General features: G+C 42.1%; 3 protein-coding genes and 1 pseudogene across 4 annotated transcripts; 1 reads left to right on the top strand and 3 right to left on the bottom strand.

The window, feature by feature from the left end:
* Positions 1-3,506, bottom strand: part of LOC106562026 (hatching enzyme 1.2-like) — a 5,031-nt pseudogene extending 1,525 nt beyond the window's left edge.
* A 12,642-nt stretch (positions 3,507-16,148) lies between these two features.
* Positions 16,149-18,966, bottom strand: hce1 (High choriolytic enzyme 1). The gene is given in 9 exon segments (NM_001140804.1): positions 16,149-16,433; positions 16,709-16,833; positions 17,000-17,081; positions 17,469-17,647; positions 17,813-17,930; positions 18,197-18,349; positions 18,435-18,512; positions 18,717-18,756; positions 18,860-18,966. Coding segments are annotated over 9 exon segments (864 nt in total). The 5' UTR covers positions 18,929-18,966; the 3' UTR covers positions 16,149-16,413.
* A 9,029-nt stretch (positions 18,967-27,995) lies between these two features.
* Positions 27,996-38,238, top strand: LOC106561967 (mitochondrial carrier homolog 2). Its single transcript, XM_014126460.3, has 13 exons — positions 27,996-28,229; positions 29,261-29,345; positions 33,481-33,587; positions 33,906-33,932; positions 34,034-34,090; positions 34,375-34,432; positions 34,558-34,609; positions 34,702-34,761; positions 35,008-35,101; positions 35,517-35,564; positions 35,877-35,944; positions 37,277-37,352; positions 37,519-38,238. Exons 1-13 carry the CDS (start codon positions 28,143-28,145, stop codon positions 37,603-37,605), a joined length of 906 nt encoding a protein of 301 aa, XP_013981935.1. The 5' UTR covers positions 27,996-28,142; the 3' UTR covers positions 37,606-38,238.
* Positions 38,239-38,559: 321 nt separating this feature from the next.
* LOC106561966 (26S proteasome regulatory subunit 6A-B) lies at positions 38,560-47,663 on the bottom strand. Of its 2 annotated transcripts, none has more exons than XM_014126458.3 (12): positions 47,534-47,663; positions 46,926-47,006; positions 46,601-46,726; positions 46,313-46,417; positions 44,625-44,687; positions 44,357-44,494; positions 44,118-44,261; positions 42,171-42,319; positions 41,947-42,043; positions 39,321-39,466; positions 39,106-39,187; positions 38,560-38,893 (listed from the first exon to the last, which is right to left on the bottom strand). In XM_014126458.3, exons 1-12 carry the CDS (start codon positions 47,573-47,575, stop codon positions 38,783-38,785), a joined length of 1,284 nt encoding a protein of 427 aa, XP_013981933.1. In that variant the 5' UTR covers positions 47,576-47,663; the 3' UTR covers positions 38,560-38,782. The 2 variants fall into 2 exon arrangements, with proteins under 2 accessions (XP_013981933.1, XP_013981934.1); XM_014126459.3 differs by having other exon boundaries at positions 47,540-47,646.
* Between the last annotated feature and the right edge of the window lie 24,426 nt (positions 47,664-72,089).

Here is a 72,089-nt window from a genome sequence, read left to right as displayed (position 1 = left end):
CTGGGAGTGCATTCTGACGAAAATCAGCAAAGGTAAGAGAATATTTATAATACTAATTCTGAGTTTAGGTGACATCGAACTTGGCGGGTGTCTGTATAGCTTGCTGTGATGGCAAGCTATGTACTCAGAATATTGAAAAATCTGCTTTCTCCGTAAAGCTATTTTAAAATCTGACACAGCGGTTGCATCCAGAAGTAGTCTATCTATAATTATTTTCTGAACATATACATTTTCTATAATACATTTTCTGAACATCACGCGCCAATGTAAAATGCTGTTTTTGGATATAAATATGAACTTTATCGAACAAAACATACATGTATTGTGTAACATAATGTCCTAGGAGTGTCATCTGATGAAGATCGTCAAAGGTTAGTGCTTCATTTAGCTGTGTTTTGGGTTTTATTGACACATGTCCTTGCTTGGAAAATGGCTGTGTGATTATTTTTGTCTATGTACTCTCCTAACATAATCTAATGTTTTGCTTTCGCTGTAAAGCCTTTTTGAAATCGGACAATGTGGTTACATCAAGGAGAAGTGTATGTTTGAGAAAGTTGAATTATGACAATTTGTTTTTTTGAATTTGCCGCCCTGATATTTCACTGGCTGTGTCCCGCAGGTGGGACGCTAGCATCCCACGTAGCCCATAGAAGATATCTATAGATGACTCAACAGCTCATAAAACAAAAAGCAGGTTGGCTGACAAGTATGATGCAGCCCCCAAAATATACAATTTAACAAATCCATTGTCTTTTGTTAGAATTAGCAGTTAGAGATAGAGGCAGTTTCTTATCATGTAAAGTGAAAGTCAATTAAAGGCAAACAGGATAAATGCATGGTATCGACCATCAATTATGTTCTCCCAGTAGACGTGGATGTGGTTGTCACGGTCACTGCGGGTCTGCTCATGGTTAAAGCCCAGGGCATGGAGGAGCTCATGCTGGACGGTGTTGTGGTACAAGCAGCCCTGACCGGCCAGAGACACAGTCTGGGCATTACCCTGACGGCCAACATAGGAGTAGCATCTGGGGAGAAGAGCAGAGCAGAGGGTCAAGGTGCACCAATCCAATGCCAGAAATGGGGCCTACCCTAATCATCTAGTTCATTGTAAGGGTTTTAGGAAACCTCAGGGTAATGGGTTCATAAGAGATAAAAGTGGTGGGGATCACCTGACAGTGCAGGTTTGCAAAAACAAATATTGCATGGATTATGATCCTCAAAGGGAAATTCAATTACATATGTATTGATGTGATATTCGAATTGTTTAATCATGTTATTGAAATTTATGCTCACCCGCTGCGAGACTCAATGCTGAGGTAGTCCCTCTCGTTCTGGCGCTGAAAGAAGCAGACGCAGGTGGTTTCGGCGAAGAAGTCAAGACCACGCTGGATGATGGCGATCTCACGAGATGCTGTTATAGAGATCAAATTAACAACAAGAGATAGGGAAATGTGTCACGTCCTGACCAGTGTAAGAGGTCATTTTCTATAGTAGATGGATCAGGGCGTGACAGGGGGGTGTTTGTTTGACAGTCTGTGTTGTTATTTCTATGTTGTGGGTTTTAGGTTTTCTGTTTCTATGTCGGGTGTTGTTTGGGGTTGATCTCCAATTGGAGGCAACTGTTTCTTGTTGCCTCTGATTGGAGATCGTATTTAGGTAGGGGGTTTTCTTATTGTATGCTGTGGGTTGTTAATTGTGAGTAGTGTGTTTTCCTGCTCTGCGTCACGGCTTTATTGTTTTGTATTTTCAAGTTTATTGTATATGGCATTCGGTTTCACGATTCAATAAAAGATGTGGAACTACGATCATGCTGCGGATTGGTCCGATCCTTCAGAAAGCCCTGACAAAATGATTGTAGTGAAATTATTGTATTGCTTGTGCAATATCTCAACATACAAAAGCGAACACTTACAGAAGTGTTGGCAATGACATAGGGCACCCAGATTCTTCCATCACTGTACTTTTGCCAAAGACCCAGTGGCAGTGCAGGGGTTAGCGTTCTTCTCAGAGGGCATGGCAATGTCACCCATCAGAGTAGGCTCATCGGCCTCGGGGGCTTGGGTAAAGAACATGGAGAACATGTTACTCTGGGTGCTAGACCCAAATAATGAATCTGCATTCTCTTTATTCCTTGAGCATTGAACCAATTTACTGAGGTCCCTGTCGGCTCTGGTCAGCAGCTCACCAACAGAGAGCTCAGTAGAGGTGTCTTCTTCCACAACATTCTCTATAAGAAAGAACATTGGATCCGTTAAGTCTGCTAAATCATGACATGACATTGTTTTTATTATTTATATGCTTGGTAATGTGAGAGTGCCAAAACAGTTTTTTCTCACCTTCGAACTTTGGATGACAACGTGAAAAAATACAGACAATGACAAAGGAGAATACATATAAAATTAACATTGAGTATATTTACTCATGAAGAACACAATACATGAATATACATTGAGCTCCAAAAGTATTGGGACAGTGACACATTTGTTGTTGTTTTGGCTCTGTACTCTAGCATTTTGGATTTGAAATGATACAATGACTATGAGGTTAAAGTGCAGACTGTCAGCTTTCATTTGAGGGTATTTTCATCTATGTCACAAATAGTATACCCCCAAGACATGCTAACTTTTCACCATTACAATAATGGGAGGCTAGCATTTTTGGGGGGGGTATGATATTATTCACGATTCATTCAGGATTATCTGTAATCATGGTAGCATTGACATGAATGTAGAAGTGTTTAGAAACATATTCTATTCTTATTTACAATAAAAGTGACTCCAAAAGGACACAATACATGATTTACCATTCATTTCTATTGGGCACAAAATAATCTGAAACACAACCAAAACAAACAGCAAATGCATCCAACAAATGTGTAGTCACATGTGCTAGGAATATTGGACCAAATACTTCACTTTTTACTACTTTAATACACATAATACACGTTTTGACAAAAAGTGCTCTAATTTCTAAACGGTTCCCCGATATGGATGAAAATACCCGAAAATTAAAGCTGACAGTCTGCACGCTAACATTTTTTACATTTACATTTTAGTCATTTCACAGACGCTCTTATCCAGAGCGACTTACAGTAGTGAATGCATACATTTCTTTTTTCCGTACTGGTCCCCCGTGGGAATCGAACCCACAACCCTGGCGTTGCAAACACCATGCTCTACCAACTGAGCCACATGGTTACCCACATCACATAGACTTTTTATAATTTCAAATAGAAAATGCTGGAGTATATAGCCAAAACTCTAATAACTTTGGAGCTCACTTTATTTATTGTGTGAAGTATTTTTAAGGTCCCAATGTTACTGGGGTATCAGTAGGTTCCAGTCTTACTTTGAATATGCGTTGACTGTTCGATTGAGTTTAGCAAAGCAGCAATCTTATGGCATGGTAGCTTCGTATCCTGTGTCACTCACCTCAGTCAGTTCCTCAACCCAGGCAGACACCAGCATCAGGGTCAGGAGACCCACAGTGAACTTGAACACAAACATGGCAGCAAAAGGACTGTAGGATAAATACAACCATATAGGGAAAATCATTAAAACCAGCCATTGTGTTTGTCATTGAAGCTCACACACATACAATATGAACACTGAGCACAGTGCTTACCTTAGAGCTCCGAGAAGGAATGGGTGAAATGGCAGTAGTTAGGGTCGTTTGTTATGCTCTTTCCTCAGGAATATACACGTAGATAGTTAACAGACCCCCAAATAAGTGAATATGGGCACAAAAATATGCTGACAGGTAAGGAAATTTCATATTGAGTCGAGGTTGCTGCACGTGTGTGAGGTGTGCATGTAAACATGTTGTACCATGACATCATATCATGGCTAAATATGTTTGACCTTGAGGATTTCCAAACAGGTGTGCCCTTCTGTGTGTGTCATTTTACCTTTTCAGGATGCATGTAAGTCATTCAATTAATGAAGCCTCTTTTTCGAAGTGAGATTTTTTTTCTTCTTTCATTGCATTTTTCATATTCAGAAATAGTAGCTATACATTGAGTTGTGACAGGTGTGTTACAAGTGTTAAAATGTATTGATGGATTTTTTTGTAATTTTCTCATTGAACAGAAAGAGAAAGAAAATCAAATACACGTAGACAATCTTCAAAAGGCCCCTAAAATTACTTTTTTACATTTGAGTAATTTAGCAGACGCTCTTATCCAAAGCAAGTTACAGAAGTGAGTGAATACATTTTCGTTCGCAATGGTCCCCTGTGGGAATCCAACCCACAACCCTAGTGTTGCAATTGTCAGAAAAACCAACTGAGCTACAAGGGACCACAATAACATACTGTGAAATCTTCTCATGTAATATCTGCTGCTGGGAAATCTTTGTTGGCAGCCCACACACTTCATTACGTGTCAGTGGGTTCTCTCATTCAACATAGATATTACATTACTCTTGTGCACATAGAGTCATGTAAGAGGCAAATGTTGTGCAGATCAGAATAGGGCTTATAAAGTATGGATGGGGGCTGAAAGTAGCTATATCTCCTTACTGCTGTGTTTATATACTCACTCTATCTCTATGGTGGCCTGGTTTAGTCATTTGAACATGTGCAACAAGAACAGACTAGATAAGATTGTGAATGTTTCCAGCAAGGTCATAGAAGGGCAACCGACACAATTATCAGAGGTTTTTAAGAAATTGACCTAAGTAGAGAAAGAAATTGTAACACTTTACAATAAGATTCCATTTATAAAGGGTTTTCAAGGGATTGTAATTATTTTATTAACAGTTATTTAATCATTTGTAAATGCATTATAAACCATTAATAAATGGGTTATATAAATGGGTTATAATTGGTCAAAATAGTGCGAAAGCGAAATAGCGCTTGCCAAATAGTGAGCCACTATTTACCTCCAGCTATTAATCATTTATAAATGCACTTACAAATGCATATAATATTGAACCCTTGTGTATCATTATGCAGCCTTGTTTTTTAATGGTTGCACAGTTGAACAATAGTTATTTCCTCACTTTTGTGTGTGATGAATTGTTGCTGTCCCATGAACAGAAATGGTTGGTTTTCAGACCAATGGTCAACTCCCACGATGTGTCTTGCCTCACGTTTGAAACTCTGATGATGCATTGGCACACTTATTTATTCCAGGAATGAAGGCTTCATCTGAAGATTTCAAGCCATATTATTGGTGTGGTTCTCTGGTTTCGGAGAAATTCCCCCGAATTTGTGAGATCTGCCCATCTGTAAAACACCCTTGAAATAAAGATGATCTGGAACGTGCCCAAAATTTGGTGTTGACACTGATATCATGTGTTAAATAAAGGTTAAATAAAGGTTACATTTGAAAAATAAAAATTATGTGAAAGTGTGTAGTGAAAGGATGGAGAGAAGTGTGCAGAGGCAAGACAGAAGAGTTTGTGTGAAAGAAACTACTGAGCTAGCTAGGAAATGTTAGCTAGCTAGCTAGCATTAGGTAAAATCTAAAACGTATTTTTGAATATAGAAATTCTGCTAGACGATTTAGCATGAGATAGTCTTTGGCATGACATAGTTAGCTAGCTAAGTAGATCACATTTCGTGACTAGGTAGCTTCGCTAGCTAACATCAACATGACAGAATTTCCATGCAATTAGTTTATTTATTTTTTGGGATTAGCACACTAGCTAGCTAGTTATCTAACCTTTGAACTCAGGTACTGTCTAGCTAGGTAGATGGTAAATTAGCTAGCTCGCATCTTTTGTCAGCACACTAGTGCTGAGCGATGAATGCCTTTTGAGGTCGGTTCGGTTTTGGTTCGATTATTAAAAAATTATAACGGTTTTTCGATTTAGGTTTTGATTCTTTTTTAGACATTTAATGCATTATGTGTGTTGAATGCTGTAACAACACTGAATAAAACAATTAATACAAGTCCCATGATGGTAGTGACTGCCCATTACTGCTTATCACCATCATTTATTCACATTACTTTACTTGTTTTATTTGATCACTTTATTAATTAATTCCAAGTCATCTCATCTCTATAGAGCTGCTGCTTATGCTTGCTGACAAAATCACTATTTTAGTAGTTCTCAAAGTAAATAAGGCATACTTGCAGTGCCTTCAGAAAGTATTCAGACCCCTTGACTTATTCCACATTTTGTTACGTTACAGCCTTATTCTAAAATGGATTAAATAAATACAAATCCTCCGCAATCTACACATAATACACCATAAAGCGAAAACAGGTTTTTAGAAAATGCTGCAAAATTATAAAATATTAAAAACAGAAATAACTTCATTCCATAAGTATCCAGACCCTTTGCTATGAGACTCGAAATTGAGCTCAGGTGCATCCTGTTTCCATTGATCATCAGTGAGATGTTTCTACAACTTGATTGGAGTCCACCTGTAAATTCAATTGATTGGACATGATTTGGAAAGGCACACACCTGTCTATATAAGGTCCCACAGTTGACAGTGAATGTCAGAGAAAATACCCAGCCATGAGGTCGAAGGAATTGTACGTAGAGCTCCGAGACGGGATTGTGTCGAGGCACAGATCTGGGGAAAGGTACCAAAATATTTCTGCAACATTGAAGGTCCCCAAGAGCACAGTGGCCGCCATCATTATTAAATTGAAGAAGTTTGGGTCCACCAAGACTCTTCCTAGATCTGGCCGCCCAGCCAAACTGTGCAATCGAAGGAGAAGGGCCTTGGTCAGGGAGGTGACCAAGAACCCGATGATCACTCTGACAGAGCTCCAGAGTTCCTCTGTGGAGATGGGAAAACCTTCCATAAGTACAACCATCTCTGCAGCACTCCACCTATCAGGACTTTATGGTACAGTGGCCTGACGGGAGCCACTCCTCAGTAAAAGGCACATGACAGCCCGCTTGGAGTTGCCAAAAGGCACTTAATGACTCTCAGGCCATGAGAAACAAGATTTTCTGGTCTGATGAAATCAAGATTGAACTCTTTGGCCTGAATGCCAAACACCATCCCTATGATTTTTTTATTTATTTTATTTCACCTTTATTTAACCAGGTAGGCAAGTTGAGAACAAGTTCTCATTTACAACTGCGACCTGGCCAAGATAAAGCAACGCAGTGCCACACAAACAACAACACAGAGTTACACATGGAATAAACAAAACATACAGTCAAAACACAATAGAAAAAAGTCTATATACTGTCAGGGATTTCTTCCTCGTCAGACGATATGGCGAAATCATCGTCGGAAAATGAGGACCAATATGCAGCAGAGTTGAGGTAGTTCATTTTGAACATTTAATAAACTCAAAACGAACATACAAAATTAACAAAACGAACTCACGATTTACAGACAGTCCTGTTAGGCTCACACACGCTAAACAAGAAACAATCTCCCACAAATACACAGACAAACACACCCAACTAATATAGGACTTCCAATCAAAGGCAACACCACACAGCTGCCTTCAATTGGAAGTTCACCCCAATTAACCAAACATAGACATACAACCAGCTAGATCAACATAGAAATACGTAAACAAGGAACAGTGCAAAAAAAACCCCGGAATACTTCAATCAAATGCCCTTTTAGAAAAAACACCACCCCGAACCACATAAACCAAATACCCTCTGCCACGTCCTGACCAAACTACAATAACAATTAACCCTTATACTGGCCAGGACGTGACATATACAGTGTGTGCAAATGAGGTAAGATGAGGGATGTAAGGCAATAAATAGGCCATAGTGGTAAAATAATTACAATTTAGCGATTAAACACTGGAGTGCTTGAGACTGGAGTTATAGATGTGCAGAAGATGAGTGTGCAAGTAGAGATACTGGGGTGCAAAGGAGCAAAAAAATAAATAACAGCATGGGGATGAGGTAGTTGGATGGCCTATGTACAGGTGCAGTGATCTGTGAGCTGCTCTGACAGCTGCTGCTTAAAGTTAGTGATGGAGATATTAGTCTCCAGCTTCAGTGATTTTTGCAGTTCGTTCCAGTCATTGGTAGCAGAGAAATGGAAGGAAAGGTGGCCAAAGGAGGAATTGGCTTTGGGGGGGACCAGTGAAATATACCTGCTGGAGCGCGTGCTATGTGTGGGTGCTGCTATGGTGACCAGTGAGCTGAGATAAGGCGGGGCTTTACTTAGCAGAGACTTATAGATGACCTGGAGCCAATGGGTTTGGCGACGAATATGAAGCAAGGGCCAGCCAATGAGAGCATACAGGTCACAGTGGTGGGTACTATATGGGTCTTTGGTGACAAAACAGATGGCACTGTGATAGACTGCATCCAATTTGCTGAGTAGAGTGTTGGAGGCTATTTTGCAAATGACATCGCCGAAGTCAAGGACCGGTAGGATAGTCAGTTTTACAAGGGTATGTTTGGCAGCATGAGTGAAGGATGCTTTGTTACGAAATAAGCCGATTCTAGATTACATTTTGGATTGGAGATGCTTAATGTGAGTCTGGAAGGAGAGTTTACAGTCTAACCAGACACCTAGGTATTTGTAGATGTCCACATATTCTAAGTCAGAACCGTCCAGAGTAGTGATGCTGGTACGGTGGGGTACGGCTTTTGAAGACCTTAGAAAGTCAGGGTAGGATAGATATAGGTCTGTAGCAGTTTGGGTCTAGAGTGTCTCCCCCTTTGAAGAGGGGGATGACCGTGGCAGCTTTCCAATCTTTGGGGATCTCAGATGAAACGAAACAGAGGTTGAACAGGCTAGTAATAGGGGTTGCAAAAATTTCGGCTGATAATTTTAGAAAGAGAAGGTCCAGATTGTCTAGTCCTGCTGATTTGTAGGGGTCCAGATTTTGCAGCTCTTTCAGAACATCAGCTATCTGGTTTTGGGTGAAGGATAAATGAGGGAGGCTTGGGCAAGTTGCTGTGGGGGGTGCAGGGCTGTTGACCAGGGTAGGGGTGGCCAGGTGGACAGCATGGCCAGCCGTAGAAAATTGCTTATTGAAGTTCTCAATTATTGTGGATTTATTGGTGGTGACAGGGTTTCCTAGCCTCAGTGCAATGGGCAGCTGGGAGGAGGTACTCTTATTCTCCATGGACTTTACAGTGTCCCAGAACTTTTTGGAGTTTGTGCTGCAGGATGAAGCATGGTGGTGGCAGAATCATGCTGTGGGGATGTTTTCAGTGGCAAGGACTGGGGGACTAGTCAGGATTGAGGCAAAGATGAACGGAACAAAGTACAGAGAGTTCCTTGATGAAAACATGCTCCAGAGCTCTCAGGACCTCAGACTGGGGTGAAGGTTTACTTTTCAACAGGACAACGACCCTAAGCACACAGCCAAGACAACGCAGGAGTGGCTTCGGGGACAATTCTTTGAATGTCCTTGAGTGGCCCAGCCAGAGCCCGGACTTAAACCTGATCAAACATCTCTGGAGAGACCTGAAAATAGCTATGCAACAACGCTCCCCATCCAACCTGACAGAGCTTGAGAGGATCTGCAGAGAAGAATGGGAGAAACTCCCCAAATATACGTGTGCCAAGCTTGTAGCGACATACCCAAGAAGACTCGAGGCTGTAATCACTGCCAAAGGTGCTTCAACAAAGTCCTGAGTAAATGGTCTGAATATTTATGTAAATGTCATATTTCAGTTTTTTATTTGTTATAAATTAGCAAAAATTCTAAAAACCTGTTTTTGCTTTGTCATTATGGGGTATTATGGGGTATTGTCTGTAGATTGATGAGGGGAAAAAACCTATCAAAATGTGGAAAAAGTCAATGGGTCTGAATACTTTCTGAAGGCACTGTATATGACTGCTGAATACCAACTATCAACTGCTAAATACCAACTATCTCTCATGCTCCGTGTTTGCCTCCGCAAAGACAGGACAAGTCTAAGCGGGAGTGCAGTGGATTATGGTCATTGTAGTTAATTACCACGTTTTCTGTTCTAAACTATGTAGAATATTGGCCTGATGGAAATTACAACTCCGTACTTTTTTAAATGTTTTATTTTATTTAACCTTTATTTAACTAGGCAAGTCAGTTAAGAACAAATTGTTATTTACAATGACGGCCTACCAAAAGCCAAAAGGCCTCCTGCGTGGACTGGGCTGGGATTAAAAATGTAAAATAAATACACCACAACACTACATAAAGAGAGACCTAAGATAACATAGCATGGCAGCAACACATGACAACACAGCATGGTAGCAACACAATATGACAACAACATGCTAGCAACACAACATGGCAGCAGCCCAACGTGGTCGCAGCACAAAACATGGTACAAACATTATTGGGCACAGACAACAGCACAAAAGGCAAGAAGGTAGAGACAACAATACATCATGCGAAGCAGCCACAACTGTCAGTAAGAGTGTCCATGGTTGAGTCTTTGAATGATGAGATGGAGGTAAAACTGTCCAGTTCGAGTGTTTGTTGCAGCTCATTCCAGTCATTAGCTGCAGCAAACTGAAAAGAAGAGCGACCCAGGGATGTGTGCGCTTTGGGGACCTTAAACAGAATGGGACTGGCAGAACGGGTGTTATATGTGGAGGATGAGGGCTGCAGTAGATATCTCAGATAGGGGGGAGTGAGGCCTAAGAGGGTTTTAAAAATAAGCATCAACCAATGGGTCTTGCGACATGTATACAGAGATGACCAGTTTACAGAGGTGTATAGAATGCAGTGGTGTGTCCTATAAGGATCATTGGTGGCAAATCTGATGGCCGAATGGTAAAGAACATCTAGCAGCTCGAGAGCACCCTTACCTGCCGGTCTATAAATTACGTCTCTGTAATCTAGCATGGGTATAATGGTCACCGGAATCAGGGTTAGTTTAGCAGCTGTGGTGAAAGAGGAGCGATTACGATAGAGGAAACCAAGTCTAGATTTAACCTTAGCCTGCAGCTTTGATATGTGCTGAGAGAAGGACAGTGTACCATCTAGCCATACTCCCAATACTTGTATGAGTTGACTACCAAAAGCTCTAAACCCTCAGAGGTAGTAATCACACCTGTGGGGAGAGGGGCATTCTTCTTACCAGACCACATGACCTTTGTTTTGGAGGTGTTCAGAACAAGGTTAAGGGCAGAGAAAGCTTGTTGGACACTAAGAAAGCTTTGTTGTAGAGCATTTAACACAAAATACAGGGAGGGGCCAGTTGAGTAGAAGACTGTATCATCTGCATGTAAATGGATGAGAGAGCTTCCTATTGCCTGAGCTATGTTGATGATGTAAATTGAGAAGAGCGTGGGGCCTAGGATTGAGCCTTGGGGTACTCCCTTGGTGACAGGCAGTGGCAGATGTTCTGACTTTATACACTGCACTCTTTGAGAGAGGTAGTTAGCAAGCCAGGCCAAAGAACCATCAGAGACACCAATACTCCTTAGCCGGCCCAGAAGAATGGAATGGTCTACCGTATCAAAGCTTTGGCCAAGTCGATAGAAAATAGCAGCACAACATTGCTTCGAATCAAGGGCAAGGGTGACATTATTGAGGACCTTTAAGGTTTAACCTGTCTGGGAACGTGGGACGCTTGCGTCCCACCCTAGTCAACAGCCAGTGGAATCGCGTCGTGCGAAGTACAAATACCTCATAAATGCTATAACTTCAATTTCTCAAACATCTGACTTTTTTACACCATTTTATAGATACACCTCTCCTGAATCGAACCACGTCGTCCGATTTCAAAAAGGCTTTACAGCAAAAGCAAAACATTAGATTATGTTAGGAGAGTACCCAGCCAAAAATAATCACACAGCCATTTCCAAGCAACTAGCATGCATCACAAATACCCAAAACACAGCTAAATGCAGCACTAACCTTTGACGATCTTCATCAGATGACACTCCTTGGACATCATGTTACACAATACATGCATTTTGTGTTCGATCAACTTCATATTTATATCTAAAAACAGCATTTAACATCGGTGCGTGACGTTCAGAAAATATTTTGCCTCCAATACTGCCGGTGATCAGCGCTACAATTTACAAAAATACTTGTCATAAACATTGATAAAATATTAAACTGTCATTCAAAGAATTAGATGAACATCTCCTTTATGCTAACTCTGTGAAAGATTTCAAAATAACTTTACTGGGAAAGCACACTTTGCAATAATCTGAGTACTGCGCTCAGAAAAATACAGTAGGCAATACAGATAGCCGCCATTTTGGAGTCATCTAAAATCATAAATTGCATTAGAAATATTCCCTTACCTTTGATGATCTTCATCAGAAGGCACTTCCAGGATTCCAGGTCCACAATAAATGTTGTTTTGTTCGATAAACTCCATAATTTATGTCCAAATAGCTCCTTGTTGTTCGCGCGTTCAGTTCAGCTACTCCAAATGTAGGAAGCGCGTCGAAAAGAAAAGTAAAAAAAAAATCTATTTACGTTCGTTCAAACATTGAACTGATGGGTCTACAACTTCCCAGCCTTCTTGTTCGGTCTCTGTTCATCATTAGACGCCTCAAACAACTTTATAAAGACTGTTGACATCTAGTGGAAGCCTTAGGAACTGCAAAATGAACCCTAACTCACTGTGTGTTCCATTGGCAATGACTTGAAAGGACTACAAGCACCAGAATTCTCACTTCCTGGTTAGATTCTTCTCAGATTTTTGCCTGCCATATGAGTTCTGTTATACTCACAGACATCATTCAAACAGTTTTAGAAACTTCAGAGTGTTCTCTATCCAAATCTACTAATAATATGCATATTCTAGTTCCTGGGCCCGAGTAGTAGGCCGTTTAATTTGGGTACGTTTTTCATCCGGCCGTGAAAATACTGCCACCTACCCTAGAGAGGTTAAAGAGCTCAGTCTTGTGCTCCTTGTCAGTAACAACCACATCATCAATGTTAAGGGCTGATGGATTGCTGGTTCGGGTCTCCGTTTATGACCTTGTGGGAAATCTGTCGACATACCCTTGAGCAGGGCATTGACCCTGGTTGCTTCGGTGTGTCTGTCTGGGTGGGAGTCTGTTAGATGACTAATGTGATGTAGTTGTTGAGCAGCTTCACTGCAAGTGCATTTTATGTTTAAATATTCAATAAAAAAATGTAATTCATAAAAACCATTAAGGGACATGGCCAGCTGTGAGAAGAAGGGTTCATTCTCCAGGTCTTTAACCGTTTTCCAGAGCTTCTTTGGGTTAGACCCACAGAGAGAGAACTGCTCCTTAAAGTATCTAACTTTAGCCTTCTGGATAGCCTGAGTGCACTTATTTCTCATTTGCCTGAACGAGAGCCAGTCAGCTTGAGTATGCGTGTGCCGAGCCAAATGGAATTCTTGAGGTGGAGTAACTCTGCAAGATCACGGTCGAACCAGGGGCTGAACCTGTTTTTAATTCTCATTTTCTTTATGGGGCGTGTTTGCTAACAATACCACTGAAAATTTCAAACAAAAAGGTCCAAGCATCTTCGACAAAGGGGATCAAGCTGATTCTATACCAATTTCCAGAGGCCAGGTCATGAAGGAAGGCTTGCTCATTAAAGTTTTTAGCAAGTGTCTATTACAAATCAGGACAAGTCGTTTCACTGAGCAGTCATTATGAACACAGGCTGTAAAACAGTGATCACTAAGGTCATTACAGAAAACACAAGACTGATACCTATCAGGATTATTTGTGAGGATAACATCAAGGAGAGAAGCCTTTTCTGGGTGTTTGGAGTCATACCTTGTGGGATTGGTAATAATCAGAGAAAGATTTAGGGAGTCCCATTGCTTTAGGACTTGTTCAGGTGGTTTAAGCATGTCCCAGTTTAGGTCACCTAGCAGGACAAATTCAGACTTAGTGTAAGGGGCCAGGAGAGAGCTTAGGGCAGGTAGGGTACAGGCCAGTGCTGATGGAGGACGATAACACCCAGCAACAGTCAACAAAGAGCTATTTGAAAGTTTGATGCTTAAAACCAGCAAATCAAATTGTTTTGGTGGAGACCGAGCACTGAAGTTTGGACACAGTTACACATTCAAGGGTTTTTTCTTTATCTTTACTATTTTCTACATTGCAGAATAGTAGTGAAGACATCAAAACTATGAAATAACATAAATGGAATCATGTAGTAACCAAAAAAGTGTTACACAAATCAAAATATATTTTATATTTGAGATTCTTCAAAGTAGACACCCTTTGCCTTGATGACAGCTTTGCACACTCTTGGCATTCTGTCAACCAACTTCATGAGGTAGTCACCTGGAATGCATTTCAATTAACAGGTGTGCCTTGTTTAAAGTTAATTTGCGGAATTTATTTCCTTCTTAATGCGTTTGAGCCAATCAGTTATGTTGTGATAAGGTAGGGCTGGTATACAGAAGATAGCCCTATTTTCTAAAAGACCAAGTCCATATTATGGCAAGAACAGCTCAAATAAGCAAAGAGAAATGACAGTCCATCAATATTTTAAGACATGAAGGTCAGTCAATCTGGAAAATTTCAAGGGCTTTGAAAGTTTCTTCAAGTGCAGTCGCAAAAACCATCAAGCGCTATGATGAAACTGGCTCTCATGAGGACTGCCACAGGAAAGGAAGTCCCAGAGTTACTTCTGCTGCAGAGGATAAGTTCATTAGAGTTACCAGCCTCAGAAATTGCAGCCCAAATAAATGCTTCACAGAGTTCAAGTAACAGACACATCTCAACATCAATTGTTCAGAGGAGACTGCATGAATCAGACCTTCATGGTCAAATTGCTGCAAAGAAACTACTACTAAAGGACACTAATAATAATTGGCCAAGAAACATGAGCAATGGACATTAAACCAGTGGAAATTTGAGATTTGGACTCCTGGCTGCGATTTGGACTCCAGGCAGTGTAAGGGCTATTTGACCTAGAAGGAGAGTGATGGGATGCTGCATCAGATGTCCTGGCCTCCACAATCACCCGACCTCAACCCAATTGAGATGGTTTGGGATGAGTTGCATCGCAGAGTGAAGGAAAAGCACCTAACAAGTGCTCAGTATATGTGGGAACTCCTTCAAGACTATTGGAAAAGTATTCCAGGTGAAGCTGGTTGAGAGAATGCCAAGAGTGTGGAAAAATGTAATCAAGGCAAAGGGTGGCTACTTTGAAGAATCTCAAATATAAAATATATTTTGATTTGTTTAACACTTTTTGGTTACTACATGATTCCGTATGTTTTATTTCATAGTTTTGATGTCTTCACTATTATTCTGCAATGTAGAAAATAGTAAAAATAAAGAAAAAAACCCTTGAATGTATAAGTGTGTCCAAACTTTTGACTGGTACTGTAAATGATAAAAGATTCAACACTTTGTTCAACATATTTAGTCAATGAATGGTGGGTATGAAGACCAAAACATTCAACGTTGTGAGAAGATACCTCCTCCGCTGTTTCACCAACCAAAGGGATTACGGTTACCATTTCACACCAGAGCATTCACCATACTTGGACTATCACTGAGCAGTGGTAAGTGTGTTGATATAATCTGGTAAGGGGTAATATATTAGGAATGATAATTGAATAATGTCCTGGATGTACATTTGGCCAGGTCATCATTTAAACCAACCTCTTCTGTCCTGGGACAGAGCATCAATGCATCACACCCAACAGTGAGAAAATAACTATTGTTCAACTGTGCAACTATTGAAAATAAGGTTGCAAGATGATACATAAGGGTTAATCTTATAAGCATGTGTAAGTGCATTTATAAAGTGTTAATAACTGTAGGTAGATATTGGCTCACTATTTGGCAAACACTGACTAGTTATTGCACTATTTTGACCATATAACCGGTTATTAATGGTTTATAAATGCATTTACAAATGATTAAATAATGATAAATAATGTAATTATAAACCCTTTATAAACCTTTTACAATTGGAACCTCATTGTAACGTGTTACTGAAAAAATGAATAGGCTACTATCCTTGACTCTACTGGACACTCCCTCTACAATGTTTTTAAGCTCATGTCATTGTTTCAGACTTCTGAAATGTAAAAGTAACAGAATGTACAATTATTTTTATCCTGTATAATAAAGGCTTTTCTGTGCATGTGGGAGTTTGGACGAGTGTTATTACTGTAGGCTTAGGTGAGATAGCCTTGTTAACTCGCCTAAAAAATACAAAAGGTTTTAGTTTTACTCACTAAACCACTTAGATACCTATGCACGTTATATGATAATCACCGTCAATGTACCATTTGCAATCAGAAAAATTAACATAAACCCCCTCAAAAAACAGAGCAGGCGATCAAATACACGTTACTAAACATGTTTATTGTGATAATGTTTCAGTAGTCTACAGTACTTTCCCAAACCAATGTTCTATCTATGATAAGCTATACCAGATCTGATATACAGACGTAAATCTATACTTGCTCAAAAAATGGTTATCTGCGTCTCAATTCATTCTTTCAGCGTAAAACAGATAGTTTGTTTATTAAGTTCATGTTCAAAGTTGAAAAGCAAGCGATAACCGCAGTTCCAATCCTCAGCAGACGCTCTACCATCGCACTTCTCAAATCAGTCTAACTGCTGTCCCGCTAGTAAAAGAGAAGGGAAAGAGAAAATACAATTATAATTAACATACTGTATTTCCCCCTTTTGAGTTGATGGTGCTCAAGGCTTTAAAAACATAAGCTGTACACCAATTTATAACAGTATAAAAACAGAATATCACTACTTCAATTCAAATACTATATTCCCAAATATTTGTAATTGATTGAGACGGTGCGGTGAAGCTTACAGGCAGGTACAATAATCACGACTTCTATTCTTCACAGTTATAATAAATAGGTATTCCTAAAATAGCACTTACTGCAGTTGTAGAGACGATTGATCCGCAGAATATCAATGGGGCTCATCTCAGTTGCCCTGCCAATAACTGCATTATTGTCAGGGATTGGAAGAATGGTGGGCTGCCTGTTCCTGGAGAAGGCAAACCTGGAACCAGAAAACATAGGGCAGAAAGCTCTGACGCTATCAATTGAAATTAGAGGGTGACATGAGTAGACTATGAAAAGGAAAATTATTTCTCTTATTTTAGCCATGTAACATTCCAGCTGTTATTGCAGTAAAGAAAACCTGTATATGAATTTCCTTAATTTACCTTGAGTAGTGCATGACAGAATTATAGTCATAAGGAGTCCCCAAGTTAATCGTGTTGATCTTTCTGAAATTGAATTCCATTCCTAGGATGGAAAATGTATGATAAATAATTTTCTTACACATTATAATAGCTTTCCGCTTATAAAGAAATGTTGTACAGATTATTATGAACGTTGTAAATGCTTATTAATTGTAAAGCTTATAATTCTTATCAATCCTTCTCAATATTTCTACATGTTTACAAATAATGAAATACTAATGTATTATTATTATAATCAAACAGTAGTACACTATAAATAGTTTAATAAGATTTTCCCATTACAGTTATAAAGGTGTTACTAAGATTTCTTACTCAAAATGGGCAGGAATAATATTGTACACAATATAATTTATTATTTGAAATTATGAAATTATGAAACTATGAAATTATGTAAAAAAACAAGTATTATAAAGCATTATAAAGCACTAACCAGGCATAATGTTCTGAAATAGGATTTGAACATTGCTATCCCGGTCACTGCGTGTTTGCTCATGGTTGAAGCCCAAGGCATGCAGCAGTTCATGCTGCACCACAGACAGAAAGACACATCCGTTCCTACTCAGAGACACGACCTGGCCATTGCCCCGGCGTCCAATAAACGAGAAACAGCTACAAACAAGGGTGTATACGGAAGACAAAGGTCATTTCTAAAAGTGATAAAGTATTATTTTTATGCAATAACAATAAAGTCAATTTTCACGTAAATACTAAGTAAATAACAGTGGCAAAAGACAAGTATAACAGGCCTAGTAATGTAATATGCAATGGTCATACCCTGACTGAGACTGGATGTCCACAAAGTCCCTCTGATTGGTTCGGGGAAAGAATCGTATGCAGGTTGATGCAGCAAAGGTTCGCAGCCCGCCTTCAATTACGGACCTCTCCCGGGCCGCTGCTCAATGGAGCAATAAGAAAGTCAGAAACTCTCACACACAGACGCACACACACACACACACACACACACACACACACACACACACACACACACACACACACACACACACACACACACACACACACACACACACACACACACACACACACACACACACACACACACACAAACGGGCACATACACAAACACACACACACAGACTCTATAGTAAAACCAAACCATTAGGCTCAGCATAATATCTTTTCAGAGAACAAAATACTTACAGTATTCATTAGAGATCACAAAGGGCACGTAAACGTTCCCATCAGAGGACTTCTGCCACTTGCACCCGCGAGCTGTGCAGGGGTCAGCATTCATGAACCCAGTATATACTGCAATGTCCCCAAACATGACTAGCGGCTCATCAGGTCTTTGTCCTAGAAAAGAACACCAAGTGAAGGTTATCTGCTATGCATTCTTGATGTCATTAAATATAGAGTAGGAATGTACAGGCTGCATTACCAAGATTTCTGTTGGCCTTCTCAATGAGCGTTGAAGCAGAATATTCATCTTCCTCAATGCTGTTGGCGCTGGTGCCGTCTGTGGAATGGAATAGAAATTTGCTTAAATGCAACTGTGTCCCTAATAACTCATATTTTAACAAGATAATAATGTAATTTACATTATAACAATGAATGATTAATAAAACCAGATTTAGTTTATGAAACATGATATTTAGATGATACAATGTCCAATACAATGTCATGTAACAGCTCAATGTTTCTAAATACAGGATGAGCATACCAATTTCCATGTCCTCTTCACTCCTTTCAAATGAAACTTTCTGTATGGCAACAGCAGAAGGAAATATGTTCAAATTTGTTTAAAACACACATAATTCAGCATCATGTACAGCTGTTTCTCAATAGTCTCAGATAGACCCTTACCCCTGTAGATCGGCCCTGAACTGAGCAGAGAACAGCGATGAAAATGGACAGCACAAAGACAGGTGCCATGGTGAAGGATTGCAGGATGCCCAGGATCAGTCTGTTGTGAACATGATAGACCTGCAGTTTATATAATGTAGGCTGACAGATCCTGTCGTTGCTCAGAATACTGGTAAATTGCAAAATAGCCGTAGATGTTGACCAATTCAACCAAAGTCTTGCTTCAAGATGTTTGAAAAGAAATGTTTCTCAAATTTTGGGGGCTGTGGTTTTGTGATGTCTTGCATTCTCCTACATGTCATGGGTAATTAATAAGATAAATACTATACAACTGTACTATAACGGAGGGATGCCATTGAACTAAAATATTGAAAACAACTAAATAAGAGCTTGCATAATTGAATAAGAGCACCTTTTTATTTATAAAGCCCTTTTTACATTAGCAGATGTCAAAAAGTGCTATACCTCAAACAGCGAGCAATGCAGATGTAGAAGCACGGTGGCTAGGAAAAATTCAGGCTCTGAGGGGTGGCCAGTCCTCTTCTGGCTGTACCGGGTGCAGATTATAACAATACATGGCCATTAAAGGCCAGATTGTTCTCCAAGATGTTCAAACGTTCATAGATGACCAGCAGCGTCAAATAATAATCACAGTGGTTGTAGAGGGTGCAACAGGTCAATACATCAGGAGTAAATGTCACTTGGCTTTTCATAGCCGGGAAATCAGAGGTCAAATCAGCAGGTGCGGTAGAGAGAGTTTAAAACAGCAGGTCTGGGTCAAGGTAGCACATCCGGTAAACAGGTCAGGGTTCCATAGCTGCAGGCAGAACAGTTGAAACTGGAGCAGCAGCATGACCAGGTGGACTGGGGACAGCAAGGTGTCATCAGAGAAGGTAGTCCTGGGGCATGGACCTTGGGCTCAGGTCCTCCAGGAGGGGAAGGAGTGAGGGAGAGTGAGAGAATTAGAGGGAGCATACTTAAATTCACACAGGACACCAGATACAGTTGAAGTCGGAAGTTTACATACACTTAGGTTGGAGTTATTAAAACGTGTTTTTCAACCCCTCCACAAATTTCTTGTTAACAAACTATAGTTTTGGCAAGTCGGTTAGGACATCTACTTTGTGCATGACACAAGTCATTTTTCCAACAATTGTTTACAGACAGAATATTTCACTTATAATTCACTGTATCACATTTCCAGTGGGTAAGAAGTTTACATACACTGAGTTGACTGTGCCTTTAAACAGCTTGGAAAATGGCAGAAAATGTCACGGCTTTAGAAGCTTCTGATAGACTAATTGACATAATTTGAGTCAATTGGAAATGTACCTGTGGATGTATTTCAAGGCCTACCTTCAAACTCAGTGCCTCTTTGCTTGACATCATGAGAAAATCAAAAGAAATCAGCCAAGACCTCAGAAAATAAATTGTAGACCTCCACAAGTCTGGTTCATCCAAGGGAGAAATTTCCAAACGCCTGAAGGTACCACGTTCATCTGTACAAACAATAGTACGCAAGTATAAACACCATGGGACCACGCAGCCGTCATACTGCTCAGGAAGGAGACAGTAAAACGGGTCCTATATCGACATAACCTGAAAGGCCGCTCAGCAAGGAAGAAGCCACTGCTCCAAAACCGCCATAAAAAAGCCAGACTACGGTTTGCAACTGCACTTTGGGACAAAGATCGTACTTTTTGGAGAAATGTCCTCTGGTCTGATGAAACAAAAATAGAACTGTTTGGCCATAATGACCATCGTTATGTTTGGAGGAAAAAGGGGGACGCTTGCAAGCCGAAGAACACCATCCCAACCGTGAAGCACGGGGGTGGCAGCATCATGTTGTGGGGGTGCTTTGCTGCAGGAGGGACTGGTGCACTTCACAAAATAGATGGCATCATGAGGAATGAAAAGTATGTGGATATATTGAAGCAACATCTCAAGACATCAGTCAGGAAGTTAAAGCTTGGTCGCAAATGGGTCTTCCAAATGGACAATGACCCCAAGTATACTTCCAAAGTTGTGGCAAAATGGCTTAAGGACAAGAAAGTCAAGGTATTGGGGTGGCCATCACAAAGCCCTGACCTCAATCCCATAGAAAATTTGTGGGCAGAACTGAAAAAGTGTGTGCGAGCAAGGAGGCCTACAAACCGGATCCTGTTACACCAGCTCTGTTAGGAGGAATGGGCCAAAATTCACCAAACTTATTGTGGGAAGCTTGTGGAAGGCTACCCGAAACGTTTGACTCAAATTAAACAATTTAAAGGCAATGTTACCAAATACTAATTGAGTGTATGTAAACTTATGACCCACTGGGAATGTGATGAAAGAAATAAAAGCTGAAATAAATCATTCTCTCTACTATTATTCTGTCATTTCACATTCTTAAAATAAAGTGGTGATCCTAACTGAACTAAGACAGGGATTTTTTATTAGGATTAAATGTCAGGAATAGTGAAAAACTGAATTTAAATGTATTTGGCTAAGGTGTATATAAACTTCCGACTTCTACTGTAAGACAGGAGAATTACACCAGATATTACAGACTGACCCTAGACCCCCGGCACATAGACTCTTGCAGCGTAGATACTGGAGGCTGAGACGGGGGGGTCGGGAGACACTGTGGCCCCGTCTGACGATAAGGCCAATCAGGCAGGATATAAGCCCACCCACTTTGCTAAAGCACAGCCCCCTCACCACTAGAGGGATATCAACAGACCACCAACTTACTACCCTGAGACAAGGCTGAGTATAGCCCACGAAGATGTCCTCCACCGCACGAGCCCGAGCAGGTGCCAAACCAGACAGGAAGTTCACGCCAGTGACTCAACCCACTCAGGCAATGCACCCCTCCTAGGGACGGCATGGAAGAGCACTTGTAAGCCAGTGACTCAGCCCCCATAATAGGGTCAGAGGCAGAGAATCCCAATGGAAAAGGGAACCGGCCAGGCAGAAACAACAAGGGCGGTTTGTCAGTCCAGTGCCTTTCCGTTCACCTTCACACCCCTGGGCCAGACTACACTCAATCATAGAACCTACCGAAGAGATGAGTCTTCAGTAAAGACTTAAAGGTCGAGACTGAGTATGCGTCTCTCACATGGATACAGTAACAAGATTTTTCTCAGGTGGGCATTCCATTTGCCCCATGTCTGACATTTGGACTTGGACAGAAGAACCAGAGTTTCTGAGGATGCTGGTGGAGATGTAGTTTTGAAGCAGTGAAGTGGGCCATGCCATGAAGAGCCTTGTATGTGACTACAAATATTTTGTAGTATATTTTGATCCTATGTTTTACTGGCAGCCATATTCATTTTCAAGAACTAATTATGGGGTCTCATTATACGGTCACTTGAGAACTTGGTCAGTAACACCATATACAAACTCTATTGCAGTCCAGTTTGGAGGTTGCATAGGTATAAGTGAACGTTATGCAGAAATGACAGATGCAGATGGCATTTGGCTGGTTGAGACTGTTATGCAAACTCCCAGAAAGTGGTTTATGTTATGAAATCACTGTTGAAATACTACCCTTAATGTTTGTCTTTGTGGAAACGGTTGCCTAATGTTAACAGACTTGACGTTTGAGCACACAGTTGCAAAGGCATGCAATCTGGCCATAGGTATTTTCAATTAAAAATACAGAAGGGAAAATATATTGCACATTATGGTGTCATCAAACCTCTACCATGTGAGAGATAGCAAAAATAATGCGAGTGAAAGTATTCAGTTAATTGCACATTGTTGTGGTTTCATTGCACATTAAAAAACGAATTCAGACAAAACTCAGGCTTTACTGTCCCGAGATTCTCTTGATCTTGCACAAAAAATATACATTAAATATACAAATAAAAGATAGAAGATACATTAAAGATCAAATAAAAAATCTATTGAAAACAGTTAAGTTTAGCTTGTTAAATAATGCTGAAACCTAAAGTGTTGAATATAAATGTAAAAAATAAACAGAACTGTATATAAAGTAATATTCAACAAAAATGCATATTTGAAGCTATTTTTCAATGTTCATAACTTGCTTGTCTTTGTGTTGGAAATGTATCTGCACAACTACACACATTTGGATTGGCAATTATCCTGTTTGCTGCTAACAATAATTCCCTAAACGAACTAAAACATCAATCTAATAATAAACCCACAGGTAAGGCTTTTATTAATTGTTCTCAATCAAAAATCCACTGGAAGTACATAGTTGTACACTTTTCAAATGGATGAGCAGTGTTCCACCTCAGCCCCTTCACAAAATCCCTCCCCAACTCCAACCTACATTCTCCAAACACTCAGGTGACCATTTAAAAAAGCATTTAATTGTGAGCAGGTCCTTTAGAATATCTGAGCAAAACAATAAGAAGGTTGTTACCTAGCCGCTTGTTGATGTCTAACTACTACATCAAAACTGAGCCATTTAGCGTATGTTTTATTTATAACCATAAGCCTATCAAAGCCACAATTGCATCATGTCTGAGTTTTCTTTCATTATGCAAAGTGAAGTAGATAATTATGTAAATGATGTCACTGTGGTTAAAATAACCATTTCCATTTGAATGCCCTTCTGTTACATTTTTGTATTACATTTATCCGACGCCAATGGCAACAGCTAGTCTTACTGGGGTCCGACACATAACGAAAAATACATTGCAGACCAAAGACTTTACAATTGACATACATTTAAAAACATGAACATGTAGTGTGTGTGTGCATCTATCAGTTACACATACGTCAGTACATAAACACAAGTAGGTCACATGAACTTTAAGGCACTGCATCTTAGTGCTATTACTACAGACACCCTGGTTTGAATCCAGGCCGTATCACAACTGGCTGTGATTGGGAGTTCCATAGGGCGGTGCACAATTGACCCACCACTGTCTGGGTTTGGCCGGTATAGGTCGTCATCGTAAATAAGAATTTGTTCTTAACTGACTTGCCTGGTTAAATATAAAAAACATGGGGGAGAGGTATTGTGCCGTGAGGTGTTGCTTTACTTGTTTTTTGAAACCAGGTTTGCTGTCTGTATAATACTGTACGTTTCCTTGAATTTGTTCTGGACCTGGGGATTGTGAAAAGACCCCTGGTGGCATGTCTGGTGGGGTAAGTGTGTGTGTCTGTGCTGTGTGTAAGTTAGTTGACTATGCAAACAATTTGGAATTTCCCACACATTAATGTTTCTTATAAAAACAAGAAGTGACACAGTCAGTCTTTCCTCAACTCTTAGCCAAGAGAGACTGGCCTGCATAATATTAATATTAGCCCTCTGAATACAATCAGATGTGCTGCTCTGTTCTGGGCCAGCTGCAGCTTAACTGGGTCTTTCTTAGCAGCACTTAACCATATGACTGGACAATAATCAAGATAAGATAAAACTAGAGCCTGCAGGACTTGGTGTCAAAAAAGCAGAGCATTTCTTTATTACGGACAGACCTGGACCCATCTTTACAACCATTGAATCTATGTTTTGACCATGCATGACATTTTACAATCTAAGGAAACACCAAGTCATTTAGTCTCCTCAACTTGTTCTGTTAATTAAATGTTTACATTGCTTGCTGAGGCTACTGTCCGGATTGGATTATGGTTCATAAGATGTGTAGTCATTGTAGCCTATAAAATAAATGTAGCCTACAGTGTAGTAGCAGAAAAGCTAGAATAGAGCACAGTATAATAATAACAACTATTAAGGGTTAAGAAAAAATCTGCATAGTGATAATCCTGTCACCCATCTGGGGATCCCACCCCAAGACTTATAATCAAACCTTGTCATTACAGTTAGTTCCAACACTACCACCTACTGGACCAATTGAGAACAGGGTTGTGTTCAGTATGGAGAAAAAGTTTTGAAAAAGTGTGAAATGGGGGGGAGGAGAATGAATTTGTCCAATAACGAAGCAATATTCTGCAGCAGGCAGCCCAACATAATTGTATTGCTTTTGTAGTTTACTTTCATCTGCAGAGATGGCCCTAAAATATAATTAGCCCAGCGTTTCCCACACTAATCTCAAACATCACAAAGTCAAATTTTCTTCCGCATTGGGCACCATAACTGGAAACCATATTAGGGACTATACCGTATGAAAGTAACACGTCATTATCCAGGAAGTAGCCTTATAGTTCTAGAACTTTTGAAGGCTTTTTGAGTGGTATTCAATGGGTAAAAACATAGAGCAATGGTCTTCAACGCAATTTCTGTTTTAAAGGCATCTGGCAGTAGTAAATTCATCCACAAACACGAATATACACTGAACAAAAATATAAATGCAACATGCAACAATTTCAATGATTTTACTGAGAACAGTTCATATAAGGAAATCAGTCAATTTAAATAAATTCCTTAGGCCCTAATCTATGGATTTCACATGATTGCAAATACAGATATGCATCTGTTATTCACAGATACCTTTAAAAAAAGTAGGGGTGTGGATCAGAAAACCAGTCACCAGTACCAGTATCAGTACCAGTATCTGGTGTGACCACCATTTGCCTCCTGCAGCGCGACACATCTCTTTCGCTTAGAGTTGATCAGGCTGTTGATTGTGGCCTGTGGAATGTTGTCCCACTCCTCTTCAATAGCTATGTGAAGTTGCTGGATATTGTAAGTTATAATGTCACATGCACAAGTACAGTGAAATGCCTTTCTTGCAAACTCATAACCTAACAATGCAATAATCAATAACAACATATTACAAAAAACAAACTGGAAAAATAAGAATAGGAAATACACAATTAAGTAAGTAAACAAGCATACTATATATAGAAATTATTTAAAAGTTCATTCCAATACCAAATTGACATGTGCAGGGATACTGGAGTAATGGAGGTAGATATGTACAGGGGTAAGGGGACTTAGGCAACCAGATATAAGATACACAGAGTAGCAGCAGTGTGCATGTGAGAGGGTGTGCGGGTGTGTTGAGTGAGTATAAATTGGATGTGCATATTATGTGTGAGTGAGCAAATGATGGAGTGTTGGAGTGACAGTGTGTGTGAGTCTGTAGGGCCCTGTGAATGTGCATAGAAACAGTGCAAATATTGAAATAAAAGGTCAATAAAGATACAAGGTAAACTCAGTCCGTGTAGCTATTTTGCTAGCTATTTATCAGTTGTATTGCTTGGGGATAGAAGCTGTTCAAGAGCCTGTTGGTGTCAGACTTGATGCACCGGTACATCTTGCCACGCAGCAGCAGAGAAAATAGTCTATGGCTTGGTTGGTTGCGGTCTTAGACAATTTTCCAGGACTTCTAATCACACCACCGGATATAGAGATCCTGGATGGCAGGGAGCTCGGCCCCAGTGATGTACTGGGCTGTCCGCACAACCCTCTGTAGCACCATGCAATCAAGGGCGGTGCTATTGCCATACTAAGCATTGATGCAGCCAGTCAACATGCTCTCAATGGTACAGCTGAATAACCTTTTCAGGATTTGAGGGCCCATGCCAAACTTTTTCAACCTCCGGTGGGGGAAGAGGCACTGTCACGCCTTCTTCACGACTGTGCGTGTGCGTTTGGACTATTTTAAGTCTTTAGTGATTTGGACCCTGAGGAACTTGAACCTGCTGCACTGCCTCCCGAAGATGTGGTTGGGGGCGTGCTCGTCCCCCCATTTCCTGTAGTCCACGATCAGCTCTTTGGTCTTGCTGATGTTGAGGGAGAGGTTGTTGCTCTGGACCCACACTGCCAGGTTAGTGACCTCTCTTTAGGCTGACTCATCATCGCTGGTGATCAGGCCTACCACTGTCGTGTTGTCAGCGAACTTGAAAATGGTGTTGGAGTCGTGCGTGGCCACAGTCATGGGAGAACAGGGAGTACAGGAGGGGACTAAGCACACACCCCTGTGTTAAGGGTCAGCATGGTGGACGTGATGTTCCCCACCCTCACCACCCATACCCCATCAGAAAACCGCTCGCCCACACGACACCATACACGCTGTCTGCCATCTGCCTGGTAGTTGAAACCGGGATTAATCCGTGAAGAGCACACTTCTCCAGCGGCCATCGAAAGTGAGTATTTGCCCTCTGAAGTCAGTTATGACGCCGAACTGCAGTCAGGTCAAGACCCTGGTGAAGACGACAAGCACGCAGATGATTTCTGTTTCATGATTGATTCCATATGTGTTATTTAATAGTTTTGATGTCTTCACTATTATTCTACAATGTATAAAATAGTAAAAATAAAGAAAAAGCCTTGACTGGTACTGCATATCTTAATAAATTACTGCATTTTCAAAAATAATCATCAAGCCCATTGGAAAGATTAGGGGGCAGAACCCAGAAGTATGATGTAGGATGACGTCACTTGCACATCGTATTGAGGCCAAATTCCTCCATCTATGCTGGCAAAGATTGATTTGACTTCTTCATTGAAGTAGTGAGCATGGGAGGGTTCTTTATCATCCCCGTGAGCAGGTCAATGTTGGCCTGGTCGCAGTCGGCTGGTCAGCACTGGTCTGGTCAACGCTGGTCTGGTCCAGGCTGGTCTGGTCAGGTGGCTCAGCTCTGGTCTGGTCAACAGATGGTCAATGATGGTCTGGTCGGGTGGCTCAGCTCTGGTCTGGTCAACAGATGGTCAATGATGGTCTGGTCGGGTGGCTCAGCTCTGGTCTGGTCAACAGATGGTCAATGATGGTCTGGTCGGGTGGCTCAGCGCTGGTCTTGTCAGGTGGCTCAGCACTAGTCTGCTCAACGGTCAGCTGGTCAACGCTGGTCTGGTCGAAGGTCAGCTGGTCAACGGTCTGCTGGTCTGGTCGGGTGTCTCAGCGCTGGTCTGGTTGACAGGTCAACGCTGGTCTGGTCAACGCTAGTCTGTTCGACGGTCAGCTGGTCAACGCAGGTCTGGTTGACGGTCAGCTGGTCAGCCAACTGGTCTGGTCGACGGTCGGCTTTTCAACTCTGGTCTGGTCGAAGGTCGGCTTGGATACTGCAGAGCTGATGGTGGGTGCGCTTTTTTTACTTTTATTTTCATGGTCTTCTTTTCACCTCAAGATTGTAAGACCATAACACTATTCCTTCAGATTTCTAGGCCTACTAAAATGTATGTGTATGCGCCAAATTGATATAGCCTGTAATCTTTCAGAGAGGATGAAAACAAATGATATAAAACGTCTATATTCCAGCACAGGAGGATCCTATGAAGTCTTCGCCAAAGTCATCTGAAGAATCTGCGGCCTGTGCAGTCCCTTCTGTGTCATGTGAGCTGAGTTACTAACCTACTGAAGCTTTCCTTCCTCTCTTCCCGGCTGGTGGGAGGAGAAGAATCCTATTAGTTTGCTCCATAATGGCGGACACGTGTGGCCAAGTACTTCTGGGGTCTGGATTAACGGTCCTTTCCCACCCCCTCATGTACATCAAAGTTCTAGTTCAGGTAAGATAGATATATATATATATATATAGAGAGATTAAACAAACCAGAATGTTTGATCCTGCTAGCTTTACGTCGAGGCCGGTTCTGTAACTGACAGGCTACTGTAGCTAACGTTAGCTGCAACAACAGCCATAACGATTAGCTAACTAGAACTAACGTTACTTTCCATACTCCACACAGCTGATACAGTCAAGCTGATCTCATGACAATATATTACCTAAACATCAGTTTACTTATCGTTTCAAACCTTCTGTTTCTATAGCTAACTAGAATTGGTAGCAAGGGGGTTGACGCCACGCAAAGGTTAAGAGCTAAGCTACGTTAGCTTGTTAGCTAACTAAGGAAGTGGTTTCGACATTTTGTTGCAGATAAACAATTACATTGTTTTACAATTATTTATATCTAGCGGTTTTGTCTAGGAGGGATGCAGCTTTTGTCAAATTTGACTTGAAGTAGCAGGTTATGAGAAACAATGACATGTACTGTAACAGGTTGGGAGAATTAGGTTAAGTTTAGGGAAAGTGTTAGGGTTAGCTAAAATGCACACAAAAAAACTCATTTGTACCTAAATCTGACACAGTATCCCAACTAGACATGACCCTATTTAGCCAGCTATCATGTTAATTTGTGTGACATTATCAATACCTTGAGAATAACGGACTGGCTAACGTAACTAGCTCTCATTCAAAACGTTCATGACAGGATGGGTGCCCTTTGGCCCACTCACCCGAGTAACGCGAGCTAGCAAATGAGTAAGGTTATAACACGACCGGGTAGTTCGCTGGATCATAATGCATTACTGTGTGTGTTGTTGTCAGATAAGATGTATGATAATTGTACTGTGTCAAATGTCTGCAAAGAAAGTAAAACAAATGTAGCATATTGCTAATCTAGCTTGCTAGCCTAGAAAATGGTACTAGTTCTAACAATAACTGACTGGCACTTGGCCTCATATGACGTTCACTGCAATGTATTATATAATTACCCAGATAGCCTAATTAATGGCAATTGCACATGTACTCCTTTTTCAGGTTGGACATGAACCTCTCCCTCCGTCCCTAGGAAGAAACCTGTTTGGTAGACAAGTGTACCAGCTGCCAGGACTGTTTGCCTATGGTGAGACCTGAATTACAGTCTACCCACTTGCAAAATGATTAGCTGTTTTTTCTGTTAGCATCGGGATGGTTGTACAAGTTAGTTGTCAGCGGGTCGTAACTCGACGCTACACCACCTTGGTATTATTTTGGTATTGACTCGCGCATAGACAACTCGAAAAGCGGTTGTGAAATATGGAAGATAGTCCTGCTTCCTGAGCAGGTGTAGGGTGTTAAACTGGTACCATCTTAAATGATATTCACAGAAAATAATAGCAATTACATTTTTCAAAAGTATGTGAGCTCCGTGTTCATATTTCACAACCGCTTTTCAAAATAATAATAAAGACAGTACAGAATAGGCCTGGGCGATATGGCCAAAATATAATATAATGGTATTAAAAATAAAGACGGCACATTTGCTTTTTATTAGTAGTGCGAGACCGATCCGAGGGTGCCAACATATACTGGGGTGTGAAGTACGTTTCTACTCAAGCTTTGATTGGCATAGAATTGCTGGATAGTTTTGGAGAAAAGTTGAAAAAAACTGGCGCTGTACGTCAGTGTGACGTGTCATGACGTAACCTACAGCCCGCATAATGCAACTCATTCTATGTCTTACAGCCTCTCCAGCAGATTAAAAACAAGAAAGGGACAGGGTAAGGGGGATACCTAGTCAATTGTACAACTGAATGCATTCGTTTTTTGCTCATCACTGCAAGCCATCATGACTCTCAAAAGCTGTGACAGCAGCTGTTTACTTCTGAAGATAACTTTAGAACCGCCCTAAACACCCGACTCAAATTCGGCACAAACCTTCAAATAGGTATGTAATGATAAATCATATAAACTCTTTTTAGTGTTTATTTACATTTTAGCGGTGATAAATTGGACAGATCTGGTGAAAAAAGCAGTTTGCCCACCCGCCATATCTCCTCCTTTTCCTATCACGCAATAGGTTTCGCTTCCCCACCCGCCATTTTTAAAAAGACCCAACGGAGCTCATTGCCTTCAGTCATGCAGAGACGGGATGGTCTCGTCATTGATTTTGCTGGAAAAGGGAGAAATTGACCTGGGAGAAAGAAAAAAAAAATTGGGGCACTAAAATAAGGTTGATTGTACGTTACAGTACAAAGGTGCGTTAGCTAACTATACATTGTAATTGATTTCAATGGGTCTTTCTCTATTCTGAATGTTTTATACTGTTCAACTTCAACCAAAAATAAATTTCAGCATTTTCATCCATTTCTGCATTTCCTGCACTCATTTGAGATGATTTCCACACTGCCACATAGGGCTGCACGATTTGTGAAAACAATCTAGGCCTTCATTTTGACCAAATGTTGCAATTGCATTTTGACTTGTGATTTAGAGCAAAACAGTTGGGTGAACTGTTGGAATCATGGAAATTGAATGATTATTCAAATTCTACAGTTAGAATATAATAGTGGGCACTTTAAATAGTGTTTGATATGACGACAAATTAAAATGCCAGGGAGGAGTTATTGTGACAGGGCAGGAACCAAAGTGTTGACAAGTGTTTCCTAGGGGACCCTATAATCTTTGGCTACATTTTAATGTTTTCTCTTAACTACTTCATTTAACTAACATATTGTTTTGCATATTCCTCTTTGATTTAGAAGATACTGTTGCACAAAAAAACATGCAGATGTACAGTACCAGTCAAAAGTTTGGACACTTACTCATTCAAGGGTTTTTCTTTATTTTTACTATTTTCTACATTGTAGAATAATGAAGACATCAAAACTATGAAATAGCACATATGGAATCATGTAGTAAGCAAAAAAAATGGAGCCCTTGCCTTGGCCGAGCAACCGCACGCAAGCCTAAGATCACCATGCACAATGCCAAGTGTCTGCTGGAGTAGTATAAAGCTTGCTGCCATTGGACTCTGGAGCAGTGGAAACGCGTTCTCTGGAGTGATGAATCACACTTCACCATCTGGCAGTCCGACGGACGAATCTGGGTTTGGCGGATGCCAGGATAAAGCTGCCTGGCCCCAATTCATAGTGCAAACTAAAGTTTGTTAGAGGATGAATGATGGTCTGGGGCTGCTTTTCATCGTTCGGACTAGACTCCTTAGTTCCGGTGAAGGGAAATCTTAACGCTACAGCATACAATTACATTTTAGATGATTGCATTCTTCCAACTTTGTGGCAACAGTTTGGGGAAGGCCCTTTCCTGTTTCCGCATGACAATGCCTCTAAGCACAAAGCGAGGTCCATACAGAAATGGTTTGCCGAGATCGGTGTGGAAGGACTTGTCTGGAGTGCACAGAGCCCTGACCTCAACCTCATGGAACACCTTTGGGATGAATTGTAACGCCGACTGCGAGCCAGGCCTAATCGTCTCACATCAGTACCCGACCTCACTAATGCTCTTGTGGCTGAATGGAAGCAAGTCCCTGCAGCGATGTTCCAACATCTAGTGGAAAGCCTTCCCAGAAGAGTGGTGGCTGTTATAGCAGAAAATGGGAGACCAACTCTATATTAATGCCCATGATTTTGGAATGAGATGTTCGATGAGCAGGTGCCCATATACTTTTGGTCATGTAGTGTACTGGAGCAGTGCAGAGCTGTTGTGAAGGAAGTTGTCACGGAAGTGAGTTTCTTTTTATACAGTACCTCCCACCTACTGTCAACCAATCATATCAATCCAGAGCTATACGGAGCTCTTTGTTACAAAATTTGGGAGGCGCACGACATTGCAGTACGGACTACGGCGCTCAGTTTGGCCTCTGCATGCCTCTGGATTCATGGTTTCCCCCTCCATACGGAGCCTCTGAACACATTTTTGGATCAAGCATGATATATAAAATGTGCTGTAGCCTACAGTCAGACGGCAAACCATTTTTGTTGACCGGGTGCAAGATTTATTTTGCCCAAGTTATGTTGGTGCTTATAATTTCGGACATTTTGGTAAGCTATTCGTTAGTCAACTTGTCTAAATTTGATACATGCAGCTTATCTTCTGTCATTATGTTGGCCTAGAAGACTAAATAATCCCTTGCTCACCAGAATGTCATAAATCGTTAGAATGAATGCAATCTTGTTGACATCGGTAAAGTTTTCTGTCATCTCTGCTTCTTTTGTGGAGCAAAGACATTTAGGGACTGGGAGGAAAATGCAATAAATAACTCGGAAAGATTTGGCTAACTTTCCAATTGACATTAGTTTGACCGGTTGTAAGGAAATGGAAAGCTGTGAAAGATTTCAGTTAGGCTTGGATGCATATTTTATGTGGTTGAAATACTATCAGCTTTTATGATGCTGATAAAGATAGCATCTAAATGTGGATTTGCATGCTCTCAAGATGCTGAAAGAAATAAACCATATCTCCACTCCTGTTCCCGAGTCAAAATGTGTCCTACACTTGGTGTATCATTTTACTGCAAGAAATGCTTGATTCTGCAGGAGTTCATATTAAGGCTATATGAGAGGTTATAGACCTACATTCAGTGTCTAGATTTCTGCTTCCATTTTAACCCATCTGAACAGTAGGCTACAGTTCCCTTGACGTGCCATAGGTCTATATGAAGTCCCTGTCTTGACTGTCAAATTTTTATAGCAACTCACAATCCTCACACACAACATAGCCGGCACTGCCATCATCCTCTTTTACCACTTCACCAAATATTTTTAAACTCTCCATTTCGCGGCTTTTCTCTTATTGAATTAAACTCCAACATTGTCCTTTTTGCCTCCGTGGATCGATGTTAACTCTTTCTGCCCGTTCGCAAAAGCGTTTGACAGTTGGCGTGTAGGATATTTGGTTGGTGTACAGTTAGGCCCTAAAGCTTATATGCATAGGCTTAATGCCAGAGAGCATAAAATAATGAAAGAAAAAAAATCTATTTTTGCCAATAGATACATCATTTTTTTAAAAGGTATTTTCTCTTTATTCAACCTGGCCTTCATTCACACAATAGTTCATGATACTAAACCAGCCCGTCCAGCGGATATAACCGCAGGGACTGCGGGTTATGAGTCAACCTGCGCAGCACTACTAGTGATGAATTTAAAACTAGACTTATGTTGATGTTAAACTCCATCTAGTAGGCTACCGGAAATAAGACTGGCCTATCCGTACCATACTAATGAACATATTTTCTGTGTCCTCTAATTTCTGTCTTTTAGCAAAGCACATCATAAAGATTGATGGCAAGGTAGGTCTCTTTAATGGCCTAGCCCCCAGGCTCTGTGCAGGGACCATCGGCACCCTTGTACACAGCAGCGTCTTGCAGGTGGGTCTAACAAGCTGGCTTAATGTAGCTTCCTGAATAAATGTTATCTGATGTGTCCAGACCTCAGCAGTAGTCTAGCCTCAAACATAAATGAATGGGAAATGTGATCACATTCTGTATTGAAAGTCATGCTCGTCAGAGAATAAGCTATATGCTGGCTTGGGAATTGACTCTGACTTGAACTGCATTGGCCTTTCACTGTCTTAGGATGGTGAGTGTGACCAATGCTATTTGTTTCTAAATTCATAAATGGCAATGTGTCGACACACCACTATGGAAATGGATCTCTGTTGAACTAATCACTGCTGTCTTTAACAGAGATGCCAGGATGCAGGCAAATATGAGGTAAATATTTTGGCCTGGTTATGGATTAATTGTTTCTTATTTTATAAAATCTTTTAAATTCAGGCTGTGGATATTGATGGTCAGTTTTCAATCCTTTTTAGGTCTCTCGAACCAGTCAGAAAGCTGAAGAGGGATCCTTACAGCATGTTGTGAATGAGGTATGAATTAATTTGTCCAGTAAAGCAGATGGTTTGACAGATTTTTTTTTTATTTTTATTATTTTATTTTATTTTATTTTTGCATGTTATTGCTTTTGACAAAACCAAGATCAATCAAAATATTCAGATTTGTTTCACAGTTCTGTTAGACGTGGCTTGAACAGACCTTATTCTGTAAATTGTCGCTTAGCTGTGTTTTTTTCACCATACACAAGTAAGTTAATATCTGGATTCATGGTTTCTCCCAAATTCTGCATCTCCATTCTTTGTTTTTCTTTTACCAGACAACCAAAGAGATGATAGCCCGCTCCTGTGCCACGATCGTAACGCACCCCTTCCATGGTAATTGTACTGTTTGTGTCAAGCAACTTTTGTCATGTCACGCTTTGCCTCAAATGTTCTCGTAGGATAATGATTACTGCATGGATACTGGGTTCTGAATGGTTTCTTTTCTGTTTGTTCCAAAGTGATCACCTTGAGATGCATGGTCCAGTTTATCGGTAGAGAAACCAAGTACAGGTGAGTTTTTCTTAACCCAAGTTCAATATGTGTTTATACGATTTATAGCCATGTAATACTGAATATTACAAATGTTTCTTGTTTTCTTGCAGTGGAGTGTTTGACTCCATCGTCACTGTCTACAAGAATGAAGGAGTTCTGGGATTCTTTGCGTAAGTATGATCTTCTTTTGGCTACATGACCAATGTTTCATCAAGGGCAACCTTTAGTCTTGACCTGCTAGAATACATTTGACCTCAGTAAATTCAGTTAATCCTTTTTGAAGTTATTTTTAAAAGTAGGTTTATGCTTGCTCCTGAATCTTGCAAATGAATTGTTGTCTAGAGGCTGTTTTTTCTGGATGTCTGTACCATGCCCTTATTTTTTTTCCTGTCGTCTTAATAACTGCTCTCATGCAGGGGCCTTATTCCTCGTCTGCTGGGTGACATACTGTCTCTGTGGATCTGCAACATGCTTGCCCACCTCGTCAACACATACGCCATTGACGACTCAGTAAGGCAGATGGATTTGGGGATTTTGACACTAGTTTAAAGGTCCAATGCCGCCGTCTTTATCTCCGTGTCAAATCATTTCTGGGTAACAATGAAGTACCTTACTGTGATTGTTTTCACAGGCAGGCCAAAACTCCATCCCACCAAAACAGGCTGAACATTCAGGCGGCCTTTTCAGACTGCTCTTACACTAAAAGGGCATTATAATTTTCACAGTATTATTCCAACCTCATAGTGTGGTATTTTTTTTTTTAACATAGGAAAATCACATTTTTGACTGCACTGGGCCTTTAAAGTAGATGTGGATATCACTTTTTTTTTTTTTAAAGATCCTGTACTGAAGTACATTGTCAGTGTAGAATGCATGGGTAAGTGATTTATTTTTTTATTTGATTTTTTTTATCCTTTCCTCACAGATGAGTCACACAGGAGAAATAAAGAACTGCGCTCAGGCTGGGACTGGGGTAAGTGTAAAACATTTGTTTTAAATCTACAATTTGTCAATGTAAGGTCATAACACAGGCAACTATTAATACCATACAGGTAAACAGTTGATGGGACTTTTATTGGGGTCCAGTGTGGCTCAGTTGGTAAATCATGGCGCTTGCAACACCAGGGTTGTGGGTTCAATTCCCACGGGGGACCAGTACAAAATGTAAATAAATGTATGCACTCAATACTGTAAGTCGCTTTTTATAAGAACTCCTGCTATATGACTAAAATGTATTGCCTTGGTTGGTGATGTTGTCAATTTGTATCTCCCTCTCGTGTTCCAGTTCTTCGCCAGTATGCTCACATACCCCTTTGTTTTGGTGTCTAACCTCATGGCCGTCAACGACTGCGGGTAAGTAGCTGCGTTTGGATGTTTTTTTTACACCAACATGGTGTAAGTTCATAGACCAATAACACAAAGCGTTTCAAATAGGTCTGGGCGATATATCAAATGAATTTGTTTTGGGGTAATATTCCAAATACCTGTATCACAAGAATTCAAGTTTATTTGTTTTTAGGAGCGTTTGTCCCCTCGTTTCGGTCTCGTCTCCTTCGATCCTTCTGTGCTGTGTACACCTTCCCATTTACACCAGAGATGCGTATATAATGACGAGATACTCGTGTCTCTGCCCCAACAATGGGAGTCATTGTCCCGAAGGCATGCTAAGGTCCAAAATAAAACCCATGGAAACGCGGTGGGCTTATTTTGGACAGATTTTGGCGAGAGTGAAACCTCACGCTTTGCATCTTCCTCTCTGTTTACACACACCAAACCCCTCCCCTGCCACTCACAACAACATAGATGAGCTCACTTCTTCCTCTCTGACAAGTGGATTCAATTCTCTATTTGCATTTGAGGTTTGGTGAAACAGAATCCGTCAAATGGACACAAACATTATTTTACTGTAATAGAGAAATTTGCCTTTCTAACGATACCCTTTGTCTCCACTCCTCAATTTGCATGCAGAGCAGACAACTAAAATGGGAATACCGATTCTGTCAAATTAACGATCAGATTGTCGCGCGGCATTGCAGTACCACTAGCAGCATTTTAGCCAAAGACTGTCTAGTCTGTTTTCTAAATGTGCAATAAGCTTAAGGTAGGTCACTTGATTTCCAACATCTGAATAAAGTGTATGGACTAGGATGCTGTTCAAACAGTATTCCAAAAAAGCATGTTGAACTAATACAATTATTAGTGGAATGCTTATTTAGCCTATGTATAATTTCACAAGCCCTGAATTTGTTAATTATTGCTGACTGTTTGAAATGTAGTGTATTTGACCTTTTTTTTAATTGTACAACAAAGCTTATTTGGACAATCTTTATTTTGGGGGGGGTTGATAAATTGTGAAACAGCCATAACTAAAAAGAAAGAGGTATGATTGTTAGGCCGTATCACACATCCATAGTTTCAAACCTCTGCCAATGACAGCTAGTTTTCAGGTTACATAGCCCTCGCATATAAAGCTCGTCCAAATAGGTCCCTTACTCCAACAGTCCTAGGAAAAATTCTTGCTTGAGACCATTTTAATTAAAAACAATCACAGTAAGGTACTGGTTACCAATAAATGATTTGATAGCGATTTTAAATGGCTGCATTGGACCTTTTTTAAAGTTTCCCTGTAGTGAGTGGTTTATGTCTGAGGCTGGCTTTCCACGTAAGCACTCCTGTCTTTTACAGTCTGGCTGGCGGCCTCCCTCCCTATGCTTCAATATATCCAACCTGGGTGGACTGCTGGAGGCACCTGAGCCTAGAGGTAGGTTGCTGCTTTCAAAATGTTAATACTACACAGGTGTAACAGACATGGCTTACAACCATAAGATCCTTACTTATTCACGTTGGTTAACATGTTAAATTCTGAATTATTATGGCTGAATTTGTGCCGTTAAGCTGTTCCTGTTTTGTATTTCCTCTATTTATAGGGAAACATGAGCAGAGGCAACAGTTTATTTTTCCGGAAGCTGCCTGTGGGGAAGACGTATGCAATCGACCAGAAGAGATTTTTTTAAGTCTTGAACTACCTGCATAGAATCTAATTGTAATATAAATTGACATTGCCTGAAAGGGGGTGGATCGCTGGCATCTAATCCTTTGTATGCACTTGTTTACGATTTCTTTTTCAACCTGTCATCAAGTAAAGATAAAATTGCATTGTTTTACAGCAATGTGCTGCTTTGATTGGAAATGTGAAGAGCTTTATTTTAATATATAGAAACTTGTAAAACTGTACTGCAGGATAATTAAATGGAGCCATTTCACCTAAATCCAGGAATAAGTAAGATTGTAATAGTTCCCAGTTCCTCTTTCGGTGATGGAAGACTAAATCGTATGTCACCTATTGCCAATATAAACTTTCGGAATACCCTGTATATCTGGCAGGCATTGAGTAGAAGCCCTCCCTGTGCTCTGAATTTAACATGGGAGTTTTAGCTAATCTGCATGTAATGTTTAATTCAAACGTTATTGGGAATTGGGACCTTGTATTGATGTAATCACATGATAAGAAATGGATGTGTTAAGGTAACTTGGGGCCACACTGAGCTATGGAGAGTTTGAGTTGACATGTATATGGCCTTGTCAAAGCAGTCAGGTGCTTGTATTAACTCATTTTGACTGATCCAAATAAAGATGCTTTTTTTTTTTACTTTTTGCTTTCTCTTACAGCATTGGCTTTTGATTTAATTCTCCAGTGTGTAGCTAGTCCCCTGAAACATTGATTCAAAAGTCAAGTTACACCCTGAACCACAATAGGCGATTAGTTTCACAGAAGTACATTGGCTGTTTCTGTCAAGTGCAAAATGGTCCTTTTGACACTCCATTGGAAGTACTCGCAGGTAACAGCCCAAATATGGTGGCAAAATGCCCCTTTCATAATATTTGTAAATGGTAACATCTGAAATATAATGCGGCGATGTCTTTGCCACAGCTTGTTAATTATTTCCATCTAGCCAAAGGCAACTGTATTAATGAAAAAAGCGTTTTTTATTCTTTCATGGTACAATAAACCAAAACCTGTCTCCAGTCCCGGCCTCACACCAAACAACTTCCGAAGCACCAAAGAGTGAGAAGTGGCAATTAGTGTTAATGTTGCACACTAATGGGGACTATTATGGCTGCACAAATAGTACAGATTGGTTCATGTTTTGGATACAACTGGAGAGTATCACACACTTCCCCTGAAGAGCCTTAGGCATAGTACTGCAGGTTGGCCTTCTTCTTAGCTTGTACTTCCAAGATGCCTTCCATGTAGTCCTCATGATTGAGCTCCGTTGCCCCCCTGCGAAGGGCGATCATACCCTGGAAGAAGGAAAGAAAGTAAAATCCTTGTTTGTTCTTGTCGTTCCTACATATATTGATATTTTAAGAAAAAAGGGCAAATTAAGTTTTACAATCAAAACCGTGACTAACAGTATTTCACCAGGGAAAAGGAAACAACGTAACTGTAGTTAATAGGGCTGGTTTGTTCCTTCACAAATTTGTGCATGTTTAGTGAGAGAGGTATGACTCACCGCCTCCACACACACTGCTTTGCACTGGGCGCCATTGAAGTCATCAGTGCACCTGGCCAGCTCCTCATAGTTGACATCAGGGCTGTGGGAACAATACAGATTCTGAATAATACATGAGGAACCAGTGTATAACTTTGAGCTCAGCAGTACATTTAATCATAACATGCATATCAATTTGGCTAATGTAGGATGAAGCATTGTGGATTGGTCCGAACCTGACGTTCATCTTGCGTGAGTGAATCTGCATGATGCGGGCTCGTGCTTCCTCATTGGGCATTGGGAACTCAATCTTACGGTCCAGACGTCCAGAACGCAGCAGTGCGGGGTCTAGGATATCCACCCTGTTAGTGGCAGCGATAACCTGGCAGAAGAGGATCGGAAAGTCAAGGTGTCAGCGTACAATATAGTAGTCTGGCTAACACCTAACTCAAAGTCCTCCTGACCTCAGTTTGGAAAGACTTTTGATGTTGTCGATAATGAAGGGGGCTGTGCTTTTACTGATCATTTCTCCTCCGTGTCTTTCTCATTCAAACACCCACACACAACCCCCGATCACCACCCCCTTCCATTTCAACTGTTGGATTTTCAAATCCAAACAATGAGAGGTCTCAACCTCCCAGGAAAAATAAAACATTTGACCGTGTTTAAAATAACTGATCTCAGTCCTCTTTAAAGGGAACTCTGTGGTAAAAGCAAAAATAAAATGTTTATTCACACTGCCCTTGCTTTTGAATGAGGACTCAACTCTTTTGCCAGTTCACTTCACCTACTTTGTGGTCCCAAATCCTTTTTGCATTCACATTGCTATGTTTAGAAAGGAACCAAAGACCCAACTTTGACTCAATGCACTCTGGGTTTTCACAAAGTGCAGGACCAGCCATTCCAACAGAAAGTGTTATCGTACAGCTAGATATACTACCTACTCACAATTGAGGCTAAATTGGATTTAGTTAGATATTAACTTATCAATATTATTGGTAACATAATAAATTGAAGAATAATAACTAAAGACTAAATAACGCTGTAATTGAAAATTATACACCCAATGTTGGCTACTGCCCCTTTATTAACTAGCACTGACTTTGTACCCTGTTGTCTTCTCACTATTCAAACCCCACAATCGAATAAACAGCTTATGAAAGATAGTTCTATGCCGGTGCCATGTTCCCAACATCGACTTCTTTACACTTGTCAAATAGGCTACTACTGCTGTACAGGCGTACAGGACGCCGGCTAATTCGTTCATTTTCGATCCGAATATTCGAAATGAAGATACTCGTTTTAATCGAAACAATATAATGCTTAACTCTGGTAGGCATAAAACATTCTTTCTCACCTCAAGTTCAACTGTCGGAGACAGTTGGAGTGCCAGTGCGCACTGCCTTCATAGGCCTGCGGTAGCTAAGGTTAATAATAACCATACCACATAAAAGCTGATTATCTTTATTATGGTACTAAAAGTAAGTCAAGTCATTGTTTATAGGGAAAATACAAAACAGGTTACTATAATGCGCCATTAAATTACGTTTTGCATCTTGCCCTCTGATTAATCCTTTTCATGGTTTGAGTGCGAACAGCATAGTAGGCCTAACGGTAATGCTATTATATTGCGGCATACATTACAGCTGGAATTTAATTTGGCTAATGAAAATGGCTCAACAGAATGAAATCGTCAAAAAAGTTAAACAGGCACGGCCTATATTGCAGCTATTACCAACAAAGGCGATTACCTACCGTCGACCTACCAAACGACAGCAATAGGCTAATTGTATTTATTTTACAACAAACGTATAATAATAATTAATGACTAAACAATTAAGAATAAATTCAAAAATAAATCAACTAAAAAGGTATAAAATTGTATCAAACTTGAATAGTGAGTTGCACACAGTCCATTTGGCCGCGCCAACGTTCTTCTCATCTTTGTCCACAACAACATTAAAACTTGTCCCTGAGGACATTCCCCTTGTCAGCTTCTTTTCACTATACTCTTTCTCCTCTCATTTTACTTCAATGAAAAATAACTCCATCTTCGCAATCAACAGTAGCCTAGTCCAAGGCTGCTTTTACTCTCCTCAGAGGTGAGCAGCTGGAACCAGTTTCAGCTGGACATAAGCTATACGTTTTATTGAGTTGCAATTGGCTGACATAACAAGCTCATGCAGTTCTCATCACACAAACAATAAATTAAAGGACAGGTCTAATCGCGTCCAGTCGGTAAATACATTTTACCCAAGACAAAAGTCAGAATTTAGGACACAGACCCGCTCTGGGTTTCAGGTCTGTTAGAATTTTGGATCTGTTGGACCTGGGAAGACCTTTAGTCTAAAGATCACATATTGCAAACAAATAATCTGAACATCGTGTCAGTATAAAACTCCAGACATTTTGTAATGTCTGTGCATCCATGACAATCGCTAATCAATATCCAAAAACAGAACACGTCATCATCTCACTTTTGTGGCACCAATGTGAGGGGTTATGGCAGGGGAAATGGTGCTTTGTGTTCACATTTCCCTAAAAATGCAAACTGAAGTCAGACCGCCTCTCGAGATGGTCTTGGTTCGGTTCGCTTTGGGGGCTCTTTTGAGGGGTCTGAGTTCCTTTGGAGTGTTCACACTGAACACAAAAAAATTCAGCGAAGAGAACCAATCAATAACGCATTTACAACGGCCAATCCAGACCAGTGCGTCACAGCTCTCCCTGCGCTCTGAGTCACCGGAGTCGCATCAGCCAGGCCAACAATATAGGGCCTTCCTCATAGCATTGTGAAACAGACACTTCTCCTTATGTACCAGGTATCTTAGGTACCTCAAAAGAATGGAAAGAACTGAGTAATACCTTAACTTGCATGTTGGGCTGGAACCCATCCAGCTGGTTGAGGAGCTCAAGCATAGTTCTCTGTACCTCCCTGTCACCTGCTTTCTCACTGTCAAACCTGGAGAAATCAAATGGATCAGAGGCTTGTGTCCATGCTATTAAACAGCTATGGAAAGCAACTGTGAACTTCTCGTCAGTAGCTGGTTTACAGTATAGGACTCGTACAGTTTAACTGCACCACTCACCGTTTGGTTCCAATGGCGTCCAGCTCGTCTATGAAGATGATAGAGGGGGCCTTCTCCTTGGCCAGGGCAAAGGCATCTCGGACCAGCTTGGCACCATCACCAATGAACATCTGGACCAGCTGTGGGCCAGCCAACTTGAGGAATGTGGCCTGTAGTAGGATGAAAGGTACAGTTGAAGTCAGAAGTTTACATAAACTTAGGTTGGTGTCATTAAAACTCGTTTTTCAACCACTCCACAAATTTCTTGTTAACAAACTATCATTTTGGAAAGTCGGTTAGGACATCTACTTTGTGCATGACACAAGTGATTTTTCCAACAATTGTTTACAGACAGATTATTTCACTTATAATTCACTGTATCACAATTCCAGTGGGTCAGAAGTTTACATACACTAAGTTGACTGTGCCTTTAAACAGCTTGGAAAATTACCGAAAATGATGTCATGGCTTTAGAAGCTTCTGATAGGCTAATTGACATAATTTGAGTCAATTGGAGGTGTACCTGTGAATGTATTTCAAGGCCTACCTTCAAACTCAGTACCTCTTTGCTTGACATCATGAGAAAATCAAAATAAATCAGCCAAGACCTCAGAAAACAATTGTAGACCTCCACAAGTCTAGTTCATCCTTGGGAGCAATTTCCAAATGCCTGAAGGTACCACATTCATCTGTACAAACTATTGGGACTACATTCATCTACCACATTCATCTGTACATACTATTGGGACTACATTCAAATTCATCTGTACAAACTTGGGCCCACGCCACCCTCATACCACTCAGGAAGAAGACGCGTTCTGTCTCCTAGAGGTGAACGTACTTTGGTGCGAATAGTGCATATCAATCCCAGAACAGCAAAGGACCTTGTGAAGATGCTGGAGGAAACAGGTACAAAAGTATCTATGTCCACAGTAAAACCAGTCCTATATCGACACAACCTGAAAGGCCACTCAGCAAGGAAGAAGCCACTGCTCCAAAACCGCCATAAAAAAGCCAGACTACGGTTTGCAACTGTACATGGGGACAAAGATCGTACTTTTTTGAGAAATGTCCTCTGGTCTGATGAAACAAAAATAGAACTGTTTGGCCATAATGACCATCCTTATGTTTGGAGGAAAAAGGGGGAGGTTTGCAAGCCGAAGAACACCATCCCAACCGTGAAACAAGGGGGTGGCAGCATCATGTTGTTGGGGTGCTTTGCTGCAGGCGGGACTGGTGCACTTCCCAAAATAGATGGCGTCATGAGGAAGGACAATTATGTGGATATATTGAAGCAACAGCTCAAGACATCAGTCAGGAAGTTAACGCTTGGTCGCAAATGGGTCTTCCAAATGGACAATGACCCCAAGCATACTTCCAAAGTTGTGGCAAAATGGCTTAAGGACAAGAAAGTCAAGGTATTGGGGTGGCTATCACAAAGCCCTGACCTCAATCCTATAGAACATTTGTGGGCAGAACTGAAAAAGCGTGTGCGAGCAAGGAGGCCTACAAGCCTGACTCAGTTACACCCACTCTGTCAGGAGGAATGGGCCAAAATTCAGCAAACTTATTGTGGGAAGCTTGTGGAAGGCTACCCGAAACATTTGACCCAAGTTAAACAATTTAAAGGCAATGCTACAAAATACTAATTCAGTGTCTGTAAACTTCTGACCCACTGGGAATGTGATGAAAGAAATAAAAGCTGAAATAAATCATTCTCGCTACTATTATTCTGACATTTAACATTCTTAAAATAAAGTTTACTAGGATTAAATGTCAGGAATTGTGAAAAACTGAGTTTAAATGTATTTGGCTAAGGTGTATATAAACTTCAGACTTCAACTGTAAATAAATCAAACTCTGCCTGTCTACACAATTTTACCTAAAGCCGAAAAGGAGTTGACACTCCCGCACTAACAAATAACCCCTTGCTAAAAAGCAAGCCAGAAGGTCAGTGTTTTGTTTTACCTTGGTCTGGGCAGCACAGGCCCTAGCCAGTAGGGTTTTCCCTGTTCCTGGGGGGCCATACATCAAAACCCCCTTAGGTGGCTGAATACCCAGGTTGTCAAACTTCTCCTTGTGGTTCATGGGCAGAACGATTGCTTCCACCAGCTGAAAGTCAAAAGAATAGCATCACGTTACTAAAACTGCAATTACATTCACATATGAGTGTCTAAAGAGATAAGATACAAATGATAATATCGGACCTCCTGGATCTGTTTGTCTAATCCCCCAATGTCACTGTACTGTTCAGTGGGGCGCTCGTCCACCTCCATGGCTTTGACTCTGGAGTCGTACTCCGTGGGCAGGGTTTCCAGGATCAGGTATGAGTCCTTGTTTACCCCCTGGTCATCACCACAGGGAAAGAGAAAAATAAAATGCGACACTCAAGCATAACCAAAAAATAAATCCATAGCTTGTTGAGCAGAGGGAGCTGCTATTCAAGGACACTCAAGTGAAGATAAAGGGGCTCACCACGAGGTCTCCCGGCTTCAGTTTCTCTGCATCCACCAAGCCAATGACCGGGAGGAAGTAGGTCTGCAAGAGCACAAAAAGGGGAAACCGCTGTCAACTACAACTGCTCAATAACTCCTATTAATAACTGTTTTAATTTACTAAGTATAACACAGGAAAGGTACTGATCAAAATGCAGTTGAACTTGTAAGTAGACCGGACCAGTATTTCCTCTGGGAAAATGTCGCAGAGGGGCTGATTTATTTCATTTTGGTGAATAAAAAAAAAAAAAATGTTGTCCAAAATGAATGCAAATAAAATTATGTTGACACCATCTAAAATATAATTTCAACCTCCAGAAATTAGGAAAATATATTGGTAAAATGATTTGTTACAATTATTTTTACATATTGCTAATAGCATATTATCAGGTAAGCTATTAGCAATAAGCATTATTGCCTGTAGCCCAACTGATGAAGCATAGTGGCTATAAATAAATAGGCTGAAGCATGGGGTTTCCTATCTGCATTTACCCTATTGGGCTAATCATTAGTAGAGTCCTGCATCGGGTCGGATTCCCACATTCTTTCAACCTGTGGGTCGGCTTACGGTTCAGAACAATTACATGATGGTCGGAAACATTTTAAATCGAGATAATACACATTTTAAAAACCCAGAAGTTTGTTGTGTTGCGAATTCCATTCTGTGAGCGGCGAGACAGACATAAGGCTACCAGCCACGCACGCATTGAGAGTGTGGAGCCGGGAACTGTCCCTTATTTGTGTGGCACAAAAAAAGGTTCAAATTGGTCGACGTGCAGAGCTTATGTTCTCTCTCTCCCCAAGTGATAATACGAAACTTTGCCAAGTTTACTTTCCCTGGATAGCCTAGCTCACGCAAAATTGGTTAACATAGGCCTAAGTGGAGAAATAAAAATAGTGGTTACGATAAGGGAACAGGCTACAAAAATATAGTGGAAACCGGTGCTGCACGAGTGAAATCCCCAGTTTGGAAGGACAACACAGAAGATGGATACAAAGCCTGCAAGCAAGTAGGCCTGTTCGATTTAGATAATTCAGTTCATTATGGACGGCAGGTAGCCTAGTGGTTAGAGCGTTGGACTAGTAACCGAAAGGTTGCAAGATCGAATCCCCGAGCTGACATGGTAAAAATCTGTTGTTCTGCCCGAACGAGGCAGCTAACCCACTGTTCCTAGGCCATCATTGAAAATAAGAATTTGTTCTTACCTGACTAGTAAAATAAAAAAAATAAGAATAAAATGATTACATTAATTCAGGCATTAGTTCACTAGACTATAAGCAGGCCATATAAAGTGTAAACCGGTGCGGCTGGTAAAAGTTTGAGTAGCCTATTAAATAAATATAGCCTATATTCAATTTTGGGACTGGTAACTTGAATGCGCCTCAAGAGGATTATTAATCTCACAGAGAACACAAAACAAGCCGACTAAGTAAATAGATATTCTATTATGGGGTTGTCAGACATTTCTATTAATTACTCGTTTTGTTTGCAGAGGAAAAGTAAATGTGGACTGTTCCATCATCTTCAAAGTGCATCTTGGAATAAATATGTTTTCATGTTCCATATTTTGTTGGCCTGGCGGCAATGATTTTGCCGTGGCGCAACGCCACAGCTAAATGACTGCTGCAGAAAACACTGGATTGGACATATTCCTAGTTGCTACTTACCTGTCTTGTAGATGTTTTGATGACAGCACATTTGCCCTTCCTCTGGGAATCTAGATCAATATTTGCTCCATCCTCCTCCTGGTCATTTGGGTCCACATCCAGAAGCTGCAAGACAGTTTTAAGACATCTCAAACCTAACCTGTGATGATCCAGACACTGTTGTATGGTCATAAACACCCATCACAAAAGTGAGTTTCACAAGAATTGAGCTTTTGAATCTAAACTGTTCAATACAATAAAGCATTAATGTGACATTGTGACAGTGTACATATTTCTTCATGCTCCTACCTCGATGACATTGGAGACCAGGTATGGCAGGGTCTTGTTCACTTTGATCTTCTCTGTGTTTTCTTTAATTTTGTCCTTCATGGCCTGCAGCTCATGGGTTACCCTCAATACCTCACTCTTCATGATCTACAACATAAAGAGTCCAAATGAATGTATAGACCTAGGCACAACTTATTCCTACTTTTCATATCGTCATTTCATAAACGGAAGGGTAAAGTATATGGTGGAGACATAACAGATAAGAAGCTGAAAAAAATAAAGAATAGTGAGGGCCATCTGATACACCAATAACAGCTCAAATGAGTAGTTAGCTATCTAACGTTACCTTTATTTCACTGTCAAGAAGACGTGTCCGCTGAACGATCTCTTCAGGGGACATTTTGAGGACTTCTTCGCCGATCCCATCCTATTGTTGACAAACAAAATTGTAATGTTGATACAACGTAGCTATCTAGCTACTACCGTTAACGGTAACGTTATACAGTAATCACGATACCTAGCTATAAGCAAACTATCCAAACTAGCTAGCGGCTAATTAAACAAGCAAAATAGCCAGGCTAACGTTAGCTAACAACTTTGCAGATAGGTTTACGAATCTCAGTGTGTGTGTGTGTGTAGCGTTAGTTACTAGCTAACAAAGTTAAGTGACCGAAAGTTGATAACTAGCTAACTACATTACCATGCTAAATACCAAACAAAACATGCGTTTTATGTGACCAACCTAACGTTAAGAAAAGTTTCCTGTGTCACTCTCACATCAATTTAACAGGCTAGCTAACGTTAGCTTGTACCTATGCTAAATGATAAAAGGATAAGCTCTTTCGTTTATTGAATACATGTTAACTTCGTCATTACGATCATATTCAAATAATAGATGTTTTAATCAAAATAAATTCATGAACACATTCAAATCAGTTAATTCAAGGAACAAACCTCCACCTCATCCCAAACTGATCTGTCATTCAGCGACGCCATCTTTTCGCTTGTCTTCTTCTTGGTAGGCGCTTCTACTTCTTCTTTCTTTGAGGTTTATCGGCAGACTACAACCGATAAGGTGTTTTGCCGCCACCTACTGTACGGGTAGTGACTGAGATACTTCCCCTTTCCTGCAATGGAAAAAAATGTAACACATCATATACAATAGAACAATAAAATACATGTAAAAAATCATCCCACTCCTTCAGTCATAGTCCACATCACAGCCCTACACAGGCTTAAGGGCCTGAGAAGACAAAACATTCCTTGACAGGATTCAGGTTAACATTTAGAAGGCCGCAGGGCCAGATGGACTACCAGGACTCCTACTCAGAGTCCCCGTGCCCAAGAACACCAAGTTAACCTGCCTAAATGACTATTACCTCATAGCACTCACATCTATAACCATGAAATGCTTTGAAAGCCTGGTCATGGCTCACACCAACACCATCATCCTGTCTGGGATGATGGTGTTGATATGAGCCCTGGATTCACTACAATTAGCATACCGCCCCAATCGATCCACAGACGACGCAAACTCTATTGTACTACACACTTCCCTCACCCACCTGGACAAAAGGAATACTTACTGTATGTGAGTATGCTGTTCTTTGGCTACAGGTCAACATTCAACACCATAGTCCCGTTCAAGCTCATCACCAAGCTCAGGACCCTGAGACTGAACACCTCCCTCTCTAACTGGATCCTGGACTTCCTGAGGGGTTGCCCCCAGGAGGTGAGGGTAGGCAAGAACACATCTGCCATGCTGACCATCAACACAGGTGTGTGTGCTTAGTACCCTCCTGTACTCCCTGTTCACCCACGACTGTGTGGCTACGCACGACTCCAACACCATCATACATTTTTGTTGATGACACCACGGTGGTAGGACTGATCACCGACGGCGATGAGGTGTAACCGGTGTGAAATGGCTAGCTAGTTAGCGGTGAGCGGTAGTGGCATTTCAAACAGTGATGTCACTCGCTCTGAGACCTTGAAGTAATTGTTTCCCTTGCTCTGCAAAGGCAGGGGCTTTTGTGGAGTGATAGGTAACGATGCTTCGAGGGTGACTATTGTCAATGTGTGCAGAGGGTCCCTGGTTCAAGCCCAGGTAGGGGCGAGGAGAGGGCCGGAAGTAACACTATTACAGAGGCAGCCTATAGGGAGGTAGGTCAGAGACCTGGCTGTGTGGTGCCAGAACAACAACGTCAGCAAGACAAAGGAAGTGATCGTGGACTACAGGAAACAGAGGGGCAAGCACGACCCCATCCACATCGATGGGGCTGTAGTGTAGGTGGTCGAGAGCTTCAAGTTCCTCTGCGTCCCCATCACTAAGAAATGAACATGGTCCACACAGTTGTGAAGACGGCATGACAGCACCTCTTCCCCCCTCAGGAGGGTGAAAAGATTTGGCATGGGCCCTCAGATCCTTAAAAAAGTTCTACAGCTACACCATTGAAAGCATCTGAACTGGTTGCATCAATGCTTGGTACGGCAACTACAAGGCACCCGACCTCAAGGCGCAACAGAGGGTGGTGAGTACGGCCCAGTACATCACTGCATTGTCCCTTTTTTGCACTGACTCTATGAAAACACTGGATTCTACTCGCACACTCACACATACTTACACTGAAACCCAACTCACACATACACTTTTTTGCACCAACTATCCCGCACTGACTATATGTGCACAATAGACTCTACCCACTCACTCACACATACCTGTGCTTAGACTGACACCCCAACACACTCACATACTGCATACGCTCACACACACATAACACGCGCAAACATTACTGACGCCACACACACACACTCACTCACTCACTCACTCACTACACACAGTATGCTGCTGCTACTGTCTATTATCTGTCCTGTTGCCTAGTAACCAGATGTACCTACAGTGGCAAGGAAAATTATGTTAACCCTTTGGAATTACCTGGATTTCGGCATTAATTGGTCATCAAATTTGATCTGATCTTCATCTAAGTCACAACAATAGACAAACATAGTGTGCTTAAACTAATACCACACAAATTATTGTATTTTTCTCGTCTATATTGAATACATCATTTAAACATTCACAATGTAGGTTGGAAAAAGTATGTGAACCCTGTAAGGGATTTCTGCCCTAAGTTCCTACAAGAGACCACAGGAAACTTATTTGATCAGAGGTTAGTTTGTTTAATAAGGATTGCAAGCCGGATTGCAAGCCGGAGTATACACTTACAGTCATTTGCAAGTAACACACTCAGTTCAAAACATGGTGTTTCCCCTTTTTATCCCCTACTGAGGTTCACCCCTCCCAGGTTGATGTCCCTTAACTTTAATACCATATAAGCTCAAAATTAATAGTTTCTAATACAAAGCTGTTAGTTGTTGCAGTTAGTTTAAAATATGTTAGAGTTAGTTTCCCAATCCTTCTTCCTCCTATTGCTATCATTTGCTAGCAGAAGTAAGACTGGAACATAGTATCAACAGGTAGCCTAGTGGTTAGAGCATCAGGCCAATAACCGAAAGATTGCGAGATCGAATTCCGAGCTGACAAGGTAAAAATCTGTTGTTCTACTCCTGAACAAGGCAGTTAACCTGCTGTTCTTAGGCCATCATTGTAAATAAGAATTTGTTCTTAACTGACTTGCCTAGTTAAAATGAACTGGAAGTATAGTTTTAACAAACAGGCATATTACTTTTGTACAGTTGACCTCTTCATGTACTTACAAAGTGTCTACCACTGATTCTTAATCTCAATCTCAAGCTTAAGCAAAACATGAATCATTGTACTTTTGTAATTACAGGTGTTCGTATAATGTACAGATATTAAAATGTATGACTTCTCCAAAAGCTAATTGGAGTAAGGAATCAGCTAACCTGGAGTCCAATCAATGAGACGAGATTGGTTGACTTGACAAACTGGCAACAGACAAACAGAGAACACAGGTATAAATACACAGGTTGATAATGAGGGAGATGGGCGACACCTGGAGGGGGGTGGAGACCCCTAGCCTAGGGGATCACATACTTTTTACAACCTTCACTGTGAACGTTTAAATTATGTTTTCAATATAGACAAGAAATATACAATAATTTGTGTGTTACTAGTTTAAGCACACTATGTTTGTCTATTGTTGTGAATTAGATGAAGATCAGATCTGTCACAACCTGATCTTTCACCTGTCTGTGATTGTCGCCCATCTCCCTCATTATCAACCTGTGTATTTATACCTGTGTTCTCTGTTTGTCTGTTGCCAGTTTGTCAAGTCAACCCGCGTTTTTTTCTCAGCTCCTGCTTTTCCCAGTCTCTCTTTTTCTCACCCTCCTGATTTTGACCCCTGCCTGTCCTGACTCTGAGCCTGACCCTGAGCCTGCCTGCTGACATGTACCTTTGCCCCACCTCTGGATTATTGACCTCTGCCTACCCTGAGCCTGCCTGCCATCCGGTACAGTTGCCCCACCTCTGGTTTACTGACCCCTGCCTGTCTTGACCTGTCTATTGCCTGCCCCTGTTGGATTATTAAACCATTGTTAATTACGTGTCTGCATCTGGGTCTTACCTTCATACCTGATAAGATCAAATTTGATGACCAATTTATGTAGAAATCCGGGTAATTCCAAAGGGTTCACATACTTTTTCTTGCCACTGTATATACTTCTATTGTATGCCATATAACAGGAACCTATAACTCAGGGGGTGGACAGAATCACCGTCGATCAAGCAAATAAGAATCTAGTGTTTGACAAGATGACTATGTACATAAAATAACAAAATGTATGTACATTTTTACAAGGCTTACCTCAACACCGGAAGATCAGGGTCTTCTTCTGAACTTATTGAAAACTGACTTCAGTGATGATAGCCTGTTCCCATATTCCACTGAAACCACTCTTCTGTCTCAGGACCTTTTTGTCCAGGCTTGGAGGTGTGTCTCACTAGTGCTCTGTGAATCCCCCTGCTCCAGATATAGATCTCCCTGTCCCCCAGCCCCTCCCACTCCCCTGCTCTCCTCTTCTCGGACCACCACAGAGAAGCTTTGTGAGACCTGCAAACAGACCTCATTCTCCCTGTCCCTCATTCTCCCTGTCCCACATTACACACTAACTGTGCACAAATATAACAAAATACACACAATGTATACATACCAAGACTCTCCTTTGCACACTGTCTGAACAATGCCAGTCACTTGGGAGCCTAAAATACAAGAGGTGCAAACATTAAACGGTCTGTTAAGAGATGCTCACCTGGGCAAATACATACATAAAATGTGGGGCACATACAATATAAGCCTATGCTGTTGTCATGATGATACTCAGGGGAGTACTACCATTTAGACTTTCTGGGGAAAAGTTATTCATGTTATCTCCAAGGTCAGGATGGCTGTGTATCCTGTTTCAGACTAGTGATTTACTATGCCAGAATATTTTGGGGCATTTTGATAAAGAAATTGATCCAATAAGTGCTTCAGCACAAATTAAATACATTTTAATTACAGGTTAATAACACTAGGTTAACACAAATCCTACTATTGTCCATATGGACATATAAGTAATTGTGTCATACTGTACAGCCTTCAGTTGTTCCCATTTGGTCATGCCCTGGAAATGAACAGTTAATTCCTGTAGTAATGTGTCTCTACGGGCTTGGTCAGCATCATGATTTGACCCGAAGGGTTACAATTAGATTTGCTTGTTGTGATGGCACACATCTGTTGCCAGAGCATCCCACATTCTTTTCATTTAACAGTAAATCGCACAAACATTGAGGCCTCTTACACAACACTGGGCCCTATGTCTGTGGTCTGGAGAGTGAAAAGGCAACATCACTAGACGATGAATACCTTTGAGTTAAGACTGTGGCATGTCCTTAGCATAACCAATGGGCCAATGGTTTATAGGATGTCACTGTGTAAATATTGAAACACCAAATGTGTGAAAGAACAGGTGGCTTCAACTTGTGCCCAGAACGGTTTATCTCAGCAGCTCTTTCTGAAACATTGTGATTTAGGCCTATTCTGGCAAATTAGGTTGCTCAGAATGATATATAGCATTAAGAAGGAATATTTCAAATCTCAGGTCCGAGTTTTGAAAAATCACATTTGACAAATTCTACTTGACACAGGCCAAGGGCCATAATGCATTTTCTTTCTGTGCTCTGTATCAAGGGTAACTTTATTAAGGCTACTTTATTAATGACTATTCTTCATGCTATTTATCAAAGTCAGGCATCAAGACACCAAGTATTAGCTGTTTGATAGTGCCTACTCAAACCATACTAACTTGTAACCTCCTAAACTATCTAAAGTTCCTACCACTGTGCATCCTTTTTACTGTATTTTCTTTTTTCACTCTGCTTTTTCACTTACTTCCTTTCTTGTTCTCTGCTATTTGGCTCATCCAGCTGTCTAAACAGGATGACATTTATGAAGGGCACAGGGTTGAACGGTAGTGTACGGGAATATGGGCTAAGGCATCTCTCTACTAGGTTTTAAATAAGCCATGGATGTTGTCATAGTTGAGAACCTTGGATTAGGCTGCAGTGTTGATGAGGAAAGCCAACTCCTCTGTGACAAACTCCCCCACAACAGAACGTATCAGTATGAGTGTAAAAGGAAATGGGAAAATAAAGATGAATTGATTACATGCACTAATTTCGAACAGTAGGTCTTCGAGGGGGGACAAAATGGCGCCGTAGAGAGAACACTGTTTCAGCGAGCTCCCATGGCATTCAGAAATGTATATTTTTACATTAATCTCCTAGCTTGAAAAAGTGATAGAATTGGCTAAATAAGTTATCCTACAATGAGTCTTGACGGCTATTTCTCAAAAATTCCCGACAACATGCCCAGCAGAACTACTAAGAACTCGACCAAAACCACCATCCCTGTAGATGTGCAGGAGGAGCTAGCTAACACCATTGCGGATCCAGGCACAATGGACCTGGTGAGTCAAAAGATGACAGATAACATTACTAAAGTGATCGATGTTAAGATAGGAACGGTCTTGGAAGCAATAGCAGGCCATTAAGCTGAACTACAAAGGGTTGTCAAGCGTGTGGATGAGGCGGAAGGAAGAATTGCTACTCTGGAAACATCAACTACATCAATGGACACTAAGATAAAGGCACTTGAGAAACAGGTGCGCGAAATGGCGGAGCACATTGACGACTTGGATAATCAAGGACGCAGATGCAATATTCGTGTTGTGGGACTCCCGGAAAATTCTGAAGGGACACGTTCGGTAAAAAAATTTGAGGAATGGATCCCTGGCTACCTACAAATGGACACTAAGGCTGGTCGTGCCCATCGCTCTCAAGCACCGATACCTGGTCCCAACCAGCACCCGTGGTCAGTCTTGCCAACTCCTCAATAAGGAAAGTAGCTATTGGCTGTCCTAAAAGTTGCTAGAAGTTGCTAAATGGGTCATCACCAAATTTGCATAATTGGCCATGTGCATTACAATTGTGATGGCTGCTGTAGGAGAAAGGAATAACTTCGTGGGAGAGACAAAAAGTGAGTAAAAAAACATCCTAAATATGTTTAGAACTACAAATTAACTTTCTTCTTTTGCTTCTTGTTTTTTTTTATGTCACAATTCCAACCCTCCTCCTTTATCCGGGCTTGGAACCAGCAAAATTGACCCAAAAGAGACACTCTGGCAGAGTTACTTATTTTTTTTATATATATTTTTTTAATTTATTTTGTTTTTTAGTTTCGTTTTCTTAATTTGGTTTGGTTTTTAACCTTATGGTCCACTTAGGAGCCTACAACAAGTCACAGTAAAACATGAACATTTTTAACCATCATTTTTTTTTGTATACAATCTACAAATGGACCAAAAAGAGACAATAGAAAACACTGTAAATGGCAATGTGAGAAAATTATGGTAACTAGTCTGGCCCTAATTCAGGTAAAACATTATTTTTTTAATGTAAGCCAGGGTGGGATCAGCCTGCGGCGGCTTCCTGCATGCGCGATTCATTTGCAGTCTGGACGCGGAGGGGTGAACATCTCCTGCTCTGACTGCAGCTGGGAGAGACTGCTGCTCGAGGACTGGGCCGCCTGTGAGTGCTTTGGGACGGGGGAGGGGGTTGCCCACAGCAGCACCCGCTGCTCGTTGAGAAGAGTAAGAACGATACGTGCTTTCACATCAGAGTCTCCAATAACACTAGAAAAAGTTGCTAGATTTGTCGCTAGTCGCTTTTTTTGAAAATGTGTCGCAAGGGGGGACCGAATACTCGCTAAATATAGCGACTAGGTCGCTAAATTCTTCATTCTGGTAACATTTGTCACATGCGCCAAATACTACAGGTGTAGACTTTACAGTGAAATGCTGACTTACAAGCCCTTAACCAACAATTTAGTTAAGAAAAATATGTGTTAAGTAAAAAATAAGAAATAAAAGTAATAAATAACTAAAGAGCAGCAGTAAAATAAGAAATAGCGAGGCTATATACATGGGGAACGGGTACAGAGTCAATGTGTGGGGGCACTGGTTAGTCGAGGTAATTGAGGTGTTCCTTTCAAGTCCACTGGTGTAAATGACTTTTAACAAAAATGTATTTAAAGTACTCCACTACATTTCGTTTATATATGTGTTTTTTTTTATCTGTACTTTTACTCTTTCTGTTTCTTTACAACTTTTAATTTTACTTCACTACATTTCTGAAAATAATTATGTATTTTTTCTCCATACAGTTTCCCTGGCACCCAAAAGTACTTGTTGCATTTCGAATGCTAAGCAGGACAGGAAAATGGTCCAATTCACACACTTATCAAGAGAACATTCCTAGTCATCCCTACTGCCTCTGATCTAGCTGACTCACTAAACACATGCTTTGTTTGTAAATTATGTCTGAGTGTTGGAGTGTTCCCATGGCTATTTCTTAAATTAGAAGAGAATCGTGCTGTCTGGTCTGCTTAATATATGGAAGGTCAAATAATTTATACTTTTACTACTGATACTTAAGTATATTTTAGCAATGACGTTTACTTAGTATTTTACTGAGTGACTTACTTTTACTTGAGTCATTTTCTATTAACGTATCTTTACTTTTACTCAAGTATGACAGTTGGGTACCTTTTCAACCACTGTTCAAGACATTTAGCACCCAAGACCCAACATTCACTTGGTGGCTTGAAGTAGGAGTGTTGAACTAGGATCTGTTTAGCATTTCTGAGTAGAATGAATAACATTACTTTGACGGGGGGACTGATTCCAGTTCAGCATTCTTAGCCTGAGACATTTCATAAATGCGTACAGAGGAGTACTGTTCTACTATCAGCCTTGCCTAGATCATACTGAATCAGTTGTCTCTGGAATAAGATTATATGGACGGGGTGGGTTTGATCGTAGATCAGCACTCCTACTCAACACCAGTTGCTGTCACCTAACATTTTATAATCCAATTTCCCTTGCTGTCTAATGTCCTTCCGGAACCCCACCTCAACATTGTTCTGTCAAGGCAACAAAAGCAAGTTGGTATGCTCTTGCTAGGATTCTAACTCACAACCTCTCCTTTGGGAATTCACCACCATAACCACTACATAACCACTAATTCAGGGGGACCAAGATTAGGAACACCTTTGAATGGTCTACAAAGCATGCCCCCAGGTAAAAGTAGGCTTTTGCAGAGAATGGTTGTATTGTTACTCCACAGCATAATATGTTATCACAACTCTATTGAAAGGACATTTGAAACAAGGTGTCACTTCATTCTTGCTATTTGATGGGAACTAACCCCTGTCCCCCGACATACCTCTTGTTTGCTCTTTCAGGCCCACAAAGGCAACAAGAAAAAAGTTACCCTATTAACTGCTCCTCTGGGATTTGAACTCTCAAAATCTCCTTTGGGGATTAACCACCATAACCACTACTCTACCGGACAGACAGAGTCAAAATGTTAAGGGCTACTTGAAAATGCACACACGAAAGACAACATTTCAGAGGATGGAGAATGGTCTGGGGGCTTGTACTTCTTGGATCTATCAACCGTTCCTCAATCTTCTTCTGATGACTACGAGCATAGACTATGAACCTTCAAAACCAACACTATAGGGTGGATGTGTTTAGGAATGGGGGATGAAATTAGAAAGGTACGCGTTTGTAATTACCAGCAAATAGACGCTAGAAATGTTATATCATCATCTTATTATTGTACCTTTTTCCCTTCATTTCCCTACTACTGTTTCTAAGCTATCATAACATGTGGTTTTTTTCAGGAGGACCAGGTATCGGAACGCCTTTGAATGGTCTACAAAGCATGCTCCCAGGAAAAAGTAGCCATTTGCAGAGAAGGTTTGTATCAAATCCAAATTAAAGTTTGTTACGCCATCACATAATCACACCTAGGTGTCTTGGTTAGACTGTAAACTCTCCTTCCAGACTCACATCAAGCATCTCCAATCCAAAGTTAAATCTAGAATTGGCTTCCTATTTCGCTACAAAGCATCCTTCACTCATGCTGCCAAACATACCCTTGTAAAACTGACCATCCTACCGATCCTCGACTTCGGCAATGTCATTTACAAAATAGCCTCCAATACCCTACTCAATTTGGATGCAGTCTATCACAGTGCCATCTGTTTTGTCACCAAAGCCCCATATACTACCCACCACTGCAACCTGTACGCTCTCGTTGGCTGGCCCTCGCTTCCTACTCGTCGCCAAACCCACTGGCTCCAGGTCATCTACAAGACCCTGCTAGGTAAATTCCCGCCTTATCTCTGCTCGCTGGTCACCATAGCAGCACCCACCTGTAGCACGCGCTCCAGCTGGTATATCTCTCTGGTCACCCCCAAAGCCAATTCCTCCTTCGGCCGCCTCTCCTTCCAGTTCTCTGCTGCCATTGACTGGAACGAACTACAAAAATCTCTGAAACTGGAAACACTTATCTCCCTCACTAGCTTTAAGCATCAGCTGTCAGAGCAGCTCACAGATTACTGCATCTGTACATAGCCCATCTATAATTTAGCCCAAACAACTACCTCTTCCCCTACTGTATTAATTTATTTTGCTCCTTTGCACCCCATTATTTCTATATCTACTTTGCACTTTTTTCCACTGCAAATCTACCATGCCAGTGTTTTACTTGCTATATTGTATTTACTTCACCACCATGGCCTTTTTTTGCCTTTACCTCCCTTATCTCACCTAATTTGCTCACATTGTATATAGACTTATTTTTCTACTGTATTGTTCACTGTTTATTTTACTTTACTTATTTTACTACATGTGTAACTCTGTGTTGTTGTATGTGTCAAACTGCTTTGCTTTATCTTGGCCAGGTCACAATTGTAAATGAGAACTTGTTCTCAACTTGCCTACCTAGTTAAATAAAGGTGAAATAATCTGATATCACAACACTATTGAAATGACATACTTTACAAGGTGACTGGAGTCTTTGCCCTTTCTCTGACACCGCCTAGTATATACAGTAGGTCCTGGATGGCGGTAAGCCTCTACCCAGTGATGTACTCGGCCGTACGCAATCACATTTTATTCATAAAGCCCTTTCAACATCAGCCGATGTCAGAAAGTGCTATACAGAAACCCAGCCTAAAATCCCAAAACAGCAAGCAATGCAGATGTGCGGTGGCTAGGAAAAACTCTCTAGAAAGGCAGGAACCTAGGAAGAAACCTAGAGAGGAACCAGGCTCTGAGGGGTGGACAGTCCTCTTCTGGCTGTGCCGGGTGGAGATTATAACAGTACATGGCCAAATGTTCATAGATCACCAGCAGGCTCAAATAATAATAATCACAGTGGTTCTAAAGGGTGTAAAGAGTAAATGTCAGGTCTGGTATAAGGTAGCACGTCCGGTGAACAGGTCAGGGTTCCATAGCCGCAGGCAGAACAATTGAAACTGGAGCAGCAGCACGACCAGGTGGACTGGGGACAGCAAGGAGTCATCAGGCAAGGTAGTCCTGAGGCATGGTCCCAGGGCTCAGGTCCTCCGGGATAGAAGGGAGAGGGAGAGAAAGAGAGAATTAGAGGGAGCATACTTAAATTCACACGGGACACCAGATAAGACAGGATAAATACTCCAGATATAACAGACTGATCCTAACTCCCCAACACAAACTACTGCAATGTAAATACTGGGGGCTGAGACAGGAGTGGTCGTGAGACACGGTGAGAGAGAATACAGTAGACGGCACACGTCAAACTTGTGATTTATGACCCTACTTTATGGGTCAGGTGTGTATCCCCATATATGGGCATCCTGCAGGACATCCTGACAGGAAGTTCTCACGCCTTAGAGTGAGTGTTTATTTAACCAGATAGTGCATCTGTCCCTATGAAGCTGTCATGATGATTGATGTGTAGGGACCTCGTTGAACTGGGGGATGTGTTTGAACATTTCAAAGAGTATAGCCCCACCTGTTGTGACCTTAGGGCTGTTGTCTATGAAACATGAATGTCTGAGATTATTGGGGGCAGCCGCATTATAAATACGAGCTGAACACCACAAGCGACCTCGATAAACCACTAAAGAACTTAAACATGGATATTTTGTGATCAGTGACACACACGTGATGACCGTAACAACAGAAGCAGGACCTCGGTTGAAACATAGAGAAAGGGCAGAGTATAAAGCATCAATATACGATGCGCCAAAAAAATAGGTTTCTAAATATGTATAGAACCCAAATACCGCCCGCAACTGCACTGAAAGATCAAGTGTTGATGTCTAATGGAGAGCTATGGGGTTATCTGTTTGATTACCCAGCCTGTAGAGTGAAACTCTATACCGTAGCCGAAGGAGAAGAATATACAGACCAGACTTTAGGAGTGGACTACAGGCTTGAAGACTGGCATGTGTTTCGCAAGCTGGTGTGTCCCGAACTGGGAGTTATTACAAAGGGGTATAGCTTGTTCATGGGCTACCTTCCCAACGGCTACGAGACCCGTTGGGAAGGTGCCCCTGACTCCTCAGGAAGAATATTTAATAGGGTGAAAATACAAAGAAAGAATGGACTTCCATGTGGGTGCGTGGAGTTCTATATCAGCACCGAGAAAATCCGCAACAAAAACAACAGTGATCGGGGCATGACTGGGGATTTTAGGTTGCGTATGCTTATTCCTTTTAAAAGTTGGGATATAATGGAATTGAAAATGTTACAGTAAGTGGATGCTCTTTTTGTACAGAGCCAACAATGGCAGAGTATTGTTCAGCTAAGGAAGTGCACGATATATACGAATCCTAAGGATTATAATTCAAAGGAGCCCCAAGAAGGTTCATCCTCAGAAGGGTCAGCCCCCGAAGAAAACTAAGTACGCGGCTGCTACGTTAACCACGCCCCGATACCAAAGGAATGGTTCAACAATAAAAGGGGTGACCATAAAGCCTCCGGTTCTTCATTTCAGCATATACCATGGATATTCATATACCATACCAGGACTCCGATACGTCATGGGTACCAGACCCTAAAGACTCTATGCCTCACAGCCCTCCATTCTACTCCCCCCAGGCAAGCCCCCCGACACCCCCTACATGTACACTGCCTGAGGATGTGTTGGTCAGTACTATTTTTGTGGACACCATCAAGGTCTCTGTAGCCGCACTTTTAGACGTGGTGATTGTAGAGTATATAAGAGAAAAATGCATCGGTTGTGAGATCAATCACCCCGGCCAACGACGACATCCGTGTTTATATGACCCACCCCGGTACTACTTCTTCAACCATTTTGAGGAGCTGGTGAAAAGACTGTGGTCCAGCCGCTTTATACCTTCGATGGTCAGAGCCCTGGAGTCTATGGGTCTTGTGCCATCTATTCCCAGAGTTTACGGGATAACCGAGGCTTTCCTACATGAACTGAAGGAGGTGATCTACATCCATGAGAAACTCAAAGAAATCCGGCACACACTGTTGGACGACAACAAATACAAGGAAGCTTTGGTGGCGGATGTGGTGACTTTCTGGCTCAATAAACCCCAAGAGAACGAGTAACAATACATATTTTTTATTTAGATGTTAAGCAATGGGTAACTATATGCATACGATGTTAGAGAGAATAAATAAATGTTTTCTTTCGAGAGAACTTACAAATGTTATGCAGCAAATTATTGAAAATTAAGTGAACAATGTATCGTTCTACACAACCCGCAATACATGGGCTAATGCAGAGCGTGTGCTAAAAATGGAGCAAATCATGAATCATGTAAGACATACGGGCGAGAGTCTAGAATGGACACAACTGGTATCCCGTCTTGTAGATGATTCTGAAGAACTAGAATCATCCTTGTCAAAGATTTTAGTTTATTTGTTTGAAACACCATTTAATTGTAACATGTATTATATTTGTTGTTTATATACTTATATAACGGATGTGTGTGTTTTAAAAATTCAGCGATACAAGCCTGTAAATTTAAACCAAGTATACATGTCACGGTTGTCGTCGGTGAAGGAGGACCAATACGCAGCAGGTACGTGTATGCTCATCTTGATTTTTATTAACTACAAAAATGAACATACAAAATAACAAAACGAACGAACAACTACAAACAGTCTGGTAAAGCATACGGCTTACACACAGAACAATCACCCACAAATAACACATACAAACACACCCTAATATATGGGACTCTCAATCAAAGGCAGATAGACAACACCTGCCTTCAACTGAGAGTCCCAACCCCAATCAACCAAACATAGAAACACACACACTAGACTAACCATAGAATTAACTAAACATAAACCAAAACCCGGAAATACTAAATCAAACACCCTTTACACAAACACACCACCCCAAACCACATAAAACAAATACCCCCTGCCACGCCCTGACCAAACTACAAAACAATTAACCTTATATACTGGCCAGGACGTGACAGTACCCCCCCCCTTAAAGGTGCTACCCCAGAAGCACCTTAACAAAAAATAACCCCAAGCAACACCAACAAAAAGTCGCCTTTTCTAAAGGGAGGGAAGGGAGGGTGGCTGCCATCAACGACGGCACTGTGCGACACCCCCCCTCCCCAACCCACCTATTTCTGGAGGTGGCTCTGGTTCCGGCCGTTCCAGGCTGTCGGGCCACTCTGGCATCGCCGAGGGGCAGTCGGGCCAGTCTGGCATCGCCGGGGGACAGTCTGGGCAGTCTGGCATCGCCGGGGGACAGTCTGGGCAGTCTGGCAGTTCGGGACAGTCTGGGCAGTCTGGCAGTTCGGGACAGTCTGGGCAGTCTGGCAGTTCGGGACAGTCTGGGCAGTCTGGCAGTTCGGGACAGTCTGGGCAGTCTGGCAGTTCGGGACAGTCTGGGCAGTCTGGCAGTTCGGGACAGTCTGGGCAGTCTGGCAGTTCGGGACAGTCTGGGCAGTCTGGCAGTTCGGGACAGTCTGGGCAGTCTGGCCACTCGGGCCACTCCGCCAGTTCAGGGCAGTCTGGCCACTCCGCCAGTTCAGGGCAGTCTGGCCACTCCGCCAGTTCAGGGCAGTCTGGCCACTCCGCCAGTTCAGGGCAGTCTGGCCACTCCGCCAGTTCAGGGCAGTCTGGCCACTCCGCCAGTTCAGGGCAGTCTGGCCACTCCGCCAGTTCAGGGCAGTCTGGCCACTCCGCCAGTTCAGGGCAGTCTGGCCACTCCGCCAGTTCAGGGCAGTCTGGCCACTCCGCCAGTTCAGGGCAGTCTGGCCACTCCGCCAGTTCAGCGCAGTCTGGCCACTCCGCCAGTTCAGCGCAGTCTGGCCACTCCGGCAGTTCAGCGCAGTCTGGCCACTCCGGCAGTTCAGCGCAGTCTGGCCACTCCGGCAGTTCAGCGCAGTCTGGCCACTCCGGCAGTTCAGCGCAGTCTGGCCACTCCGGCAGTTCAGCGCAGTCTGGCCACTCCGGCAGTTCAGCGCAGTCTGGCCACACCGGCAGTTCAGCGCAGTCTGGCCACACCGGCAGTTCAGCGCAGTCTGGCCACTCCGGCAGTTCAGCGCAGTCTGGCCACTCCGGCAGTTCAGCGCAGTCTGGCCACTCCGGCAGTTCAGCGCAGTCTGGCCACTCCGGCAGTTCAGCGCAGTCTGGCCACTCCGGCAGTTCAGCGCAGTCTGGCCACTCCGGCAGTTCAGCGCAGTCTGGCCACTCCGGCAGTTCAGCGCAGTCTGGCCACTCCGGCAGTTCAGCGCAGTCTGGCCACTCCGGCAGTTCAGCGCAGTCTGGCCACTCCGGCAGTTCAGCGCAGTCTGGCCTCTCCGGCAGTTCAGCGCAGTCTGGCCTCTCTGGCGACTGTTGACTGGCGGGCAGCTCTGGCGACTGTTGACTGGCGGGCAGCTCTGGCGACTGTTGACTGGCGGGCAGCTCTGATGATGACTGGCGGGCAGCTCTGATGATGACTGTTGACTGGCGGGCAGCTCTGATGATGACTGTTGACTGGCGGGCAGCTCTGATGATGACTGTTGACTGGCGGGCAGCTCTGATGATGACTGTTGACTGGCGGGCAGCTCTGATGATGACTGTTGACTGGCGGGCAGCTCTGATGATGACTGTTGACTGGCGGGCAGCTCTGATGATGACTGTTGACTGGCGGGCAGCTCTGATGATGACTGTTGACTGGCGGGCAGCTCTGATGATGACTGTTGACTGGCGGGCAGCTCTGATGATGACCGTTGACTGGCGGGCAGCTCTGATGATGACTGTTGACTGGCGGGCAGCTCTGATGATGACTGTTGACTGGCGGGCAGCTCTGATGATGACTGTTGACTGGCGGGCTGACGCACTATAATCCTGGTGCGTGGTGCTGGTACCGGATATACCAGCTTATGAACACGCACCTCCAGGCTAGTGCGGGGAGCGGGAACAGGACGAGTCGGACTGGGTTGACGCACTTCCGGGTCCGCACGAGAGACAGGAGCTGGAAACCCAGGGCTATGGAGGCGCACAGTCGGTCTAGATCTTACCTCCTGCACAACCCGCCTTGGCTGGATGGAACTAGTAGCCCTGTACGAGCGGGGTGCTCGTACAGGGCAGACTGGGCTGTGCAGGGGCCTGATGGTAGCCGTGCGTAGAGCGGGAGTTGGGTAGCCTGGTCCTCGGAGGCATACCGGCGACCAGATGCGCTGCGCAGGCATCCTCCTACCAGGCTGGATGCCCGCTCTAGCACGGCACCTGCGAGGGGCTGGAATAACACGCACCGGACTGTGCGTGCGTATGGGTGAGATAGTGCGCTCCTCAGCGAAACATAGCGCTCTCCACCCCATACGCTCCTCCATATAACCACGGGTAGCTGGCTTCCGGCTCTTCTTACGCCTAGCCAGACTACCCGTGTGCCCCCCCCAAAAAAATTCTTGGGGGTGCCTCTCGTGCATCTCCTTCAGCGCGTCCACTCTGGCCTCGTACCACCGCCTCTCTGCCTTGGCTGCCTCAATTTCCCACTGCGGGCGGCGATAATCCCCAGCCTGATGCCAGGGTCCGGCCCCGTCCAGAACTTCCTCCCAAGTCCACTTCTCCCGCCAGTCCAACTCGAACTCCGTCTGCTCCTTCCTCTGCTGCTTGGTCCTTTGGTGGTGGGTGATTCTGTCACGGTTGTCGTCGGTGAAGGAGGACCAATACGCAGCAGGTACGTGTATGCTCATCTTGATTTTTATTAACTACAAAAATGAACATACAAAATAACAAAACGAACGAACAACTACAAACAGTCTGGTAAAGCATACGGCTTACACACAGAACAATCACCCACAAATAACACATACAAACACACCCTAATATATGGGACTCTCAATCAAAGGCAGATAGACAACACCTGCCTTCAACTGAGAGTCCCAACCCCAATCAACCAAACATAGAAACACACACACTAGACTAACCATAGAATTAACTAAACATAAACCAAAACCCGGAAATACTAAATCAAACACCCTTTACACAAACACACCACCTCGAACCACATAAAACAAATACCCCCTGCCACGCCCTGACCAAACTACAAAACAATTAACTTATATACTGGCCAGGACGTGACAATACAAGGTGTTGCATGCATGGGTCATTGAGAAAACGGGCACTAATATCCTGCTACGTACCCTGAATTGTCTGTATATGTAATACTTAATGTTTGCAAAAATTCAAAATGAAAATGAAATGTTCTCGTTATTTGAAAGGGGCTCATTTATGTTATTGTACATCAGAGAGGCAAGAAGGATGGCGGAGCAGATGTTGAAAAACATGTATTATACCCCCTCTAACCCAGGATCTTATGGGGGGAAGGAGAGGTTTCAGAGAGCTATAGCCGAAGAAACAGGTAGCAGGTTAGGCGCTGCTCAACTGAATGAATGGCTAGCAGAGCAGGATGCTAACACTCTGCATAAACCTGTGAGAAAACAATTTCCACGAAATAGAGTTTTTTCTACTCATCCCTTGTCCGAGTTTCAGGCGGATCTATGTAACATGCAGGCCCTTGCAGATAAAAATGATGGAAATCGCTACATGCAAACGGTTATATATATTTTCTCTAAAATTGCATTTGTAAGGGTCTTAAAAAAATAAGAGTGGGGTGACCCGGGCCTTTGACTCTATCTTGAAGGAAGGAGGAGCACCCAAGAAAGTGCAGACTGATGGCGGTAAAGAATGTTTTAATAATACTTTTCAGAAACTCATGAAGAAGCACAATGTCGTACATTTTGCTACAGGTTCGGATTTGAAAGCTTCAGTTGTTGAAAGCTTTAACAGAACTTTGAAGGAGAGGATGTGGAAATACTTCACGGCTCACAACACACATAGATATGTAGATATACACTGCTCAAAAAAATAAAGGGAACACTAAAATAACACATCCTAGATCTGAATGAATTAAATAATCTTATTAAATACTTTTTTCTTTACATAGTTGAATGTGCTGACAACAAAATCACACAAAAATAATCAATGGAAATCCAATTTATCAACCCATGGAGGTCTGGATTTGGAGTCACACTCAGAATTAAAGTGGAAAACCACACTACAGGCTGATCCAACTTTGATGTAATGTCTTTAAAACAAGTCAAAATGAGGCTCAGTAGTGTGTGTGGCCTCCACGTGCCTGTATGACCTCCCTACAATGCCTGGGCATGCTCCTGATGAGGTGGTGGATGGTCTCCTGAGGGATCTCCTCCCAGACCTGGACTAAAGCATCCGCCAACTCCTGGACAGTCTGTGGTGCAACGTGGCATTGGTGGATGGAGCGAGACATGATGTCCCAGATGTGCTCAATTGGATTCAGGTCTGGGGAACGGGCGGGCCAGTCCATAGCATCAATGTCTTCCTCTTGCAGGAACTGCTGACACACTCCAGCCACATGAGGTCTAGCATTGTCTTGCATTAGGAGGAACCCAGGGCCAACCGCACCAGCATATGGTCTCACAAGGGGTCTGAGGATCTCATTTCGGTACCTAATGGCAGTCAGGCTACCTCTGGCGAGCACATGGAGTGCTGTGCGGCCCCCCAAAGAAATGCCACCCCACACCATGACTGACCCACCGCCAAACCGGTCATGCTGGAGGAGGTTGCAGGCAGCAGAACGTTCTCCACGGCGTCTCCAGACTGTCACATGTGCTCAGTGTGAACCTGCTTTCATCTGTGAAGAGCACAGGGCGCCAGTGGCAAATTTGCCAATCTTGGTGTTCTCTGGCAAATGCCAAACGTCCTGCACGGTGTTGGGCTGTAAGCACAACCCCCACCTGTGGACGTCGGGCCCTCATACCACCCTCATGGAGTCTGTTTCTGACCGTTTGAGCAGACACATGCACATTTATGGCCTGCTGGAGGTCATTTTGCAGGGCTCTGGCAGTGCTTCTCCTGCTCCTCCTTGCACAAAGGCGGAGGTAGCGGTCCTGCTGCTGGGTTGTTGCCTTCCTACGGCCTCCTCCACGTCTCCTGATGTACTGGCCTGTCTCCTGGTAGCGCCTCCATGCTCTGGACACTACGCTTACAGACACAGCAAACCTTCTCGCATTGATGTGCCATCCTGGATGAGCTGCACTACCGGAGCCACTTGTGTGGATTGTAGACTCCGTCTCACGCTACCACTAGAGTGGAAGCACCGCCAGCATTCAAAAGTGACTAAAACATCAGCCAGGAAGCATAGGAACTGAGAAGTGGTCTGTGGTCCCCACCTGCAGAACCATTCCTTTATTGGGGGTGTCTTGCTAATTGCCTATAATTTCCACCTGTTGTCTATTCCATTTGCACAACAGCATGTGAAATTCATTGTCAATCAGTGTTGCTTCCTAAGTGGACAGTTTGATTTCACAGAAGTGTGATTGACTTGGAGTTACATTGTGTTGTTTAAGTGTTCCCTTTATTTTTTTGAGCAGTGTATATATATCTTTGCATGTTGTTTGAATTAGAGCTCATTTAAAATGTTTTCATCACTGCCTGGTAAACACATTCTTGTAAGTTGGCGCTACTGTACATGATTATATGGGGCTGCTGTACAGATTTGAGCACTTGACAAGACGTTGACATTTCTGGGTATGTCTAGCATGTAACATAATAATAAAGATTATGATAATGTTATCTTTTTTTTATAATAATACAAATCTGTCAATCAAACAAATGTATGTCTTAAAACCCCTTTTTTGCATCTTCAATAGTTATAACCGCTAATGTCGGATGACCCAAATAAAGTATTCCCGGTAGCAGCTGGGTATCCTATAGACGGTTTTAAATAATATTTATACAAAATATATCAATTTGATCATAAAAATTACATACAATTGACATAAAGACATATCGGAAAATTCAGTGACCTCCAGTTTTAGAATATCGTGATTGAATATTGTTTCTACCTCAGAATTGGCTGTATCAAGCGGTTTAGCCGCTTCATACATCATCCAATCGTCTACCTCAGAATTGTCATTTAAAGCGTTGAAATGATCCGGTTTCAATGTTTTACTAGGTATGTCCTGGGCGCCGAATTCCTCCTCGACCACGTCCTCTCACCATATTGGGCCTTCTGTGTCGGTATACGCCTGGGAGGAGTCTGAAAGAAAAATATATACAAAATAGGGTATTAAAAATAAAATATATATTATATAAAATTTGTAAAATACATTTCAGATATTTATATTAGTTAAATGACCTCGTTTTGACGCGTGCTGTTCTGAGGAATCCTGGATACCACGGGTCCTACCCCAATGTCCTCTGGCTTTGTAGATTCTGCAGGGTTTGTGTAGCTATCGTTGGAGTCTGAAAAAAACATTATTTGACATTGTTTTAACATATTCAATCAAAAAATGTATTGTTTTTTTTATAATATACCGTATCCATAGAGAGCATGTTCTTGAATCCAATCGTTTTCAGACCAGTCGCCCTTCTCGGGCCGGGGAGATTCTGCGCGGTGCGCTTGTGCCACAGTTCTGTGGAGTCTTGAAGGACTGTGATGCGCCATAAATGCTAGATTATGTAGCGATTGGCTGGGCATTTCTAATTCCCCATCTTCCAGACAGGGTCTCTTCCTCGCAAGATATCCCGCACACTCCACGTTCTGTAAGTTCTCTTTACCAGGATAGATCAAACGTCTTGCATGTAGACCCCGGGTATGTCTTAAGGATAGAAGCGCCCAGCGACGTAATTGTTCACGATGTTGGAAAATATTGTCCAGCTGTTTCATCATGGCCAGGAATATATGATAATCACTCCACTTAAAGCTAAAGACAGGCACAAAATAGTTGACATCCATGCAGGCTTTGGAAAATACATACGAACTAACCGATTTTGTAGCATTTCAACTATTGAATTGGGCACATGGTAAAATTGTTACTTTGGACTATACGCCACTGAAGAGATTCTTATGGCTTTCAAATCATCTTGCCCGCACACTTGATCTTCCAGCGCATACCCAGGCAGCGTTGTCCCACTCAGGGAGTGTTCGATCTGGCATAGCCCGAGCCGTATCTTAAGCCATTCTCTCATACTCAGCTCAGGAGAAAAACTCCCGGGTTTTGTTTGATAAAGGGGGCTGTGGCCGCTGTCTGTGAAAATCTTCACAGTTGAATCCTCCGGTTGGAAAATGTAACCCATATGTGCATCACTCATATCCAGCTCTCCATTAAAAAACATTCAGGGGCATCACACAGAATGTCCTCAGTGTTTTTGTCATTGTGTTCTTGACACGAGGCACAAAGCACACCTACAATTGGCCTAGGAGGCATGTTTAATTTGTTGTTTAGTGTTCTGGGTTTATTTTAATTTCTTTAGTGGTTTATCGAGGTCGCTTGTGGTGTTCAGCTCGTATTTATAATGCGGCTGCCCCCAATAATCCCAGACATTCATGTTTCATAGACAACAGCCCTAAGGTCACAACAGGTGGGGCTATACTCTTTGAAATGTTCAAACACATCCCCCAGTTCAACGAGGTCCCTACACATCAATCATCATGACAGCTTCAAAGGAACAGATGCACTATCTGGTTAAATAAACACTTACTAAGGCGTGAGAACTTCCTGTCAGGATGTCCTGCAGGATGCCCATGTATGGGGATACACACCGGACCATAAAGTAGGGTCATAAATCACACGTTTGACGTGTGCCGTCTACTGTATTCTCTCTACTGTGGCCCCGTCCGACGATACACCCTCAGTAGCGCCTTACGGTCAGATGCCAAGCAGTTGCCATACCAGGAGGTGATGCAACCGGTCAGGATGCTCTTGATGGTGCAGTGGTATAACTGAGGATCTGGGGACCCATGTTTTCGGTTTCCTGAGGCGGAAAAAGTGTTATCGTGCCCTCTTCACAACTATGTTGGTGTGTGTTTTGACTATGATAGTTCATTGGTGATGTGGACACCAAGGAACTTGAAAAACTCAACTTCTCCACTTCAGGCCTGTCCATGTTAATGGGATCCTGTTCCGCCCTCCTTTTCCTGAAGTCCACGATCAGCTCCTTTTGTCTTGCTCACGTTGAGGGAGAGGTTGTTGTCCTGGCACCACACTGCCAGGTCTCTTACCTCCTCCCTATAGGCTGTCTCATCATTGTCGGTGATCATGCCTACCACTGTTGTTTCGTCAGCAAACTTAATGGCGTTGGAGTTGTGCTTTTCCATACAGTTGTGGGTGAATAGGGAGTACAGGAGGGGACTAAGCACACACCCGAGTGGCCCCAGTGTTGAGGATCTGCATGGCAGATGTGTTGCTGCCTACCCTTACCAACTGGGAGCTGACCGTCAGGAAGTCCAGGATCCAGTTGCAGAGAGTGGTGTTTAGTATCAGGGTCCTTTGCTTAGTGATCAGCTTTGTTGGCACTATGGTGTTGAACGCTGAGCTGTAGTCAATGAACAGCATTCTCAGAGGTGATCCTTCTGTCCAGGTGTGAAACGGCAGTGTGGAATGCAATAGAGATGGCATCATCTGTGGATCTGTTGGGGCAATATGCCAATTGGAGTGGGTCTAGGGTTTCCAGCGTGATGGCGTTGATGTGAGCCATGACCAGCCTTTCAAAGCACTTCATGGCGCTAATCATTTAGGCAGGTTACCTTTGCTTTCTTGGGCACAGGGACTATGGTGGTCTGTTTGAAACATGTAGGTATTACAGACTCGGTCAGGGAGAGGTTGAAAATGTCAGTGAAGACACTTGCCTGGTAATCAGTCTGGCCCCGCAGCTTTGGGAATGTTGACCTGTTTAAAGGTCTTCTGCACACTGGCTATGGAGAGCATGAATACACATTCGTCCGGAACAGCTTCATGCTCGCTTCAGTGTTGCTTTGCTCGAAGTGAGCATAAGAGGCATTTAGCTCATCTGGTAGGCTCTAGTCACTGGGCAGCACATGGCTGGGTTTCCCTTTGTAGTCATGAATATTTTCCAAGCCCTGCCACATCCAACAAGCATCAGAGCTGGTGTAGTAGGATTCAATCTTAGCCCTGTATTGACGCTTCAGAACAAGTCTCTGAATTTCCTTGAGCGGTGCAGCCAGAACCATGACTTGAACCCAATCGAACATCTCTGGAGAGAACTGAAAATAGCTGCGCAGCAACACTCTCCATCGAACTTGACAGAGCTTGAGAGGATCTACAGGGAAGAAACTCCGCAAATACAGGTGTGCCAAGCTTGTAGCGTCAGACCCAAGGCTGTAATCGCTGCCAAAGGCACTTCAAAGTACTGAGTAAAGGGCCTGAATACCTATGTAAATTTAATCAAATTTTGATTTAATAAATTGGAAATCATTTGTAAATGTCACACCCTGATCTGTTTCACCTTTCTTGTGATCGTCTCCACCCCCTCCAGGTGTTGCTTATTATCCCTAGTGTGTATATATATTTATCCGTCTGTGCCAGTCCGTCTTGTATGCTTTAAGGAAACCAACGTTTTTCCCCTTACTCCTGCTTAGATTCTTTTGCTAGTCCTCCCATTTTAATTATTATTATTTTTTTTTACCCTTGCCTGTTTTCTCGACTCCATACCAGCCTGCCTGACCATTCTGCCTGCCTGCCACTGTACTGGTTGACCTTTTGTCTGTCCACAACCATTCTCTTGCCTAGCCCTTTTGGATTGTTTAATAAATATCCAGACTCAAACCATCTGCATCTCGCCTTGTGCCCATAAACATTTTAGTCATTTAGCAGACGCTCTTATCCAGAGTGACTTACAATAGTGAATACATACATTTCATGCATTCTTTTATTTATTTTGTACTGGCCCCGTGGGAATCGAACCCACAACCCTGGCGTTGCACACACCCGTTTTTGTTTTGACATTGTTCGCTATTGTGTGTAGATAAAACCAATGTGATCAATTGTAGAAGGCTGTAATGTAACAAACATGTCAAGGGGTCTGATTACTTTCTGAAGCACTGTAAATATTGATAAGTCACCTTGTACCAAACATTTTTTAAACCATAGTTAAATTCAGAAGTGGTAAGTTGAGACTAATACAGTCAGGATAGTATAACTTATCCCATCATACCCAAGACATTTAGCACAGTCTTCAAATACATTAGATTGACTCTTGATTAATGACTTTACACCATTATGGTAATTAATGCTTTTTAATGTCACGGATGGTAAACAAACTGTGTCCAAATTCCTTTTTCATCAATATAATGGTTAATGTTCTCTGTAGAAGTTGCAGAAAGGAAAATACCTTTTGTAGCCATGTAGGCTTCCTGCCAATTATCACTCCAAAAATACATAGGTTGTTTTTTTAAATTCCAAATTAAACTAGCATGTGCATTTCTAAAGAACCTAGAGGTAAATTTCAGTCAGACAACTGAAAACGAAACCAACAAAACATAAGTTCACTGAAATCCACTATCATTTGCTTATGCCAGCTCAACCATAACCCATCTACACAGTTCAGTATTGCAATGACATTATCGGTGTACTGTTACGTTAATTACATTTTACTATAATAAAATAAATTACCTACAAGTAAAGTATCTAATTTACAAAAGTACTGAGTAAAAATGGTCAGTCATGGCGGGTCAGTAACGGAGGCGGAGTGGTCAGGTGGGCAGGCTCAGGCAGAATGTTCAGGTGGGCAGGCAAGGGTCAAAACCAGGAGGGCGAGAAAAAGACTTGAAAAAGCAGGAGCTGAGACAAAATGCTGGTTGACCTGACAAACAAGACAA

Source organism: Salmo salar, chromosome 11, assembly GCF_965601325.2.
Source record: "Salmo salar chromosome 11, fSalSal1, whole genome shotgun sequence".
Lineage (NCBI taxonomy): Eukaryota > Metazoa > Chordata > Actinopteri > Salmoniformes > Salmonidae > Salmo > Salmo salar.
The sequence above is the reverse complement of the archived record's forward strand: the minus strand, read 5'-3'. Positions and strand labels throughout refer to the sequence as shown.

Coding starts and splice junctions, on each gene's coding strand:
- LOC106561967 (XM_014126460.3), top strand. CDS start 28,143: ATGGCGGACACGTGTGGCCAAGTACTTCTGGGGTCTGGATTAACGGTC. Junction 33,933..34,033: donor AGGATGCAGGCAAATATGAG/GTAAATATTTTG, acceptor AATCCTTTTTAG/GTCTCTCGAACCAGTCAGAA. Junction 34,762..35,007: donor GGAGTTCTGGGATTCTTTGC/GTAAGTATGATC, acceptor GCTCTCATGCAG/GGGCCTTATTCCTCGTCTGC.
- LOC106561966 (XM_014126458.3), bottom strand. CDS start 47,575: ATGGCGTCGCTGAATGACAGATCAGTTTGGGATGAGGTGGAG. Junction 47,007..47,533: donor CAGTTTGGGATGAGGTGGAG/GTTTGTTCCTTG, acceptor TGTCAACAATAG/GATGGGATCGGCGAAGAAGT. Junction 46,418..46,600: donor TGGTCTCCAATGTCATCGAG/GTAGGAGCATGA, acceptor ACTGTCTTGCAG/CTTCTGGATGTGGACCCAAA.